The following is a 56,117-nucleotide window of genomic DNA, read 5'->3' on the forward strand; positions in this document are numbered from 1 at the left end:
CTGTATTTTCTGTTATCCCTCCCTGTTCTGGTACTTCAATCACTCGTAGGTTATTTCTCTTGATGGAGTCCCACATGATTCTTAAGGTTTCTTCATTTTTTAAATTCTTTTATGTGATTTTTCTTCAAATATATTAGTGCCAAGTGATTTATCTTCAAGTTCAGAAATTCTAGCTTCTACTTGCTCAATTCTGCTCCTCTGACTTTCTACTGAGTTATCTAATTCTGTAATTTTATTGTTAATCTTCTGAATTTCTGATTGCTGTCTATGGATTTTTCCAGCTTATTAAACTTTTCATTATGTTCCTGAATAATCTTTCTAATTTCTTCTGTTGCTTTATCTGTGTGTTCTTGGCTTGTTCTGCATATTGTCTCATTTCCTTCCTGATGTCTTGAAGGGTTCTGTATATAAAATTTTGTATTCTGCATCTGGTAGTTCCAGGAATGCACTTTCATCTAGAAGATCCCTGGATTCTTTGTTTTGAGAGCCTGTTGAGGTGATCATGGCCTGTTTCTTTATGTGACTTGATATTGACTGTTGTCTCCAAGCCATCTATAAGTTATCGTATTAGTTTATGCTTGTTTACTGTGTTGTAGCTGCTTGCTTTGTTTTGTTTTGGTATACCCCTATGGGTTGCTTGAGTGAGCTGTCTTGATTATTTTCACCTTTGGAGCTCTGGCGTCCTGTCCCCAGCTGGCTAGAGCTTTTACCAGGTATATCAGTCTAGGAGTCCATTCAGTTTTCTTGTATGAATTCAGCTCAGGTTTCTAGGTAGCTGATATCAAGTGTGTGGTACAGGCTGTGTCCTACAGTCTTAGAGGGGCAGGGGTGATTGGCGTGTATACCAGTATCTGATTGCAGCAGGGGGTCACGCTCTGAACAAGGCAGGGGGCTGAGAACCGACCCCCAAGTGTCTCTGAGGAAAACGCATCTCTGTTCCCTACAGCGTGCTGGTCGGTGGGTTCTGCACAGGGGCCATGGGCACCCAAAGTAAGGACTGGGAGGTACCAGTTATCTTTTGACCCCTGGCTGGGTGATCTGAGTGGAGCTACCAGTCCTTAGGTCCCTATTGTGGGTAGGTGAGGACCTTGTTTAATAGGCAAAGCAATGTCAAACGTCAAACACCCACCTCCCCACTGCACAGCTGAAATGGTTGGAGTTTGCCAACAAGGGCTTATTCTCCTGAAATAGGCCCACACAGGTCCATGCAGAAGGGAAAGGTGCTCAAGGTCCACAGATGGTTTATGCCTGGACAGGAGCTGCTTCTGTCCTGAGCTTCCCTGGTTAATGGAGCTAGCAAATTATCTTTCCCCCCCCAAGTTGCAAACTTTTTCCTTCCCCAAGGCCGGACAGACGACTCTAGGTGCTCACCAGGGTCTATCTCAGGCCTAGGGATTCAGCCGCTGAAGCCGGCTTGGGGGTGGGGGTGTGGTGCGGTAAAATATCCACAAGTACTTAGCTTTTGCCTAGAGCGCCCTTCTCCTCAGGTTCGGGAGGTATGAGTGGGCTGTGTGGCTGCTGCTTCTCCCTGAGGAAACTTCAGCCACATGCTAGTACCAGCCTGCCACCGCTGCCCCGGGAATGGTGCCTGAGGGCTCCCCGCAATTCAGGTCCGGTAACTCCTCTCCACTTCTGAACGGCCTCTCCCTCCCCCTGCCCCTCAGTTCGTTGTCTAAGCTTGCCTTTGATGCTCAGGGCTCTCAGCTTGTCACAAATATACTCATTTCACTTGTTTTTTCAGGTCTTTGTTGTAAAGAGGGCTCGAGGGAAGAGTCTGTCTATTCCGCCATCTTGGCTCCACCTCCTCTTTCCATCTTCTTTTGATGCTTCCTGTGTCATTTAATATTTTCCCCATAGAATCCTTCACTATTGCAACTTGAGGCTTGAATTTTTCTTTAGTTCTTTCAGCTTGAGAAATGCTGAGTGTGTTCTTCCCTTTTGGTTTTCTACCTCCGGTCTTTGCACATGTCATTATAATACTTTGCTTTGTCTTCTAGAGCTGCCTTTTGAAATCTTCTGTTCAGCTCTTTTACTTCATCATTTTTCTTTTGCTTTAGCTACTCAAGGTTCAAGAATAAGTTTCAGAGTCTCTTCTGACATCCATTTAGGTCTTTCTTTGTCTCCTGTCTTTTTAATGACCTCTTCCTTTCTTCATGTATGATGTCCTTGATGTCGTTCCACAATTCGTTTGGTGTTCGGTCATTAGTGTTCAACGCATCAAATCTGTTCTTGAGATGGTCTCTAAATTCAGGTGTTTATACTCAAGGCTGTGCTTTGGGTCTCATGGACTTATTCTAATTTTCTCCAGTTTCAACTTGAACTTGCATATGAGTGACTGATGGTCTGACCCGCAGTCGGCCCCTGGCCTTGTTCTGCCTGATGATATTGAGCTTCGTCATTATCTCTTTCCACGGATATAGTTGATTTGATTAGCGTGTAGTCCATCTGGTGAAGTCCATGTGTTTAGTTGCTGTTTATGTTGGTAGAAAAAGTTACTTGCGATGAAGAAGTCATTGGTCTTGCAAAATTCAATCATGTGATCTCCGGCATTGTTTCTCTCACCAAGGCCATATTTTCCAACTACTCATCCTTCTTTGCTTCCAGCTTTCACATTCCAATCTCCAGTAATTATCAAGGTATCCTGATTGCATGTTTGATCAGTTTCAGACTGCAGAAGTTGATAAAAATCTTCAATTTCTTCATCTTTGGCCTTAGTGGTTGGTGCGTAAATTTTAATAATAGTCATTTTAACTGGTCTTCCTTGTAGCCGTGTGGATATTATCCTACCGCTGACAGTGTTGTACTTCAGGATAGATCTTGAAATGTTCTTTTTGATGATGACTGCAACACCATTCCTCTTCTAGTTGTCATTCCTGGCATAGGAGACCATAACCCACTAAACCGCTGCTGTTGAGTCGATTCCTACTCATAAAACTCATAGCGACCCCATAAAAAAAAAAAATTTTTTTTTTTTTTTTTTTCAGAATAAAACTGCACCATAGAGTTTCCCAGGAGTGCCTGGTGGATTCGAACTGCCAACCTCTTGGTTAGCAGCCGTAGCACTTAACCACTACGCCACCAGGGTTTCCATATGATTGTCCAGTTGAAAATGACCAATACCGGTCCATTTCAGCTCACTAAGGCCGAGGATACAGGTCTTTATGCTTTCCATTTCATTGTTCAGAATTTCCAATTTTCCTAGATTCATACTTTTTACATTCCACATTCTGATTATTAATGGATGTCTGGAGCTGTTTCTTCTCATTTTGAGTCATGCCACGTCAGTAAATGAAGGTCCCAAAGCTTTACTCCATCCATGTCATTAAGGTCGACTCTACTTTGAGGAGGCAGCTCTTCCCCAGTAGTCTTTTGAGTGCCTTCTAACCTGGGGGGCTCATCTTCCGGCACAGTATCAGAAAATGTTCACTGCTATTCATAAGGTTTTAACTAATTCTTTTCAGAAGTGGTTTGCCAGGTCCTTCTTCCTAGTCTCTTAGTCTGGAAGCTCTGCTAAAACCTGTCCTCCGTAGGTAACCCTGCTGGTATTTGAGTACTGGTGGCATAGCTTCCAGCATCACAGCAACACACAAGCCCCTGCAGTGGGACAAACTCACAGACGTGTTGGGGTTGCTATGAGTCAGAATTACCTGATGGCACACAACAACTGTTTTAAAGTAAAGCCAGACCTGTAGGTCGTATTTTCAGTGTTCAAGAGCCCAATCATACAGATGGCACGGGACCAGGCAGCCTTTTGTTCCCTTGTGCATGGGATTGCCCTTAGTTGGGCGTCAAGTCTAAGGCAGCCAACGAGAACCCCTGAAGGCATCCAAAAGCTCTAGGCTCAGGCCCCCTGAAACCATGCCTTGTGGGGGCACAGGGTCCATTGGAGGGAGCAGGGAGTGGGGTAGGAGAAGCTGGGCATACGGGACACTCCAGGGGTCTGTGAGGGAAAGCAGGGGGCCTGGGAGCCGAGGACAGAGTAGGAGCAGGGCAGCTGGGCTGTGAGTTTCCCACAGAGGGGTGACCCCCGGCGAGAGCCACAGACCTCAGGACCCAGCAGAAGTCTGGACCTAGCCCCCACCCCAGGCTCCCCGCATCCTCTTCCCAGGAATCAGTGCCTCTGCCTGCCTAGGTCTCCAAACTGGAGGGCAGAGGTTGCTAGACATATTCTCTCTTTCCATCCACCTTCCTGCTCCCTCCCCCCATCCGCCGGAGCATCCAGGGTGGGCACCTTCCTTGGGCCCCCCCATCCACCTGGACCACATGCCCCATGGTGGCTGCCCCCAACCTCCCTTTATGCCTTGCCTAAGTCGGTCCAGTGCCGTGGCTTTGCTGGAGTGGAAGAAAAGGGCTGGGCTTTGGCAGGTCCCCCAGCCCTTGTGTTCCCTTGGACGAGTCTGGCCCCACATCCCACCGCCTGGCTCTGCGCCCTGCAGGATGGAGCTGGGAGGCCTGAGGGCATCCATCAGTCTGTGCGGAGAATGCTAGGCTGGGATGCAGAGCTACCTGACTTGAGGCCACTGCCCAGCTGGACAGAGCTCTGGCTGGCCACTCCATAGCAGGGAAGGGGCTACTTTGACCACTAGACACATGGTTTGGCACAAAAGACACCTTTATTGGTTTACAGATCCAAATACCTATTCCGCCTCTTTTTTCAGCAAGTCAGCCTCATTCCTTGCCTCTTGGGGACTCCAGACCCAGACCCTCATGAGAGGACCAGAGGAGAAGGGGCTCCTGCCTGCCAGCTGCAAGGTTTGTCCAGGGAAGGGCTGTGATGGGGCTGCTGGGCCATGGGCCGCCCCCTGGGCTCATTGCTGAGACCAAGGAATATATGGGAGGCATGGGGGTGACAAGTGATCCTTGAAGCCACAGGGAGCCAGGGTCACCCAGGAGAGCCTCATGGGTGGGGGGCAGCACGCCAATCTGCGTCTGCCACAGCAGTGTTGGTTAAGGCACTCGTGGCTAGCCGTGTGCTGCTGAGGGGAGGCCTGCGCTGCTGGGGGACCCTCCCTGCCCCCTTGGGGACACCCATCTCAACGAAGCACAGCTACTTCTTTCGCCGGGGGGTCCGTGCCCCGCTGCTGCAGCTGTCAGGGGTGGGGTTGGCCTGTTCACTGGCAGCTCCTGGCTCCTTCTTGGAGGCTGTCCTGTGTTTCTCCTCCCTGCTGGTGGGTGGGGAGTGGGCAGATAGCAGGCCCTGGACCACCCTGATGGCCCCTATGGCCACAAGGAGGCCCCAGAGCAGGGCGGGGGCCCCCACGGAAGATAGCTGGGTCCGCACCCAGTGCAGGGCCTGGGGCAGGGAGCTGCTGGTGCTGCGGGGTCGCGGTGGGCTCCTATCCTGTCATGGGGGGGAACACAGTGAGGGTGGTCCACGGAGGGCAGTCACCTGAGCCCCCCCAGCCAACTGACACCTCCTACCTGAAGCCCAAACTGTGTGAGGAGTGTGTCCAGCGTGGGGTCCCCCAGCGCCACGGGCGGGAAGAACTGCTCTACCCACTGGCGGCGCCACCACCGGCTGCAGCAGGTCTGGCGGTCAGTGCGTGTCTAGACCCAGGCCCCCCCACCCGCCTCGTGCACCAACCTACCCCTGTTCCCCAGGCTGTGAGAACCAATACTTGTAGCGCTGGGCGCGAATGTAGGTGGGCGGCTGTTTGTGGAAGGGGTACCTGGTGAGATCATCCTGTATCAGGCGGATCACTGTGGGATGGAGAGCCTGGCTCAGCCTTGGCCGCCCCATATCCCCACCAGTGACTGGCCGACTGGCTGTCCTCCTTCACATCCCTGCGCTCTTTCCATGCCGGCCCCACCTGCACATCACCCCCATCTAGCACCACCCCCTCTCCATCCCATCCCACCCCTCCCTCCAACCTTCCCTCACCCTGGCCCGGCCCCCCCTCACCAGGCTCCTGGCCCTGCAGCAGTCGGAGGACCAGGCCAGTGAACCAGGGGCTGTGTGTGTGTGGCCCCAGTGCCGCAAACCACATCTGCCAGTCGAGGCGTGGCTGGTGAGGTGCCACGATGGGCGGAGGCCGGCTCATGTTCCCAGGCTTGTACATAAACTCAATTTCCTGCCAGATGGTGCCACAGTCAGTGGCCAGCTGGGTCCACGCCCACTCGGCCACCCACCGTGAGGCCCACCTGCAGGGGCTTACTGTCCAGTGGTTTCCATCGTAGCTGCCCTCCAGTACTACCTCGGGCCGCCCACCCAGACCGGTCATCTGGCGGAAGAGGCCATAGGAGTTGGCCAGCTGTAGGTGCTCCACGGCGCCAAAGAGGCGATGGGCCCCGGTCCAGAGGCGCCCATGGGTGCCCGGCTCCATGTAGGAGTAGGGTACCTGAAGACAGATGAACAGAGACTCAGTGCGGCTCTGAGCACCCGCAGTGCACCCCAGCTTCCCCACGCCCTCCTCCCCTAGCTACCCACCAGGCTGACAGTGAATAAGGCCACTGTGGCCGTGCCAAAGACGGACAGCTGGACCGCAGACCAGAGCTTCCACAGCCACCCGCGCACCTGTGTCCACCTGGGGGGAACTAAGGGTGGTCAGGCCTATGGGCATACCGCTGTCACCTCTACCTCCCTGACTCTGGCCCATGTACCTCCAGAGTGCAGCCAGCAGCTCCCAGGCAAGGGAGGCCCCACCAAGCCACATGGTGGGCAGGGTCACTGTCTTCAGCCACTGGGAGAACTGGTGAAAAGTGAAGTCTGTGGGGAAGGGGGAGTTGGGGGCAGGTGTGAGGACGGGTGTGAGGGGAGCAGCCCACCCTCCCTCCCAGCCAGTGCTCACTGGTTCTAGAGTGGATGGTACGTTGTTCCCAGTCCACTTCCAGGCTGAAGTAGTGAGCAGTGCCATAGGCCAGCAGCCCGTAGACAGCCAGCTCCAGCAGCAGGGCCAGCATGGTCAGAAGGGCCCTGGGCCAGGCTATGGGGAGGACAGTCATGGTTGACTGGGGATGGGGGTGGGCGGGCCATGGGGGAGCTAGAGCCGGGGCCACAGGGGGGAACTTACAGGCAGGCATCTTTTTGCGGCGGCTGCGGTCCCGCTCAACACCTAGATGCTTGTCATCCAGCAAGGCAGTGCAGAGCACCAGGGTGAGCAGGTTGAAGAAGTTGTAGTTGCCTGTGATGATGATCAAGACTTGCAGCAGGACCTAGGGGGGTCTGCACTCAGAGTTTCTGAAAGCCATCCCTGGAGCCCTTCAAAGCCTGCTGCGCCTGGCCCCACCACAAGCACCCTGACCACATCTGTCTTGGTCTCCACTGCAGACAGCCCTCCCTGTTGTGGCTTGGGAGCACACCCCTCACCATCCCCCAGCTCGTTTCCACCTCATCTGCCCTCAGCCAGTGCTTGACTCTTCCACAGTTCTCGTGATCTCAGCACATGGCAAGTGGTCCTTCCCCACCTGGCTCCTGCTGACCTAGACACCGATATCCTCAACATGGCTGTAATCCTCCCACTGCGGGCCTACCCCTCCACACCCCTATTCTTTGCCATTGCTGCTTCCTGCCTGGAAGTGCTGAGCAGAGCTGAGCCCTGCTTGGGTCTCCAAAGCTGAGCCCCACCCACCTGGGAGTAGAAGGCTGCCAAGCGCAGGCGGCGGAGTGGGGAGAAGAACAGAGGTGGCACTGCAATCTCGATGAGGAAGGTAGCTGCCACGCTGAGCCTGTGCAGCCAGACAGGCAGGTGGTGGGCGAACCAGGCAGCGGGTGTGGGCAGGCACTGTGTCTCGTAGTGGTATGTGAGGGCTGCAGGGTGGGGGGGCAGACAATCAGGGCCAGCTGGAGCTCCCAGATCACCCCGGTTCCAGGCCAGGATCCTCACCGGTGAGCCCCCACCATGCGGGGCAGCGGCTGGTCAGCTTGACCACACCCGAAGCGAACATGAGCCGGAACAGCAGCCAGCGCACTAGCCAGAAGGGGAGGTCTTCGTGGGGCGCAGCTCCCGTCAGCCTGCCCTGGGAGTCCTGCTTGCGAACCGGGGGCTGCCTCAGCGGGGCCACCAGCACAGCCAGGAAGCCAGTCTCCAGAAGCAGGGAATCCCTATTGGAGAGAAAAGAGTACAAAGGGCCCCCCTCACCAGTCGCTGCCCTCAAAGGGGCCTCCTGCAGAGTGAGACACACTTGCCCAGCCCTCCTGCAGCCCGAGCCCGGAGCCACTCACCACTGGAAATAGAGGAACACCTGGCCCACCTGCAGGGAGAGGGGCTGTCAGGGGGCAAAGGGGTGTGTCTGGGCACCGGGCAGGGCAGAGATGTGGGGGCGGGGAACAGAGGGTGGCCCCACTTGCCTGGCAGGCCGACAGATAGGCAGCCCAGAGCAGCAGGTAGGTGAGGCGGTGGCGCAGTGGGCGGAGCAGCACAGCGCCCACAGCCAGCAGCGTGCCCAGCAGGCTCAGCAGCTCCAGGCCCTGGGCAGTGTCCAGCCCCAGCCTTGGCACCTCCCACAGGAGCGTCGGCATCTCCCACAGCTGCTGCCAGCGCCCCTTGCCCTGTGGCCGCAGCATCCTCCGAGCCGGCAGGATGCCCTCAGCACCATATAGGCCTGTGAGAGGGCACATCAGGGCCGGGGCACCGTCTTTGCAGGCTAGGTCCCCCACCCCAGGTCAGGGTCTGCAGAACCCTCCACTCAAACCTGCAGATCCCACCCCCCAGGACCCAGAGCGCCTACCTGACACCCTAGGTCGGGAAGTCCCACCCTGCAGAGCCCAGCTCCCCTCCCCTCCTGGTCAGAGCCCTCCCCTTCTACCTGCCCTACCACGTCTGGGCAGAGGCTTCTCCCGCCCACGTCAGTTCTGCCCCCCCCCCCCCGCCTCAAATCAGAGCCCGGAACCACGTGGAAAGCAGACCATTGCTCTCACGTCCGCCCCCAGCATCCCCGCGGCCCGCAGGATACGGACCGCCGCCCCCACCCCACGCACTAAGGCCCGAACCTCACTCCTGTCCCCCGCCCCCAGACAGCAGAGGGTCAGGCCAGGCGAGGAGCGGACGCGAGGCCCCGAGCGCGGATCGGGGGGTGTCCCGCCCTCGGCACCCTCACCCGGGATCTGCTTGTAGAGGGAAGCAAAGGCGAACATGAAGACGGCGGCCACGCCCTGGAGGAAGAGCTGCCGCGGGAGCCTGGAGGCCGCCATGTCCGCTACGCGGCCGGCTGGAGACGAGCCAGCCAAGGCCGCTAGGCCGCCAGGCCCCGCCCCGCCCGGCAGGCCCCGCCCCGCCCGGCAGGCCCCGCCCCGCCCGGCAGGCCCCGCCCCGCCCGGCAGGCCCCGCCCCGCCCGGCAGGCCCCGTCCCGCCCACCGGGCCCCGCCCCGAGCCTCCAGGCTCCGCCCCGCCCCAGCACGCGGAGGGAAACTGCAAGCCCCGTCCCTTTGCTGGCTCCGCCCCGCCCCGCCTCGACGCCTGCCCCACCTCCAGCGCGCGCCGCGGCTTTCCTCCCTCCCCCGCCTTGCCTCGAGTGACGTCATAGGTCTGCGCGCGGCGACGCGTGCGACGTATTCTCCTGGGCGGGAACAGCAAAATGGCGCCAGAACTGGTGGCGGGCTGAGGGCACTGGTCGGTCCCCTTCGGAAGCAGATCCTGCTGTCCCGGCCCGCTCTTGCCGCGCGCCCGGCCCCTCCCGGACATGGAGGACGTAGAGGCGCGCTTTGCCCATCTCCTGCAGCCCATCCGGGACCTCACCAAGAACTGGGAGGTGGACGTGGCGGCCCAGCTGGGCGAGTATCTGGAGGAGGTAAGGGCGGCGGGGGAGTGGCGCGGCGTGAGCCTCCAGGTCGGCGGCCCTCCGGCGCCCCGGCTTCGCTCGTCCCCAGGCTCCTTACTGCTTCCTTTTCCCAACCGCATCATTGCCTCCCGAAGTCACCTCCTCGTGAGGTTCGCCAGGAGTCGTAATTGCAGGTCGCTGCTCTTTGGTGAGCCGTGAAGTCGATTTCGTGAGTTGTGACAAGCAGTTTTCTCAGATGAAATAGAGCAGACTAGAAACTATTAAAGTTCATTTTGTTTTAGTTATTGTGTGCATATTTGTGTATGTGTATGTGAGAGAGAAACTTGGATCACTGTGCAAAAGGGTTTCTTGCAGTGGGTTTCCAGACCGCTTTTCAGCCACTGCCATGTTCATCCTGCCAGCATTAATCGTTCTTCCGTGTTTGACAGCCGTGCCTACCCTTTAACATCAAGTCAATTCGGATCCATAGCGACCCTATAGGACAGAGTAGAGCTGCCCCATAGGGTTTCCAAGGCTGTAATCTTTTTTTTTTTTAATCTTTACGGAAGCAGACTGCCACGTCTCCTGCGGAGAGGCTGGTGGGTTAGAATGACCGACCTTTCAGTTAGCAGTGCCACCTCCACTAAGGAGCCGCCGGCTCCACTTTTGCACCTCCCTCTCCTCAGCCCGCCCAGCCTGGCTTCCCCTACACTTAAACTGCTCTTTTCTTGATCAACAACGACTTTCATTGTACCAAATCCAAGGGACGCTAAAAGTGTTAGCTTACTCCAGCGGCAGCCTTTGTTGGAGTTGATGGCTCCCTTTTACTTGAAAGGGTGTCTTTTTTTGGGTTCCTTGACAGGGCATTCTGATTTCCTTCTTATGCCACTGGCTCCTTTTTTCTCCTGTCTAATCGCTCCTCAGGGCAAGGGCCAGCCATATTTTGGCACTTCCGCCCTTAAACAATCTCATTTATTTCCACGATTTTAAAAAACATCTGCATCATTTTAACTCCGAAATTTATATCTCCACCCAGATCTTTCTTCTGAATCTATTTTTGTGTTTCTAGCTGCTCATATGACATTCCGCTGATTTGTCACATAAATATTTAAGGTATTTAAAGTGCAATTCTTCATTTTTCTGCTCAAACCTCAGTCATTGATTTCAGTAAATGGCACCACTGTTCAACCAGCTACTGAAAGTGAAAGGTAAGAGCTGTTCAGGTGAAACCCCATGCAGTGCACCCCGTTTATCCATGGATTCTGTCTCCTATACCACCAGAGTATTGCTTGAATTCACCTGCTCTCCATTTTCACTGGTCCAGGCCACCAGCATCTCTGAATCATGTGAAATCTTCCCAGCAGCTCCTTACCTCTGCCTTTGACCCCCCGCAATCCATGTTCCATCCAGCAGCAAGTGTGGCTCTTAGAAAATAAAATCCAGCTACATCACCTTGCTGCTTAAAGCCCATCCCTGCTTTCCGCTGCACTTGGAATATAACCCAAATTCCTCCCTGTGGCTTCCAGGCCCCTCTGGGTCTGGCCCTGCTACCTTTCTAGCCTCATCTTAGGCCATTCTCTGCCTTACTCTTTCATGTCAGTCAACCTGACACCTTCTAGCTTCTTCCTGCCTGAGGGCCTTCATATGTTCTGCTCTAACTAAGGAACAATCTTTCCCCAGTTCTTTGTATGACTAATTTTTTCTCATCTTTAGATTTCAGCTTCAGTGCCAGCTGACAACTATCTAATAAAGTTCAGTCTCCCAGGGTACCTTATGCATGTACCTTATGCATTTTAGAGTACTTTTTGTGATCTGCTCTTTAACTTATTTACTTGTTTGTGGTCTGTATCTATCCTAGTGTGTAAGTTCTGTGAGGGCAGGGGCCACGTCTTTGCCCTCTTCTCTCTGCCTTATTGAATGCCTGGCTCACAGTAGGAGTGGAATAAATATTTGTTGTGTGAACACTGATCTGGTGAGTGATCTTCTCTGCCCTGACATTCAGCCTGCTGAGAAAATGTGGAGAACTGTGCCAGGTGGAGTTACTGTGGATTCAGGTTTCCACACTGAGCAAGGCCTTGGTGACACCTGGTAAATCTGCTTCCTCCTGCTGCCCTCCTGCCTGTTTCTGTGCTCACAAACCTCTGGCCCTGATGTCATGATCTCCAGCCTCTAGTTTTGCCTTTTCCCTTCTTTTTACCTTCCACATAGTTAACAGAACGTTCTTTTTTGACATGCCATGTTGCTGTCCTGTTTCATCCATTTATTTATTCGGTGCCTGTAACCACCAGCTTCATAAGGCAGGAGGTGAATCATTATCAGCCTCAGTGCCCCGAGGCTGATTGTTACGAGGTGGAGGTCAGACATGCCACCTCTCTCCTTGCGGCACTCTCTACTTCTCTGCTGGGTTTGATGATTCGCTGCAAGGGTCACGCAGAACTCAGAGACCATTATTAGGGTTTATTAGGGAAGTAACAGGTTTCAATTCAGGGTCAGGAATGACTCAAGATACAGCTCTTCAAGATCAGGACAACCTCTTCTCACCTGTACCCACTGGCAGGCCTCTCTTTGGTCCTTGGCCTCTCGGACCCTTGCCTTAGCCTCTGCCCTGCTCAGGCAAGTGTTACAAAGCCCTCATAGCTCTGCCAATAAGTACCGGGGGGCACCCTACTCCGCCAGCAAGCTTCACCCTGAAGGTGTTCCGCTCTCTCACTCCGTGGGTCAGCAAGCCTAGCTCCGCCAATAAGTGCCTGGGGCATCCCACTCCATCAGGAACGTTTCTGTGTGAAGGCGCTCAGCTCTCTTGCTCCATGGGTCGGCACACCCGCTGTAACCGCCTTGCTCTGTGGGCCAGGAAGCCCACCACACCGTCTCTTGCTGGTCTCCTGCTACTGCTGCGGCCGTTTCTCTGCTGCTGCCTCTCACTGTCTTGCACCATCTCTGGTGTTACAGCTCTCTCTCTCTCTGTCTTGGGTCTAGGGGGTTCTCAGCAGAGGGACTCCAGGTCCAAAGGATGTGCTCCCATCCTGTCATTCTTGGTGGTAGTCAGGTCCCCTCTTTCTGCTTATGGGATGGCTCATTTTAAGCCTAGCGGGATGGCAAAACTGGCCAACTCCCTCATTAGGGTTCCATACACCTTCTTTGCATGGTCCCATACCCCCTGCCAAGGGTGCCATGCCCTATTATTGCATTATTATCAAGCTATCCAGTCCTCTTGGTGGGACACAAGCACCTTATTTGCACAGCCCCATTCAGCCATTTGGTGGGAGTTACAAGACCATGGATGAGAAAGGCCATGTAAAACTGATCCGCTGTAGTGTGGCGTTGTTCAGTGTCTAGCTGTGTTAGACCCTAGGGAATAGTGGGAAGCAGACCAGACAACAGCTCCTGCTTTAATAGGACCCCCAGTCGGTGGGGAAGATGAGTCTTAAAGAAGTAGCCACACGGTGTTGTAGTTAGTGCTTTTTGTGCTCTGTGCATATGAGCTCATTTAATCCTCACGAAACCCCTACTGGTGTAGGTGGTTCTTCCCCTTCTCACAGATGAGGAAGACGAGGCATGGGAAAGTTAGCCATGCCCAGTCACGACTGGCAAGGGGCAGAGCAGAGTCTGTGTTCCCAGCCACTGCACAGCACCTTCGTATAGTCACAGGCTACCTGAGTTCTGAAAGAAACGTTTGAGGTTCCATGAAGAGTTTGACTGGGGATCTCTCTCTTTTATGATGAAACCAGCTGCCTAGTTAAGTGAGCTGAAGAAGATTCCAGGCAGAGGGACAGGTGTGGGAAGGTTCTAAGCAGGCCTGCGTGGTCACATGGCTCTGTTTAGAATTTGGGGTTTTCCATTAGGGTTCTGAGGGCACGTTGTGGTCCACTTTAGGACAAGTGCTGGCTAGAGTGCTGAGCATAGGCAAGGGAAGAGAGGGTAGGAGAGCCCTGTTGGATTCTGTGGTCCAGGCCAGAGTGGAGCTGGCTGGGCAAGAGCAGGGCTGTCACCCAGAGCAGAGTGACATGGTCAGGGTACAGGCACAGCAGGGCATTGACAAGGAACTGGGACAGGTGGGATCAGGAGGTGAGAAGGAGTTAGACTCCAGGGTTTCTGGGCAGGTGGTTTGTGTCAGAGGTTATCTGGACTTCAGCGTGGACTTGTTTAGTATGAATTCCCATTAAGACATCCGATGGACATCTGAAGTGGGCGCTGGACTTGTGGGTTTAGCGCAGAAGGGAAGTCCAAACTGGAGCTGTATTTGGGAGCCATCGGAAGCGTAGACAGGTGGTGTAGGTGCTCCAGCCTGCCACCCTGCGGGCCCTTCCCCGTGTCCTGATGCTGTGCTTCCCCCACAATGGCGCTCCTCTGTCCTCCTTCCCCCTGACCCTACACACTCCTCTCTCCCCTCAAGAGTCAGTAGAAGCATCTTCCCTTTGGTGGCATCTTCCCAGGCTTTCCCCCTTCTTTGTGATGCTGTGTTTGAATAGTATTTGTTCTCCTAAGCAGCTGTACCCTTCTTGGCTCACTGCCCTTGCATGGTGGCCACTCTTCCTGCCGGGCTGTCTCCCTTCGTTTGTTTGGCAAATGTCCATTTTTTAGGCTGAGCTCTGACATCACTACTTGACATGTTCATCAGATATTTATTGATACCAGTGTCAGGCTCCAAACCTGGGGCTGGAATTTAAAGCAGCTCCCAGCCCAGTGAGGGGACAAGAGGCAGGGGACGGCTCCAGTGCGTGAGCCTACCCTGGTGATGGAGCCGTGCAAGGGTGCCCAGAGCTGGGTCTGCGTCTGCGGGAGCAAGTGGGGGGGGGGGCTGCAGAATCTTTCACATTAGAGCAGAGTTGGGGGTACCTGTGTCTGGGGGATAGCTGGGGGAAGGTGCCCTATGGCAAAGCAAGGGCAGAAAGGCTTGAGGAAATACCAGGGAGCCTTCAGAGTGTCCATCACAGAGAGGTGCACAGTGGAGGGCCAGCTTGGGGGGACAGTGAGTCAGGCCTGGAGATGGAGGGTCAGGAACACATCTTGGTGGAGCCATCCAGTAAGCAGCAGGAGAGGGTCCTGGAGGTGAGGTCTGAGAATCATGAGTGCAAGCCTGGCAGTCTGGTAGATGGGTGGTGGATTCACAGGTGAGCAGATGAGTCATGAAGAGAGGAGGGCCAAGGCAAGCCCTGGGCGCTAATGTTTCTGGGTGAGCAGGGGAACAAGGGCTTAGAGAAGGCCGGCGTGGTGGAAGGGGAAGGAAGATAACCTACCAGAAGTGTCTCCTGGGTTCTCTGCTCCAAGGATGGAGACCCTGTTGTTCTACGTCTGTGTTCCCTACCCCCGGGGTTTCTCTTTTCTTAGGGTGGGGGGTCTGTGTGCTGGGACTGTTAGGGTGGGGCTCTGACTTGGGGGAGTGTCATAGAACGCCCTCCCCGTGCCTCACAGGAATGTGAGTGGCTCTGGCCATTTGGTAGACAGTCAACTCTGGGAGCCTCCCTTTTAAATACGCTAGGTCCCAGAGATTACAGGAAGTAGGTGAATGACAAAAAAGGTGAACACACAGTGGAGTCAGATCTGTCAGCGGAGGGGTGGTCTGCTCTCCATCCAGCGCTGTCAGAATCACTAGGGGGTGCTGCAGAAGAGGATGGGGTGCTGCAGAGGGGGAGAGGGAAGGCTGCAGAGGGAGCAGAGGGCTGCAGAGAGGCAGGGGCTGCAGATGGAGGGGGTGCTGCAGAGGGGGAGAGGGAAGGCTGCAGGGGGCTGCAGAGGGAGCAGGGGCCTGCAGATGGGGGGCTGCAGAGAGGAGGGGGTGAGGGGGGCTGCCGAGGGGAGGAGGGGGGAGGGGAGGGGGGCACTGCAGGGGAAGCCACACTAGCATGGGGCTCCTGCCCACCCCTGCGGATGTCTTGCAGCTGGACCAGATCTGCATTTCTTTTGATGAAGGCAAGACTACGATGAACTTCATTGAGGCAGCGCTGCTGATCCAGGGCTCTGCCTGTGTCTACAGTAAGAAGGTGAGCCTGCGCTGGGACGGGCTGGGATGTGCGGCAGGCCAGGGGCTTGTCCTCCTCTGACCTGACCTCCCAGCATCCCAGCCTCCACTCCCGAGTCCTTGTAACACTAAAGAGCAAGCTTGGATTTAAAATGGCTTCATGTGGCCAAGAAGAGAGGGTGCGTGTGTTGTTGGCGCCGTTACTGCCTGTACGAGTAACACCTAAGGCAAGGGTATACTGCACATAGGGTGGCACCTGTGCGCCCTGCTCTGTCATCCGGCAGTCTCGTCGTGGCATCTCAAAGGCCCGAGCCCCTTCCCCCTACTCAGTGGGTCCTCCTATTCTAGACAGGAAACAAGGTTGTGGCTGGAGCTGCCTCGGTGCCAGCAGAGACTCACAGGCGCTGCTGTGGAGGTGGCATGAGGCCTGAGGGGGCAGGAGAACAGCAGGAGCTGACCTCGGGCTCCTGGTGGGAGGGGCAAGGAGGGTGGGCGTGGCTGTGAGGGGCGCTGCCAGTGAGGGAGTGCACTGGGGGAGCCAGGGCTGGACTGAGTCTGCCTTCAGAAGGCCTCACTGGTTGCTGTGTGCAGTGGTGGTGGGAGGGGCGGGGGCCTCCAGCCATCAGTAATTAGCTGGAGATGCTGGTTCGATTTCAGATGTAGTTTCGGCAGTAGAATTGGTAGGACTTGTGCTCAGGGTCTTGGAGATAAGGCCAGGCCTCTGGGTGCGCACAGTCCTGGTATAGGAGGCCCCAGGGACTAGGGTGGGGTGGCTGGAGTGGGCCCGCTCTTCTGCCTCCTCACTTGTGCTCTGGCGGCAGGTGGAGTACCTCTACTCGCTGGTCTACCAGGCCCTCGACTTCATCTCTGGCAAGAAGTGAGTACTGTGGGTGATACTGGAGGTGGTGACTGGGGAGGCCCCATGCCTCCTCTGAAGCCCACACAAGGACCCTCTTTCCCAGACAGGCGAAGCAGCTCTCCTCGGTGCAGGAGGACGGGGCTGCTGGGGCTGCTGGCTCTGGGGCCCCCCAAGAGCCAGAGGATGAGGTGAGGCATCTTGGCGGGTGGCCCTGCCTGGCGCTGCAGCTCCTGGCTCTGGGTGCGTCCATGACTCATTTTTCTCATAGTTCCTGTCCCTGGATGAGCTGCCTGATGCCCGGGCCTGTGTGGACCTGAAGAACAGCCAGGCTTCCAGTGTAAGCAGCCCCTCAGGGCTCTCCTGGGGTGTCTTGCTGTTGGGAGGGGTGCTGGACAGTGTGGGCTCCCTGCCTCAGGGCCTGAGGGACAGACACATTGCTCACACCAGCCCCTGGTCTCCGCGCAGGAAGTGGTCATTGTGCCCCTCATGCCTATGGCCCTGGTGGCCCCGGACGAGGTGGAGAAGAACAGCCACCCTCTGTACAGGTATGGGCCCAAGCCAGGCGGTTGGGCGGGCTGCCTGAGAAGGTCTCTACAGCAGGTGTGTTTTTGCTAGCACAGCTGTCAGGGGGAGGTCTTGGCCAGCCGGAAGGATTTTAGGATGAACACATGCACCCCCCACCCCAGAGGGGCCTTCATGCTGGAACCTGTGGGCATGTGCCCCCAGGAGACACTGCTGCAGAGGACCCAGAAAGGTGAGGGGCTGGACATGGGGTCTTGGAGTGGACTGCACTGTCCGTTTCCCCGTGCCTGCCTTCCCCAGGGAGGGAGCCCCTGAGGCATCGATCCCAGCTATCACCTGGGACAGGTGACCTCACTCCCTCCCCAGGCCTTCTGCTCTACTCTGGATGGGTTGTTGGGCCTTGTCCCATGTCCCCCTGACCTTCACTGTAAGCTGGCAGGGTCAGAACTGTCCTCAGTTGGGGTACCTGACACATGGGACCTGCTTAGTTCTGTGACAGCAGGGTGAACATCTGTGGGAGGGGCTGGGCTGACCCTGCCCTGCGCCCCATCTCTGCAGACACCGGGAGGGCTGAGGAGCAGCCACTGGAAGTCTCTGTGTGCAGGAGTCCTGCCCCTGCGCCCTGCTTCTCCCCGGAGCCAGGTGAGAACATCCCAGTGGGGCAGGGCCGTGGTGCTCAGTGGGGGCTGCACCCCCAGTTTAATAGAGGAACACTTGCCAAGAAACAGACAAACCATACAAGTGTGAAGACCAGTATTTATAATGCAGACTTAATGATCTCTAGGCTCTAATTAGAGGACCTGAGAGTCTGGTCTCCTGGTGTCTGGCCAAGGGCAGCTGGGCACCCCCACCTCTCCCCAGGGGCAGCCCCTTCCTTCACAGTTTGGGTCTTTAGGTTCCTTGGGGCTGAGGGTCTTGCTCTCCTGCCCTGCACTCTCCAGAAGGCCTGATGCCTGGAGGTGGGGGGGATGACAGGGATGACGAAGAGGAGGACCAGGCAGCGGCAGAGCTCCCAGAGGCCGTGGTCCCCGAGATCCCTCTGGAGCCGAGCCCACAGCAGGTAGGACCCCACTGAGGCCCGAGAGCCCAGGTGAGTGCACCCTGAGACAGGATGAGGCAGGTGGAGCTGCCCTGAGTTCATATGGGGAGTGGCTGTGCTCCCCAGCTGGGTAGCCTCTGCCCTTCTTGGCGCCTCAACTGCAGGGAGTGGGGGGGCTTTGCCCGGAAGCCCAGTCTTCTCCACTGGCCCAGACGTGGTCCTGTACCAGCCCTCTGCTGCGACCCCACACCTCACACCCTCCCTGGGCACAGCATTTACTCCCCTGGAGGGTGGTTGGTGTTTGAGGTTTTGAGCTTTGCAGAGCTCACAGCCTCCTTGGAGGGCAGCTGGTGCCCCTGGCCAGCTCCCCTATGATCAGGCTGGCCAGAAAGGGACAGGCCTTGGAGGCCTGTGCCTCCTCAACTCCCCCAGGGTTGGCTGTGCTTGAGACATGGCTGAGGAAAGCCCTTCTGCTCTCTTACTGAAAATGCTGAAGTGTAAAGGAGCAAAATGTGAACGTTTGCTAGTTATGGTTGGTAGACACGTTTCATGTTTCCATAAGTACTGTACTACCACGAGTCCACTAGTGTATAAACGGGCCTCCTAGAGTTTTCTGGAGCTCTGGCGGCACCGTGGTTAAGAGCTACCGCGAGCTACAGCTGCGAACCAAAAGGTTGGCAGTTCCAACCCACTAGCCGCTCCTTGGAAACCTTATGGAGTTCTTTTCTGTCCTATGGGGTCACAATGAGTCAAAATGGACTCGACGGCAATGGGTTTGTTTTTTTTAAGGGTTTCTTAGATTTTTTGTTTTACTTTTTACACTTTAGTCCTTGAACTACTTGGATTTCCTGCCCCAGAGTAAAGCTGCTGGATGCCAGCAGGCCAAGGGCTCAGGGCCTGGGGTGGAGGAGTGAGGCAGGCTATGTGGGTGTCTCTGCAGAGTGTCGACCTGCCCCGGAAGTACATGCTGCGTGAGCGAGCGGAGGCCCCTGTGCCCATGTCCCGGCTGAAGGTGTGTGAGGACCCCCGCCCTCCCTTCACGTGCTGTTGCTGTGCTCACCTGGCTTGCCTCCCCCCCTGCTGGCCAGCCTCTCAGCACCTCAGGTCCTTCGCACTTGTCTTCTCCTCCTCCTCCTCCAAGGAGTGCTCTTCCCTCAGATTAGAGCCCCCTCCTGCACAGTGTGGGGTACCTTCTCCCACATCCCCCCCAGCGTCTGCTTGTGCTCTGTGCTCAAAAGGCCCTGGACCCCTGGCAGAGCCTGGACCCCTTCGACTCCCTGGATTCTAAGCCCTTCAAGAAAGGTAATAGGGGTGGAGGTGAGCTGTGTCCCAGCTGGTATCTGGTGGGGACTGCCTTCCCTCACTCGCTTCTAGGGGAGGAGGGGTGGGAGCAAGGATCATGTAATCTTAGGCTTCGCAGTCACTGCCCAAGGTCACCTCCTGAGGTTGCCAGGGCCCTGCAGTTCAGCTCCAGGACAGTGTCCCCGTTTTCCCCCAGGTAGGCCCTTCTCTGTGCCCCCCTGCGTGGAGGAAGCTCCAGGACAGAAGCGCAAGAGGAAGCGTGCCACCAAGCTGCAAGACTTCCACCAGTGGTACCTAGCCGCTTGTGAGTAGGTGCAGTGGTTCTGAGGGGCCAGGGAGGTGGGTGAGGCCATTGCTGAGGGGAGGGAGGCAGCAGGGCCTTGGCCAGAGTCCTGCTGACTGTGCTTTCCCAGATGCCGACCATGCTGACAGCAGGAGGCTGCGGAGGAAGGGCCCATCCTTCACAGGTGAGGCTGGGGTCTAGCAGGCAGGCAGTCCTGAGGGGTGACAGCCATTCCCTCTGCTGCTTGCCTGGCTGGGGTGGACAGGGTTGGCCTGAAAGACACAGGAGCCCCTCTGCCCGAGGCCTCTGTCCACAGACATGGAAGTTCTGTACTGGAGACACGTGAAGGAGCAGCTGGAGACCCTCCGGAAGCTGCAGAGGAGGGAGGCGAGTACCATCCACTCTGGCCGTGGTCAGCCCACACAGCCCCGCATGCCCAGTGGGCCCTGGGTGGGAGATTGTGGCACCCCTCACAGATGCCCCCTCTGGACAGACAGGTGAGCAGTGGCTGCCAAGGGCTGAGGAGGGGCTGTGGCCTGAGGAGGAGGAGCGGCTGGAAGACTCCCTAGAGCACCTTGGGGAAGCAGGTGGGTGCCTGCTTGCTGGGTGGGATGGGGCGCAGCTCCCCTGCCTGGCTGGTGGGGCCTCCTGCTCACAGCCTTCCTGTTTCCCAGATGATTTTCTGGAGCCTGAGGACTACTTGGAGCCTGAGGGGACAAGGCCTGGGGAAGCTGATGACCTAGGTCAGTCTGGGAGTGGGCAGCTAGCCAGGAGGGCAGTGAGGGGCTCTGGAGTTCACCCCAGCTCACAGTTGTCCTTCTCCCAGATGCAGCAGCCAGGCCCCCGTCTCTGAGCTACGAAGAGCTGGTTCAAAGGAACGTGGTAGGTCTGGGTCAGAGCTAGTAGGAACAGAGTGCCCAGGACCCTGCACAGAAGGCCGTAATCTCCATCTGTTTCCCCAGGAACTCTTCATAGCCACCTCCCAGAAGTTCGTCCAGGAGACGGAGCTGAGCCAGCGCATCCGAGACTGGGAGGACACCATCCAGCCCCTGCTCCAGGAGCAGGTCAGTGGGCGCTGTGGGTCTATAGGAGCATGTCCCCTCCCCAGAGGCAGCTCCTGGTTAAGGCCTGGAGTCTCCTGCCCACTTGGGCTCTGGGGGTGCCTGTCCCAGGGCTGGCCCTGCCCTGTGGACAGCATGACCCTCTCCCTGACACAGGAGCAGCACACGCCCTTTGACATCCACACTTACGGGGATCAGCTGGTCTCACAGTTCAGCCAGCTCAACGAGTGGTGTCCCTTTGCCAAGCTAGTGGCTGGCCAGCCTGCCTTCGAGGTGTGTCGCTCCATGCTGGCCTCCCTGCAGCTGGTGAGTAGCCCTGGGGTGGGGTGGGGGTAAGGGGTGGTGATCCCAGGACCCTGCCTGACACCTCTTCCTCTCAGGCCAATGACTACACGGTGGAGATTGCCCAGCAGCCAGGGCTGGAGGCTGCCGTGGACACCATGTCCCTGCGCCTGCTCACACACCAGCGGGCCTACAAGCGCTTCCAGACCTACGAAGCCCCCTCGATGGCCCAGCCCTGATGAGACACTCAGCCGGGGTGGGTGGGGCTGCCAGCTTCCTTGCCCCATGTGTGCTGGGACACAGAGCACCTGCTTCTTGGCTGGCCCGGCATAATAAAGTAACATTACCATCCCACCTACCCACCACAACAATCTTAAAACCCTTGTGCAGAGAGAAAGACTGCCCAGTGCTGCCCCCCGACAGGTGACCAGCTCGGGCCCTTCCTGTCCTGCCTCCACTAGCTGCTGTTTTCCAGACCACACACACACTGCTCCCTGGCTCCCGTTTAATGACACACAGGAGATGCAGCTCAGTTGAGAACGCTACGGAATACAGCCATGTGGCGTCGCACACTGTCTGCGATCTGCTCGGCCGACCTGCCCCGGCCATAGTAGTCGGTGAAGAGACCATCAGGGTTGAGCAGGTAGATGGCAATGGAGTGGTCCACGATGTAGTCCTGGTCCTCATCCTTGGGACCAGGACTATAGTATACACGGTAGTTGCGACTAGCCTGGGCTACCTGCTCGGTGGAGCCAGTCAGACCCAGCAGCCGTGGATGGAAGTCCTGCACATAGCGGGCCATGGCTGGCACATCGTCCCGCTCTGGGTCCACAGTGACGAAGATGGGCTGCATGGGTGGCAGGCTGGGGTCGGCCTCCAGCTGCTGCACCACCTGTACCAACTTCTCCAGCTCATCGGGGCAGATGTCAGGGCAGTGGGTGAAACCAAAGTACATCAGGACCCACTGACCCCGGAAATCGGCTTTGCAGCGGGCCTGGCCCCTGTGGTCCAACAGGCTAAAGTCACCCTGGCCCACGGCCACCTGGCGCAGGGCCTCTGTCCGCTGTTGCTGCCGCCACCGCTCCTTCTCGGCCCGAGCAGCCAGCCAGGCCCCTCCGAGCCCTGCCCCAAATAGGGCCGTGATAAGCAGCCTTGTCCGCAGCCCAGGGCCCTGGGTCCGGCTGTGCCCTCCTGTTCCTGCAGGGCCCTGCCCTGACAAGAGCCAGGGCCTCAGATGCAGGGCCTTGCCTCCAGGAGCTCCAGGAGGGGCTGAGGCCAGCAGCTTGAGCCGGGAAAGCCCTTGCCAAGCCTTGGGTGCCCGAGCTGGCAGCAGCATGGATCTGACACACCTGTAGAAGAACAAGGGTGTCAGGAACCTAAAAGAGAACAAGAAGTTGCTTTGGTCCACAACTGCCCGTCTAGAGAAGCCTCGCCACTCAACGTGAAGGACCTACCCAACAGTCAAGGTTAGCCACTGCCCGAGAATGTGCCCCAGGTATTGTCCCACACTTACAATGCTCACCTCTGAAACCTCTGCACCTGACCTGCTCTAACCTGATAGCCTCTGTTGGCCTCGTTCTACCTGCCCACCGTCTGGTCCTGCTGCTGTCCTGTGCCCGCCCCCTGGCACAGCCTAGCCAGCCGCTTGCCTTCTGCCTGCACCTCAGAGCCGAGCATCCTGTCGCCTGAGAATGGAAGGCATCCCAGTACGATCATCTCCTGGGTTTCCGAGTATGCTTATCTACCTGTAATAAACCCCACTTCTTGGAAGGAAGTGGATGAGTCTCTAGCCTGCAACCCCAAAGACTAACCCAGCTCTCAGCCTTGATGCAGCCCGGCAGCGGCCCCTCCAACCCGCCTGAGTAGTGTGAGTCGGCCCAGCCCGGCTGACGCCCTCCACGGCCACCCCTCCTGTCCCGGTAGTCGGGTCCTGGCTCACCGGCTTCCGCTGGCGACCAAGCCCGCCCTCTGCCGCCGAGGTTTCCCGACGGCACCCGCGTCCGCAGGCGCCTCGCCGACCGGGCGGCCCCGCCCTTGCGCGCCCCGTTCCCGAAGCGGAGCCGGGACCCCGAGCAGCAGTGCGCGCTGGACCTAAGTCGGGGCTGCTCTCGGGAAAGCAGGCCTCGGGGGGGCCAGGCCCCGCGCCTGCAGACCCCGCGCCTGCAGCCCCTCCCCCGGCTCCCGCCCCGGGGACGGCGCGCGCGGTCGGCCGGCCACGTCCGAGGACTGGGGCGCCCTCGCCGCGCGCACAGGCCAAGAGCCCCGGCCCGGAGCCAGCCCCTTCCCCTTCCCCGGCGGCCGCGCGCAGACCTCGCAGCAGGAAGGGGCTGTGGGCAGCCGGTCGCGGCCGCGTCAGCAGGACGAGGCCTCGGGAGGACCCAGCACCGCGCGGCCGTCTCGCCGTCCCCGAAGCCCCCACGCGGCTCGGCGGGGGTCGCCGGGCTCCTACGGGTGCCACGCTCGACGCCCAAGCGCATGCGTCAACGGCGCCGCGCAGGCGCAGGCGGGCGCGGCGGCTGGCAGGCTCAGCATTGCGCATGTGCAAAACGGTCGCCGGCGGGAGGAGGGGCCGCCGCAGGGCACGTGTCGGGTCGTGACGGCCTCGCTTGGACCCCATCCTCCCCTCGCCCCGCCCCTCACGTCCCCGCCCCTCCCCCCGCGCGCCGGGCATCGACCGCGACAAGGGACGCGGTCACGGGGTCGCGGCTCTCGAACTTTATTGCTGCGGCTCCCCGGGAGCGCGCGCGGGCGGCGGCAGGACTAACTCCGCGAACGGCGATGGCGCGGCGAAGGGCGCGCGGCCCGAGAGCACGAGCGCCCCCTGCAGGGCGCGGCGCTGGCCGTCGCTGAGCGCGGGCCCGTCCCGGTGCACGCGGAGCCAGGGCGTCCCTGCGGGTGGGCGCGCCGGCGGGGTTAGCGGCGGGGCGCGCGGGGAGGCGGCCGGGGCCGGCGGCGGGCGGACGGGGGCCGGGGCAAGCTCACCGCGGCGCAGCCTCTGGCCCACGCCCACCAGCAGCTCGGCGCCCACGGCGGGCCGGAGGGGCTCCCCAGCGCGGCTGCGTCCGGCCCCGAGCTCGTGCAGTACAAGCGCCAGCGGCAGCGCCCGGATGAGCTCCACGGTGCCTGCGGGGAGAGGGCGCTGGGCGGGCCGGGGCGCCGCGGCGGGGAGCTGGGCTCGGAGAGGGACGGGGTCCCCGCAGCGCGCAGGAATCCCCGGAGAGCGGCTAGGCTCGGGGAGGTGGGGGCAAAGTAGGTTGGGGTCTTTGGGGAGACGCCGGGGGTCCCCGAGACGGGCTGGGCCCCGGGAGGGCCGGGCGGGCGGGGGTCCCCGGCCCCTCCCGCGCTCACCGTCGGCGGCCGCGCGCAGCTCCTCCTGCTCCCGGGCGCGGGGCAGAAGCTTTCGGCGCCGCGCTGGGGTCCCGGAGCACAGGCCTCGAGCCAGGTCCTCGTCCACGCCCTGCGCCGCGAGCATCCGCTGGAAGCGGTCCCGGGCGGAGCCGTCGTCCAGTACCGCGGCCACCCGGGCTGCGCCCTCCTCCTGGCTTTGCGCGCGTCCGCTGAGCCAGAGCAGGGCGCCCCCTGCGGACGGCAGGGTTAGGTGCGGCGGGGCCCAGGGCTCCGGTCGGGGCGGCTCTGACCCTGGAGGCCGCGCAGCTCACCTAGTCGGGTGACCAGGTCCCGCAGGTCTGGGGGCCCGGCGCCGTCCATGCAAAGCAGCGCCTCCTCTACCTCCAGCGTGTGGCCCACGCTTCGGCCCAGAGGGGTGTCCATGGAGGTCAGGGCGGCCGCGACCCGAAGCCCCAGGCCTGCCCCCACTTCCACCTGTGGAGACACGTTGAAGGTGGACTCCGTCTGGCAAGGACCCAGCTCACCAAACTCTGAAAAGTGTGCTCCGACAACGGGCTGCTCCTTGGTCCTGGCCCTCAGGAGCTGAGGGGTCAGGGAACGCTGAGAGGGAGACACCTCGAGCAGCATCTGCCTAACCTGGCAGGGTCCTGGCCTGGGGCGGCAGAAGGGAGTGGCAGAGGGTATAGGGGAGGCCTGGGCCAGACATGGCTGTGAGTGGACAGGCTGACCGGGCCGCAGAGCACAGGTTGGAGTGGATGGTGGGCCTACATGAGGAGACTAACCCCACAGATAGTCTCCACACCACACATGGAGACCCCACAGAAGGGCTGCACTACACCGAACCCCCCAAAGTGAGGCAACACCTCACAGTCTCTGGTGGGCACAGGTGCTCACCAGAGTCTTTGCCAGCTCCCGGGCCTGGACCTCACTGGGGAAGATTGCAGCACCCCCGAACTTCACATCCACCACCAGAGCCATGAGTCCTTCCACTGCCTTCTTACTGAGGATGGAGGCTGGGGGGATGGAGAGCTTGGGAGGGGGTCATTGCCCCCAGGATGTAGGGATGATGACTCAGGTCAGGGGTCAGTCAGGGGCCCTGGGCATTGGGGGTCCCCAGTGGGCCAAGCCGTAGATCACCCTCGGTGAATTGAGGGTCAAGTGTTCTGTGATGCAGGGGCCCTGGTCCGGGCCCTGGTAGGGGTCTAGGCACATTATGAAGGTCAGAGCACTTGTGATGGGAAGGTGGCTGACCCCAGGGGTTGAGTGTAGGTCACCTGGTTTGGGGGAGGCAGGCTCTGGAATCAGGTTGCCTGTGATGAAGGGACCCTAATTTTGATTGCCACCTGTGGTGAGAGGACCCTGACTCTGGAGGTCGGAGGTCAGAGATCTACAATCTGCAGGAGGCCAACCCTGGGGTCTGAGGTCAGGTCACCTGTGACAAGGGGCAGGCTATCCACAGTGGCGGTCACATCCCTGGCTGCATACAGGATTCCGTCTGCAGGAACCAGCTTCTCACTCTGGCTCACGATACAGCAGCCCACTTGCTCCAGGAGCTCTTGCATCTGGTCAGCCCCCCCCCACACACACATTAGGACTCTGATGACTCCATCACTGACCCTGACCAACTGTTCATCAGCAACCTTGACATATGTCCAAAACCGTGACCAGTGACCATCAGTGACCCATAAGCAATTGTGATAAATTCTCATCAATGACTCTGATCTTTGATCCATCAAAGACCCTGATCAATGTCCTATGGCTCATAGATTGAAAAACGGCCCATTGGCGATTTTGACCAATTCTCCATTAACGACCCTGATCGAGATCCACTGATTACCATCCATGGCTCACGAATTTAGATCAATATACTCATTAGTGGCCCTGATTAATGGCGCATCATCGGCCCAGCAGTCACTCAGGGTAACGTTCCACCTATAACCTCAATCAACAACTGTTCCTCCCTTCCCCCTACCTGCTCTGGGCTTTGGATGACAGTGAATCCAGGAATAGACTCCAGCTTATCCAGGGTGCCCCCCGTGTGCCCAAGACCACGTCCGCTGATCATTGGCACCTGGTGGGCAGGGATGCTGAGCACACCTGCACAGTGCCCCACCTCTAGCGTGCCCCCTGGTTAGGACTTCAGCGGGAGTTAGGACGCATTTATTAAGCAGTTGTGCTAGGTGCCCAAGGAATGGAAAAGAGATTGTCCTGGGTCGGGGGTGAGGTGGGTGGTCATTGGGGTAGGAGGCTGGTACCTGTCCTTAGGGGCCACAAACCTGGTGGACTGATGGAGAGAATCCAGCCCTTTTCAGGCCCCATCCTATCTAGCGTACTAAGAAGAGGGGTTCTTGGTCCTGTCCTATGGGGTCTAGCCTGGGGGACAGAGGGGGTGAGGGAGCCAGGTTCTGGGGCCAGGCTGGGTACTAAAGGGGGGAGAGGCCTGGGTCCTGCCCTTGGGAGTCTGGGCCAGGCTGGGGGTTGGGAGCTGCTGGTGGGTGGGTGGGTGGGTTGGGTTGCTGGCTTTCTGGGACCAGAGATTTTGGTCTGGGGAGGAGGTGGCTTCTAACCTTGCAGCCACAGGCAGCCAGGGCAGGTGCCAGGACCAGGCTGACCTTGTCACCCACGCCCCCGGTGGAATGTTTGTCCACGAGCTGCCCCTGCCAGGCCTCTGGCCACTCCAGCCGCTGCCCCGATTCGGCCAGGGCCCGGGTCAGCGCTGTGGTCTCCTCCAGGTCCATGCCCCGAAGTCGGATGGCCATGAGCATGGCCCCTAGGTGTAGGGTGGTGTGTGGGCAGCAGGGTGGGGAGGCCCCTGGGGCCCGCATAAAGCCAGTGATCCCGGGGCAGTGACTGTGGTGGGATGCTGTGGAGTCCCCAGGGTGGGCAGTCTCTGCCAACCTGGGGGTCAGAGTCAAGGTCGGAGTGAGGTTGCCCAGCCCTCCTCACGCACCGATCTGCACGGCCTGCGCACTCCCGTCCACCACGGCGCGCACGAATCCCCTAATGTCCGCCTCGCTCAGGCGGCTTCCGTCTCGCTTCAGGCGGATCAGCTCGGGGACCTGCTTCGGCTCGGGAGCGGGGTTAGCAGGGCCCTGACTCCCTCCGCCCGCGAGGAGACCAGGAGGTCGTGGGGTCCCTGGAGCTTCCATCGCTCTAGGCCTGCAGGGGTTCGAGACACACCTGGAACCTGCCACCGCCTTGTGTCGGTGTCTCCGCGGCCACGTGCCCCATCCCGATCCTGCTCACGAGTGTCTCTTGCGTTCACCTCTGTCAGACCCTCTGACCCCTGTTCTTGTCTCTCTTGGTGTCTGTCTCCACTTTTCTGTCTCACAACCTGACCCCCACCCCATACCTGTCCCGCAGTAGCGGCCCGCGCCTGTCCTGCTCCGGATTCCAGCCCAGTGTCTCCCGCCGCGCGCCTGGCCACGGGATCTGGACCGCGGGGTCAGCAGACTCTTGCACCGACCGCGGCAGGGGGCAAGGTCCGCGTGTGGCCAATGGCTCGAGGCCGCTCTGAGGGTCACGCGGGAGGATCCGGGGCGGAGCGGAGCTCTCGGTGGGTGGGATACCTCCCCTACCCCCCTCGGATGCCGACTGCGCAGGCGCGCACACAGAGGCGGACACGCGGCTGCATGTGACACTTTAAGCAAACATTTGTGGGGCCGCGCCCGCCCGGCGGGTCAGCCATCCACGTCGGTCACCAGCGGAGCCAGGTAGTCGGAGTGCCGGATTCCGAAGCTCCAGCCACGGGGCTTCCGGTGCTGTGGGCGGGAGAGGCCGCTGACCGCGCAGAACCGCCATCTGGCTCTGCGTGCTCCGGACCTCAGACCCTCGGTCCAGGAGCCAAACCCTGAGCTCCCGCCTCTGCCCCCTGCCCCTGAACTCCAGGCCACCTTGTCTACGTTGTAGGCCGCGGGCCCGGGCTTCAAGGTGTTGTCTTCGGGGAGCGAAGTCCGGGCCAGCATCGTGAACTGGGGGGCCCGGGACTTGTAGACACCGGGGTTCACCACGTGGTAGGCGCAGGGGCCCGGGGTCTACGGGAGGGCAGGAGAGCCACTGGGCCTGGCTTCATTCTGCGCAGACCACTAACTCTGCCCTTGCCCTCTAACCCCTCTGTTGACCCCTTACTACAATGAGCCCTCGTGGCACCTTTCCCACCTTGCTGAGGTCCTCGAAGAAGGTGCCCACTGCGCTGCGGCCATAGATTGAGTAAGTTGGAGCCGAGACTTTGCCGATGACGCGGGAGCCCAAGAGTGAGGGCACCGTGTAGGTCCCGGGGCCTAGGGTGGGGCAGTCGTGGGGCCGAGCTGGGGATGAATTCTTGCGAATAGGCCCAGGGTCCCCACAGCCGTCCGAGGGCCGGGTGATCCCAGCGCCTGCAGTGCGCACTCTGAAGGGTGGACCCGGTGCGGGTCCAGGACTGTAGAGAGGAAAGGGGCATTTCCACGGCGCTGGGACCTTCTGGCCTCACCTGGGGTTTGTTGCTCAGGTTGGACGCCCCAGTTTCGAGGAGCGATGGTGTGCCGAGGCGCGCTGGGGTATGCCAAGTTCCCGGCTCTCTCCGGGAAGTATCTGCCTGCGGGGCGGACAGAGGGTGTGGGCCGGAACCGCGTGGGAGGGCCTGGTGGGGACCCGGACTGGGGGAGATTGGACTCAGGATTTCTCAAAGCCACGTGGGAGTCGGGGTACTGGATTTTGACATTTCAGAAAAGGGGGTCCCAAATCTGGGAGGTTACGGTCCCTGAAAGGGGTTAGGGGTTCAGCGGGGGTTCTTGGGCGGGGCTCCCGGGAGGCGGCTCGGAGTTGGGGAGGCCGGGGTCGCAGGGAGCCTGACCCGGTCCAGGAGTGAGGAAGCGCGCCCCGTCGCGTGGGCGACCGTAGATGGAGTAGGAGGGGGAACCGTCGGGGCCGCGCACGGTCATGCGGGCGGGCACTAGGTGGCCAGGCCCGGGGCTGCAGGACTGCTGTTGCGTGGGGAGGCGCGCACCGAAGGTGTAGGCGGGGGCGCGGGGCCGTGACGGGTCGTGGAGGATGTAACCTGCAGGAGTGTCCCAGCGTCAGCGCCGGGTGCGCCTCCCTCCACCCCCTCCGGGGCACAGGGTCCCCACCCGTCTCCCCCTTGCCAGACTTCCCCGCCCCCGGGACACAGACACCCCTCCTCCTCCCCCTCCCCCGGGCATAGTCCGGGTCCTGCATCCCTAACAACCCCCACAGTACAGACTCAAGTCGCCCGCACAGGTCCTTCCCTAGGTCCCAGCCCGCAGACCTCGCACCTCTGGATGCATAGACCCCTCCCACCTCTGGCACAGACCTCCTGCAAGGCCCCCTCCCCCGGTAACCCCCGCCCAGGTACCGGTGTTCGGAGGCAGCTTGTACTTGGGCCCCGGGCCTTTGTAGAGCGCCGCGATGGGCCCGCGGGGTCGGTGTGGCCGCCAAGGGCCGACCCAGACGTCCGAACCCATAGCTCGAAGGGCTGGCACCTGCGGCCCGCGGCACCTGTGGACGGAGGGTTGGGAGCCCCGGCCCTCCACCCCGCATACGCCGCGGAGCTCACCCTCTCCAGTTCCCTCCCGCTTAGCCCGACTACGGGGGCGGGGCCCACCCGGTATCCCAGGCGCCAGGAAAACAAACGGCAGCTTTCCAGGCTTGGTGACGGGGCACGGGGCGGGAACAGAGCTTCAAGGCCATCCCCTGTCTCCTGTCTCCAAAACGATTTCAGTAGGGTGGATTTCGGGAAGAGAATCCCCCGAGTTTCCGGAGGCCGGGAGATCTAGGGCGTCGGGCGAAGATAGCCTGGGGAGGGGCCGCTTGGGGTACTCGGAGCCCCGGAGAGAAAGCCCTGACGTCCGAATGGATGGACTGACCTGCTCGGATGGCTCCCGGTGCTGGCAGGCAAGGTGGGGTGGTGGTGCTGGCAGGCAAGGTGGGGTGGTGACTCTAAGCTGGATTTCCGCCGCCGCCCAACCCTACTCCCAGACCCCATTGTGTCCCCGTCCGCTTCCTGGCAACGGGACTGACCCGCTTTGCGCCCTAACCTGGCTCCGCCCCCACTTCCTGCACCATCTTTGGCGGGGACTCTACCCTGGTTCCATGGCGCTGCTTGGCGTCCTTCAGGCTGGGCCGCAGAGCAGAAGGTTCAGCCTCAACTTTCCTTAGGCTTCAGTTCACCCATTCCAGAATTGAACAGATATGTAGATAAAAAGGATAACCTGGTGGCGTTTTGGTTAAGTGCTATGGCTGCTAACCAAAAGGTCGACAGTTAGAATCCACCAGACGCTCCTTCGAAACTCTATGGGGCAGTTCTACTCAGTCCTATAGAGTCACTATGAGTCGGAATCCATTCAGCCACAACAGGTTTGGTATGGTAGATAAAGTATAAGTTTGAGAATAAAGGAACTGAAAAATTCAGCCAGCAAGCTCAGTTAAATTGATATTTGTTGAGGGAGAACTTTGCATCTCTTTAAACCCATAGAATATTTGCAAAATTCTCTGGCTGCAAAAAAGTCATACAAGTTGAATACAAAAGATATAATAGAACACATGCTTCCATCACATATATGTTTAGAAAACGACAAGTCCTCTCCCTCTGTGTATTTGTATATATATAAAGCCCTGGATCAAAGAGAAACTAAAATCTGAAGTTACAAATTATCTATACAGCATTGCAAAGGTGAATACCTTCATACCCAACTCTACAGGATGCAGCTAAAGCTGTGTTCAGAGGAAAATGTATAGCCTCAAATGACTTTACTATTAATGAAGAAAAATTGAAAATAAAGGAATATAGTACTTATCTTACAAACATTATGAAAAAGAATCATCATATAAACTAAAAGACTGAAGCAGGAACTAACACAAATAATAGAAACGATAAATAAATGCAATAGTTATTTTTAAAAGAAGACAAATAAGTAGATAAGTGCGCCAGTGAGCTTCATCAAGGGGGAAATGCAAAATTATACAAAATTAAGAATGAGAAAATGACATACTAACGTTGTTGTTAGGTGCCGACTCAGTTCCAACACATAGTGACCCTATGTACAACAGAACAAAACACTGCCCGGTCCTGCGCCATTCTCAAAATAGTTGCAATGCTTGAGCCCATTGTTGTATCCACTGTGTCAATCCATCTTGATAAGGGTCTTCCTCTTTTTCACTGACCCGGTATTTACCAAGCCTGATGTCCTTCTCCAGGGACTGATCCCTCCTGAAAACACGTCCAAAGTATGTGGGATGAAGCCTTGCCATCCTTGCTTCCAAGGAGCAATCCACTTGTACTTCCTCCAAGACAGATTTGTTCATTCTTTTGGCAGTCCATGGTATATTCAATATTCTTCGCCAACACCACAATTCAAAGGTGTCAATTCTTTTGTCTTCATTATTTGTTGTCCAGCTTTTGCTTGCATACGAGGTGATTGAAAACACCATGGCTTGGATCAGGCGCACCTTAGTCCTCAAGGTGACATCTTTGCTTTTTAACACTTCAAAGAGCTCTCTTGCAGCCGATTTGCCCAATGCAGTACTTTTTTGATTACTTAATTGCTGCTTCTGTGTGTGTTGATTGTGGATCCAAGTAAAATGAAATCCATGACAGCCTCAATCTTTTCTCCGCTTATCATGATGTTGTTTACTGGTCCAGTTGTGAGGATTTTTGTTTTCTTTATGTTGAGTGTAAGCCATACTGAAGGCTGTGGCTTTTGATCCTCATCAGTAAGTGCTTCAAGCCTTCTTCACTTTGAGCAAGAAAGGTTGTGTCATCTGCATAACACAGGTTGTTAATGAGTCTTCCTCCAATCCTGATGCCCCATTATTCTTCATATAGTCCAGCTTCTTGGATTATTTGCTCAGCATACAGATTGAATAGGTATGGTGAAAGGATACAGCCTTGATGCACACCTTTCCTGTCTTTAAACCATGCGGTATCCCCTTGCTCTGTTTGAACAACTGCCTCTTGATCTATGTGAAGTTTCCTCATGAGCACAATTAAAGTGTTCTGGAATTCCCATTCTTCACAATGCTATCCATAATTTGTTATGATCCACACAGTTGAATGGCTTAGCATAGTCAATAAAACACAGGTAAACATCTTTTTGGTATTCTCTGCTTTCAGCCAGGATCGGTCTGACATAAGCAATGATATTCCTGGTTCCATGACCTCTTCTGAATCTGGCTTGAACTTCTGGCAGTTCCCTGTCAATATATTGCTGTAGCTGCTTTTGAATGATCTTCAGGAAAATTTTACTTGCCTATGATACTAATGATATTGTTCAATAATTTCCACATTCATTTGGATCACCTTTCTTGGGAATAGGCATAAATATGGATCTCTTCCAGTTGGTTGCCCAGGTAGCTGTTTTCCATATTTCTTGGCATAGACAAGTGAGCACTTCCAGTGCTGCATCTGTTTGTTGAAACATCTCAATTGATATTCCGTCAATCCTGGAGCCTTGTTTTTCACCAATGCCTTCAGTGCAGCTTGGACTTCTTCCTATGTTACCTTCTGAAATGGTTGAATGTCAACCAATTCTTTTTGGTATGGTGACTCTGTATTCCTTCCATCTTCTTTCGATGCTTCCTGCATCGTTTAATATATTCCCTGTAGAATCTTTCACTATTGCAACTAGAGACTTGAATTTTTTCTTCAGTTCTTTCAGCTTGAGAAATGCTGAGCGTCTTCTTTCCTTTTGGCTATCTCCAGGTCTCTGCACATGTCATCATAATACTTTGTCTTCTCGAGCCACCCTTTAAAATCTTCTGTTCAGCTCTTTTACCTCATCATTTTTTCCTTTTGTTTTAGCTACCTGACATTCAAAAGCAAGTTTCAGAGTCTCTTCTGACATCCATTTAGGTCTTTTATTTTTCTCCTGTCTTTTTAATGAACTCTTGGCTTTCCATATGTATGATGTCCTTGATGTCATTCCACAACTTGTCTGGTCTTTGGTCATTAGTGTTCAACGCCTCAAATCTATTCCTGAAATGGTCTCTAAATTCAGGTGGGATATACTCAAGGTCATACTTTGGCTCTCATGGACTTGTTCTAATTTTCTTCAGTTTCAATTTGAACTTGCATATGAGTAATTAATGGTCTGATCCACAGTCGGCCCCTGGCCTTGTTCTGTCTGATGATATTGACCTTTTCTATCGTCTCTTTCTACAGATGTAATCGATTTGATTCCTGTGTATTCCATCTGGCGAGGTCCATGTGTATAGTCGCCATTTATGTTGGTGAAAAATGGTATTTGCAATGAAGAAGTCGTTGGTCTTGCAAAATTCAGTCATGCCATGTCTGGCATCATTTCTGTCACCAAGGGCATATTTTCCAACTACCAATCCTTCTTCTTTGTTTCCAGCTTTCACATTCCAATCACTAGTTATTATCAGTGCATCCTGACTACATGTTTGATCAATTTCAGACTGCTGAAGTTGGTAAAAAAAAAATCTTCCATTTCTTCATCTTTGGGCTTAGTGGTTGGTGCATAAATTTGAATAATAGTCATATTAACTGGTCTTCCTTGTAGGCTTATGGGTATTAGCCTATCATTGACATTGTTATACTTCAGGATAGATCTTTTTTTTTTTCTTTAGTGTGCTATAAGTGAAAGTTTACAAATCAAGTCAGTCTCTCATACAAAAATTTATATATACCTTGCAATGTACTCCTAGTTGCTCTCCCCCTAATGAAACAGCACATTCTTCCTCTCCACCCTGTATTCCCCGTGTCCATTCAGCCAGCTCTTGTCCCCCTCTGCCTTCTCATCTCCCCTCCAGACAGGAGCTCCCCACATAGTCTCATGTGTCTACTTGAGCCAAGAAGCTCACTCCTCATCAGTATAATTTTCTGTTTTATAGTCCAATCCAATCCTTGTCTGAGGAGTTGGCTTCGGGAATGGTTCTAACCTTGGGCTAACAGAAGGTCTCAGTCAGACCATTAAGTCTGGTCTTTTTATGAGAATTTGAGGCCTGCCTCCCACTGTTCTCCTGCTCCTCCAGGGATTTTCTGTTGTGTTCCCTGTCAGGGCAGTCATCGGTTATAGCCAGGCACCATCTAGTTCTTCTGGTCTCAGGCTGTTGTGTTCTCTGATTTATGTGGCCCTTCCTGTCTCTTGGGCTCATAACTATCTTATGTCTTTGGTGTTCTTCATTCTCCTTTGCTCCATGTGGTTTGAGACCAATTGATGCATTTTAGATAGTTGCTTGCTAGCATTTAAGAACCCAGACACCACTCACCAAAGTGAGATGCAGAATGTTTTCTTAATGCATTTTGTTATGCCAATTGACCTAGATATCCCCTGAAACCAGGGTTCCCAGACCCCTGCTCCTGCTACTCTGGCCTTCAAAGTGTTTGGTTGTATTCAGGAAACTGCTTTTGGTTTAGTCCAATTGTGCTGAATTCTCCTGTATTGTGTGTTGTCTTTCCCTTCACCTAGAACAGTTCTTGTCTACTATCTAATTAGTGAATACCCCCTCTCTCCCTCCCTCCTCACCCTGGTAACCATCAAAGAATATTCTCTTCTCTGTTTAAACTATTTCTTGAGTTCTTATAATAGTGGTCTCATACAGTATTTGTCCTTTTGCAACTGACTAATTTCACTCGGCACAATGCCTTACAGATTCCTCCATGTTATGAGATGTTTCATGGATTCATCATTGTTCTTTATCGTTGCGTAGTATTCCATTATATGAATATACCATAATTTATTTATCCATTCATCCTTTGATGGGCACCTTGGTTGCTTCCATCTTTTTGCTATTGTAAACAGTGCTGCAGTGAACATGGATGTGTATATATCTGTTCTTGTAAAGGCTTTTATTTCTCTAGGATATATTCCAAAGAGTGGGACTGCTGGATCGTATGGTAGCTCTATTTCTAGCTTTTTAAGGAAGCACCAAATCGATTTCCAAAGTGGTTGTACCATTTTACATTTCCACCAGCAGTGTATAAGTGTTCTTTTCCGATCTCTCCACAACCTCTCCAACATTTATTATCTTGTGTGTTTTGGATTAATGCCAGCCTTGTTGGAGTAAGATAGTATCTCATTGCAGTTTTTATTTGCATTTCTCTGATGGCTAACAATCGTGAGCATTTCCTCATGTATCTGTTAGCTGCCTGAAAGTCTTCCATGGTGAAGTGCCTGTTCATATTTTTTGCCCATTTTTTAATTGGATTATTTATCTTTTTGTTGTTGAGCTTTTGCAGCATCATATAGATTTTAGAGATCAGACGCTGATCAGAAATGTCATAGCTAAAACCTTTTTCCCAGTCTGTAGGTAATCTATTTACTCTTTTGGTGAAGTCTTTGGATGAGCATAGGTGTTTGATTTTTAGGAGCTCCCAGTTATCTGGTTTCTCTTCTGGTGCTTGTGCATTGTTAGTAATGTTTTGTATACTGTTTATTCCATGTATTAAGGCCCCTGGCATTGTCCCTATTTTTTCTTCCATGATCTTTATCATTTTAGATTTTATATTTAGGTCTTTGATCCATTTTGCGTTGGTTTTTGTGCATGGCGTGGGGTATGGATCTTGTTTCATTTTTTTGCAGATGGATATCCAGCTATGCAGGCACCATTTATTAAAGAGATGGTCTTTACCCCATTTAACTGACTTTGGGCCTTTGTCAAATATCAGCTGCTCATATGTAGATGGATTTATGTCTGGATTCTCAATTCTGTTCCATTGGTCTATGTATCTGTTCTTGTACCAGAACCAGGCTGTTTTGACTACTCTGTCGGTAAAATATGTTCTAAAATCAGGTAGTGTGAGGCCTCCCACTTTGTTCTTCTTTTTCAGTAATGCTTTACTTATCCAGGGCCTCTTTCCCTTCCATATGAAGTTGGTGATTTGTTTCTCCATCTCATTAAAAAATATTGTTGGAATTTGGATTGGATTTCATTGTATATATAGATCACTTTTGGTAGAATAGACATTTTTACAATGTTAATCTTCCTTCCATGAGCAAGGTATGTTTTTCCACTTATGCAGGTCTCTTTTGGTTTCTTGCAGTAGTGTCTTGTAATTTTTTTTGTATAGGCCTTTTATGTCTCTGGTTAGATTTATTCCTAGGTATTTTATCTTCTTGGGGGCTATTGTAAATGGTATTGATTTGGTGATATCCTCTTCCATGTTCTCTCTGTTGGTGTAGAGGAATCCAACTGATTTTTGTATGTTTATCTTGTATCCTGATATTCTGCTGAGCTCTTCTATTAGTTTCAGTAGTTTTCTTGAGAATTTTTTAGGGTTTTCTGTTTATAAGATCATGTCATCTGCAAACGGAGATACTTTTACTTCTTCCTTAGCAATTTGGATGCCCTTTATTTCTTTATCTAACCTAATTGCCCTGGCTAGGACCTCCAGCACAATGTTGAACAAAAGTGGTGATAAAGGGCGTACTTGTCTGGTTCTCATTCTCAAGGGAAATGCTTTCAGACTCTCTCCATTTAAGATGATGTTGGCTGTGGGCTTTGTATAAATACCCTTTATTATGTTGAGGAATTTCCCTTCTATTCCTATTTTGCTGAGAGTTTTTATCATGAATGGGTGTTGGACATTGTCAAATGCTTTTCCGCATCAATTGATAAGATCATGTGGTTTCTTGCCTTCTGTTTTATTTATATGATGGATTACATTAGTTGTTTTTGTAATGTTGAACCATCCCTGCATACCTGGTATGAATCCCCCTTGGTCAAGGTGAATTACTTTTTTGATATGTTGTTGAATTCTATTGGCTAAAATTTCATTGAGGCTTTTTGTGTCTAAGTTCATGAGGGATATAAGTCTGTAATTTTCTTATTTTTGTGATGTCTTTACCTGGTTTTGGTATCAGGGATATGCTGGCTTCATAGAATGAGTTTGGGAGTGTTCCATCCTTTCCTATGTTCTGAAACACGCTTGGTAGTAGTGGTGTTAACTCTTCTCCAAAAATTTGGTAGAAATCTCCTGTGAAGCTGTCAGGGCCAGGGCTTTTTTTGTTGTTGCTGTTGTTGGCAGTTTTTTTTTTTTTAAATAATTTTTATTGTACTTTAAGTGAAAGTTTACAAATCAAGTCAGTATCTCACATATAAACTTATATACACCTCACTACATATTCCCATTTACTCTCCCGCTAATGAGTCAGCCGCTACCTCCTTCCAGTCTCTCCTTTCGTGACAATTTTGCCAGTTTCTAACCCTCTCTACCCTCCCATCTCCCCTCCAGACAGGAGATGCCAACATAGTCTCAAGTGTCCACCTGATACAAGTAGTTCACTCCTCATCAGCATCTCTCTCCAACCCGCTGTCCAGTCCGTTCCACGTCTGATGAGTTGTCTTTGGGAATGGTTCCTATCCTGGGCCAACAGAAGATTTGGGGACCATGACCGCCGGGATTCTTCTAGTCTCAGTCAGACCATTAAGTCTGGTCTTTTTATGAGAATTTGGGGTCTGTATCCCACTGTTCTCCTGCTCCCTCAGGGGTTCTCTGTTGTGTTCCCTGTCAGGGCAGTCATCGGTTGTAGCCGGGCACCATCTAGTTCTTCTGGTCTCAGGATGATGTAGTCGCTGGTTCATGTGGCCCTTTCTGTCTCTTGGGCTCGTAATCACCTTGTGTCCTTGGTGTTCTTCATTCTCCTTTGATCCAGGCGGGTTGAGACCAATTCATGCATCTTAGATGGCCGCTTGTTAGCATTTAAGACCCCAGACGCCACACTTCAAAGTGGGATGCAGAATGTTTTCTTAATAGAATTTATTTTGCCAATTGACTTAGATGTCCCCTGAAGCCATAGTCCTCCAACCCCCGCCCTTGCTCCACTGACCTTCGAAGCATTCAGTTCATCCAGGAAACTTCTTTGCTTTTGGTCCGGTCCAGTTGAGCTGACCTTCCCTGTATTGGGTATCGTCCTTCCCTTCACCTAAAGTTGTTCTTATCTACTATCTAATCAGTAAATAACCCTCTCCCACCCTCCCTCCCTCCCCACTCTCGTAACCACAAAAGAATGTGTTCTTCTCAGTTTAAACTGTTTCTCAAGATCTTATAATAGTGGTCTTATACAATATTTGTCCTTTTGCCTCTGACTGATTTCGCTCAGCATAATGCCTTCCAGGTTCCTCCATGTTATGAAATGTTTCACAGATTCATCACTGTTCTTTATTGATGCGTAGTATTCCATTGTGTGAATATACCATAATTTATTTATCCATTCATCCTTTGATGGGCACCTTGGTTGCTTCCATCTTTTTGCTCTTGTAAACAGTGCTGCAGTGAACATGGATGTGTATATATCTGCTCTTGTAAAGGCTTTTATTTCTCTAGGATATATTCCAAAGAGTGGGACTGCTGGATCGTATGGTAGCTCTATTTCTAGCTTTTTAAGGAAGCAACAAATCGATTTCCAAAGTGGTTGTACCATTTTACGTTCCCACCAGCAGTGTATAAGAGTTCCAATCTCTCCGCAGCCTCTCCAACATTGATTATTTTGTGTTTTTTGGATTAATGCCAGCCTTGTTGGTGTGAGATGGAATCTCATCGTTGTTTTAATTTGTATTTCTCTAATGGCTAATGATCTTGAGTGTTTTCTCATGTATCTGTTAGCCACCTGAATATCTTCTTTAGTGAAGTGTGTGTTCATATCCTTTGCCCAATTTTTAATTGGGTTGTCTTTTTGTGGTTAAGTTTTATCAGAATCATATAGATTTTAGAGATCATGCGCTGGTCGGAGATGTCATAGCTGAAAATTTCTTCCCAATCTGTAGGTGGTCTTTTTACTCTTTTGGCGAAATCTTTAGATGAGCATAGGTATTTGATTTTTAGGAGCTCCCAGTTATCTGGTTTCTCTTCGTCATTTTTAGTAATGTTTTGTATTCTGTTTATGCCTTGTATTAGGGTTCCTAACGTTGTCCCTATTTTTTCTTCCATGATCTTTATCGTTTTAGTCTTTATGTTTAGGTCTTTGATCCACTTGGAGTTAGTTTTTGTGCATGGTGTGAGGTATGGGTCCTGTTTCATTTGTTTGCAAATGGATATCCAGTTATGCCAGCACCATTTGTTAAAAAGACTATCTTTTCCCCAATTAACTGACACTGGGCCTTTATCAAATATCAACTGCTCATACGTGGATGGATTTATATCTGGGTTCTCGATTCTGTTCCATTGGTCTGTGTGCCTGTTGTTGTAGCAGTATCAGGCTGTTTTCACTACTGTGGCTGTATAAACCAAACCAAAAACCAAACCCACTGCCATCAAGTTGATTCTGACTCATAGCGACCCTATAGGACAGAGTAGAACTGCCCCGTAGAGTTTCCAAGGAGCGCCTGGCAGATTCGAACTGCTGACCTCTTGGTTAGCAGCCATAGCACTTAACCACTATGCCACCAGGGTTTCCGTGGCTGTATAATATGTTCTAAAATCAGATAGAGTGAGGCCTCTGTTGGGAGTTTTTTTACTTACCTTTTCAATCTCTTCTTTTGTTATGGGTTTATTTAGTTTTTCTACCTGTATTTGTGTTAGTTTAGGTAGGTAGTGTGTTTCTAGAAATTCATCCATTTCTTCTAGGTTTTCAAATTTGTTAGAGTACAATTTTTCTTAGTAATCTGATATGATTCTTTTAATTTCAGTTGGGTCTTTTGGGTCTGTTATGATATCACCCATTTCATTCCTTATTTGGGTAATTTACTTCCTCTCCTGTTTTTCTTTTGTCAGTTTGGCCAATGTTTTATTGATTTTGTTAATTTTTTCAAAAAACAGCTGTTGATCTTGTTGACTCTTTGAATTGTTTTTCTGTTCTCTGCTTCATTTAATTCTGCTCTAATTTTTATTATGTGCTTTGTTCTGGTGCCTGAGGGTTTCTTTTGTTGCTCTCTTTCTACTTGTTCAAGTTGTAGGCATAACTCTTGGATTTTGGCCCTTTCTTCTTTTTGTATGTGTGCATTTATTGATATAAATTGACCTCTGAGCACCGCTTTAGCTGTGTCCCAAAGACCCTGATAGCAAGTATTTTCATTCTCATTGGATTCTATGAATTTCTTTATTCCATCCTTAATTTCTCCTATAACCCAGTTGTTTTTGAGCAGGGTGTTGTTCAGTTTCCAAGTGTTCAATTTCTTTTTCTATTATTGATTTCTACTTTTATGGCTTTATGGTCAGAGAAGATGCTTTGTAGTATTTCGATGTTTTGGATCCTGCTAAGGCTTGCTTTATAACCTAACATGTGGTCTATTCTACAGAACGTTCGATGTGCGTTGGAAAAGAAAGTATACTTGATTGCTGTTGGGTGGAGTGTTCTGTATATGTCTATGAGGTTAAGTTGGTTGATTGTGGCATTTAGATCTTCTGTGTCTTTATTCAGCTTCATTCTGGATGGTCTGTTCTTCACTGAAAGTGGTGTGTGGAAGTGTCCTACTATTATTGTGGAGCTGTCTATCTCACTTCTCAATGCTGTTAGAGTTTGTTTTATGTATCTTGAAGCCCTGTCTTTGGGTGTGTAAATATTTAATATGGTTATATCCTCCTTGTATATTGTCCCTTTAATCATTATATTGTGTCCTTCCTTATCCTTTGTGGTGGATTTTACTTTAAAGTCTATTTTGTTATTTTATTACAGTAGTCAGAAAATTCTAAAACATAAAACTAATAAAAGGGGCATTATTTAACAGATACAAAATCATATGAGGAGCCTTGGTGGAGCAGTCGTTAAGAGTTACGGCTGCTAACGAAAAGGTCAGCAGTTCTAATCCACCAGCTGCTTCTTGGAAATCCTGTGGGACAGGTCTCCTCTGTCCTATAGGGTGGCTATGAGTCAGAATTGACTCCATGGTAATTTTTTTTTTTAAATCATATAAATGTAGTCCCTAGACGGCACAAATGGTTAAGTGCTCGACTACTAGCTGAAAGGTTGGCGGTTTGACCCCACCAGAGGTACCTTGGAATAAAGGCCTGGTGATGTGATTCTGAAAGCTCACACCCTTGAAAGCCCTGTGGAGCGCAGTTCCGCTCTGCACACGGTATCAGTATGAGCTGGAATTGACTGGACGGCAACCCAACAACAACAACAAATCGTATAAAGGCATTTAAATCAGAATTGTCTGGCTTTGGTAGAGCAGATATTCACTGAGACCCTGTGTATTTGGAATTAACACACAAGAAGGAGAGGGTGTCATTCAGTTTAACGGGAAGGATGTCACAACTGAGTCTCTATTCATGTATTCACAAAAATGAATTCCAGATGAATTATTTACTGGTTTAAATGTAAAATATAATAAAAATATTTAGATAAAATATTACTTGAATGTATACATCATCTATATCTGTCTGCCTGCCTGCCTGCCTGCCCATCTATCTCTGTCCATCTTCTATATAGAGAGACATTTTTAAACAAAACAGGAAGCTCAGAAACTGCACCGGAAAACACAGTCGTATTTGACTACGTAAAATTTTAGTATTTTGATGTGGCAGAAGATACCATAAATTAAAGAAATGTAATTTGAGAAAAATACCTGTAATCCATATAACTGTTAATATCTATATTATATAAATGTGCTGGCATATTGATAAGCAAGAGACAAACAAATAAAAATGGGCATCGAGTAAGAGAAGGAATTTTACAAAGAGGGAAGCCAGATGGAGAAACACGCTTGAAAAAACAGCCACAGGAGTGGTCAGATATGTCAGTCGGGATACAAGCCTGGCTACTGAAATTGAGAAACCAAAGGGACACCGGCTTAAACAAAACAAAAGTCGCTTTTAATCTTTCATGTAGCAATCTGGCTGACTGCCCAGAGCTGGTGACAGTTGCTCCCATTGTCACCAGGGCTCGGCTTCTGCCCCCTCGTGCTCTGCCATTCTCAGGGTGAAGGACAGCTCTGTCAGCTCTCCCTGTCTCATCCACATTTCAGCCAGGGCAGGGGAGTGGGCGAGGAGGGCGGCCCAGCCACTGAACGGGGATACCTACCCTGCTCCAAGAGCAGACCTTCGTCACTGGCCTTACAGCTTCAAGAACAGCTGGGGATGTGGTCTTTCTTGTGGAATTCTAGGGGTCAAGCTAAAATTTTGGGCTTCTATTGTAGGAAATTGGGGGGGGCCACAAGCTGTATCTGTCGGGGTGACAGTGAGGTGTCACTTCTCACCCATCAAATGGATGAGGATTAAGAAGCAAAGGCACCCAGGGCTGGTGCAGTTCCAAAGGAGGACACTTGTGGAACTCAGACTGGCAATATTGATTGAAAATTAAAACACTGCTTTTTTGGCCCCAAATTCTGTTTTAGGACTCTGTCCCTTAGAAAGAGAAGCGTGATTAAGTAAGGATGTGTGCATAGGGCGTTTATTACAAAATGCTTTTTACGGCAAAATAAATTCCCAAGCTGGCTGCTCAAAAAAAGGAGAGACCATCTAAATAACAGGAGCCCTGGTGACACAGTGGCTAGGCGCTTGGCTGCTAACCGAAAGGTCAGCGGTTTGAACCCACCAGTCACTCCTTGAGAGAAAGATGCATCAGCTTGCTCCTGAAAAGGTTTACAGCCTTGGAAACCCCACAGGGAAGTTCTACTCTGCCCTGTAGGGTCACTATGAGTCGGAACGTGGTTCGACAGCAATGGTGTTTTTTGTTTTTAGTAAATAAACTGTGACCTGTCCCTGCCACGAAATACCATGTAGCGCTTAAAAAGAGTAAGATTTTTACCAAACGTCTCAGAGAGTTTCATGATGTATCGATCGTTAACTGAAGAAAACAATCTGATTCCAGTTTGGGAAAATCAAACAGTGATAAAATACCCTGTTTGTGTGTGATTATGGAGGAAGATGCTCACAGTGGTTACCTTGTGTGTGTGTGTCAGGGGTGGGGTATAGGAAAGGGGGCAGGAAGGTAAGAAAAAGTAAAAGAAAAAACATAGCAGCAAAGAATGTTTATGAAAATACAGGAGGTAGAATATGTCCCCCCGTATGTGTGTACTGAAATCAGATATTTATCTGTTTGTATATCATATATATAATACTTACGGATATATAACATGCTGTCGTTGTGTGCCGTTGAGTCGATTCCGACTCCTAGCGACCCTTTAGGACAGAGCAGAACTGCGCCATGGAGTTTCCAAGGAGCGCCTGGTGGATTCGAGCTGCCGACCTTTTGGTTAGCAGCCGTAGCTCTTACCCACTGCGCCACCAGGGTGTCCACCGGGCACCTTGTACATGATCATAAACCAAAACCAGACCGGTTGCTGTGGCGTGAACTCCAATTCATGGTGACCCCTGGGTGTCCGAGTTGAACTGTGCCCCTAGGATTTTCAGTGGCTGATTTTTCAGAAGCAGATTGCCAGGCCTTTCTCCCAGGTGCCTCTGGATGGACTCACACCTCCAATCTTTTGGTCAGTAGCCAAGCACGTCAACCATTTGCACCCCCTCTAGACTCCTTATGAGGTAGGCGAGTGAAGTGTTCACGGTGGCTGTCTCCATGTGGGGCCACTTTCAAATGGTTTTTGCTTTTCCCCGTTACTCTTTTTGATTGTTTAAACACTTTTCAATGAACCTGTCTTATTTGTATAATCAGAAAAAATATTAAATCTATTTTCAGTTTGGAAAAAAGCCTGGAATTTATTCTGTGGACAACAGGGAACCCGCGAGATTTTACCACATAAGGAATTTAGCTTCATGTGTGACCTGATGCTATTTCTGGCATGGTGTGAGGATGGCCTGGAAGCTGAGAGGGGACATCGGAAGAACACCCTGGCCACACAGAGGGGATGCCACCTTCACAGCAACACTTCTGAGTAGGATGAGTTGGGGGCAGAAGTAGGGGTGGAGAAGGCTGGTCCTTCACAGGGTGGGTTGGCCCAGGGGATGGAAAAGGAGCCGACACAGAGACAGGGAACTCAAGGACGACAACACTTCGGAGGACCGGGTTTCCTGGGAATGCAGGTGTAAGGCTGAGCAGAGTTGTGGTGTGGGGTGTGGGTTCTGAGTTTTTAGCCTTAAAGTTGTAGCCATGCATAAAGCCTACAAGGCTGCGGCCTGGGCTCCCACTGAACAGAGGTTCTGGCACCAGGAGCAGAGCCATGGTGCCATGCTGAGGAGGAAGATCATGGCAAAGGCCTTGGAGGGGAAGGTGGCCGGGAGGCCTGTGTTGACAGGTAGGCTTGCTGCCAGGTGGGTGCAAGTCCTGACCTCGTGAGGGGCACCTCCCGACCCCACCACAGGCACTTCCTGACACCCCCCCTTCCTCCCGGCCCCTTGGGGCTGTGGTCCTTCCTCTAGGCTCTTCCTGCAGGAGGGACGCAGGTAGGACCCTTGCCCTGCCAAAGGATCGGGACTTGGGCCTGGGCAGACTAGTTTGGGGGAAACCATGGATTTGAAATGGACGCCAATAGCACAGGGATTATAACAGGAAGAAACAGAACTTACCTCTGTAACTCTGTGTTGGAGTTTTTGTGATTAAAACTGAAATAGTGGAGCAGAACAAACTTCAGGGTGTGACATTTGTGTTTGGTTAGTGTAAACTTTACTTCATGTGTGAAATATTTTACTAAATTTGAATATTTTAAAAATGGTAAACTATTCTTTGTAAATTGCCAATGTATTAAAACTAAAGAGTGGGTCAAAAGAATAATGATTACTGCTGATTATGACTAATTCTTCTCAGAAGTAGACCGCTGGGCCCTTCTTCCTAGTCTGTCTTAGTCGGGAAGCTCCGCTGAAACCTGTCCTTCGTGGGCGACCCTGCTGGTATTTGAATACTGGTGGCATAGCTTCCAGCATCACAGCAACACACAAGCCTCCACAGTACGACAAACTGACAGACTGGGAAGAAGGGCCTGCCGGTCTATTTCTGAAAAGCATTAGCCAGTGAAAACTTTATGAATAGCAGCCAACATTATCTGATACAGTGCCAGAAAATGAGCCCGTTAGGTTAGAAGGCACTCAAAATCTGACTGGGGAAGAGCTGCCTCCTTAAAGTAGAGTCGACCTTAATAATGTGGATGGAATCAAGCTTTCTGGACCTTCATTTGCTGACATGGCACGACTCGAAATGAGAAGAAACAGCTGCAAACATCCATTAATAACCAGAACCTGGACTGTACGAAGTATGAATCTAGGAAAATTTGAAATCGTCAAAAAATGAAATGAAACATGTAAACATCACTATCCTCAGCATTAGTGAGCTGAAATGGGATTGGTATTGCTCATTTTGAATTGGACAATCATATAGTCTACTATGCAGGGAATGACAACATGAAGAGGAATGGTGTTGCGTTCACCGTCAAAAAGAGCATTTCTAGATCTATCCCAAAGTACAACGCTGTCAGTGATAGGATAATATCCATATGCCTACAACGAACACCAATTAATATGATTATTTTTCAAATTTACGCACCAACCACCAAGGCCAAAGATGAAGAAATTGAAGATTTTTACCAACTTCTGCAGTCTGATGTTGATCAAAAATGCAATCAGGATGCATTGATAATGACTGGTGATTGGAATGTGAAAGGTGGAGACAAAGAAAGATTGGTAGTTGGAAAATATGGCCTTGGTGATAGAAACAATGCCAGCGATCACATGACAGAATTTTGCAAGACTAACGGCTTCTTCATTGCAAATACTTTTTTTCACCAACATAAATGGCGACTATACACATGGACCTTGCCAAATGGAATACACAGGAATCAAATCGACTACATCTGTGGAAAGAGACGATGGAAAAGCTCAATATCATCAGTCAGAACAAGGCCACGGGCTGACTGTGGGACAGACCATCAAGTGCTCATATGCAAGTTCAAGTTGAAACTGAAGAAAAAAAAACAAGTCCATGAGGGCCAAAGTACAACTTTGAGGATATCCCACCTGAATTTAGAGACCATCTCAAGAATAGATTTGATGCATTGAACACTAGTGACCGAAGACCAGATGAGTTGTGAAATGACATCAAGGACATCATCCATGAAGAAAGCAAGAGGTCATTAAAAAGACAGGGGAGAAAGAAAAGACCAAGATGATGTCAGAAGAGACTCTGAAACTTGCTCTTGAATGTTGAGTAGCTAAACAAAAGGAAGAAATGACAAAGTAAAAAAGTTGAACAGAAGATTTCAAAGGATGGCTCGAGAAGGCAAAATAAAGTATTATAATGACATGTGCAAAGACCCGGAGATAGAAAACTAGAAGGAAGAATGTGCTCAACATTTCTCAAGCTGAAAGAACTGAAGAGAAAATTCCAGACTCGAGTAGCAGTACTGAAGGATTCTATAGGGAAAATATTAAAGATGCAGGAGGCATTCAAAGAAGAGGGAAGGAATACACAGAGTCATTATACCAAAAAGAACTGGTCGATGTTCAACCATTGCAGGAGGTGGCATATGATCAGGAACCAATGGTACTGAAGGAAGAAGTCCAAGCTTCACTGAAGGCATTGGCAAACAAAAAGGCTTCTGGAATTGATAGAATATCAATTGAGATGTTTCAACAAACAGATGCAGCACTGGAATGCCAAGAAATTTGGAAGACAGCTACCTGGCTAACTGACTGGAAGAGATCCATATTATGCCTATTCCCAAAAAAGTGATACAAATGAATGTGCAAATTATCAAATAATATCATTAATATTACATGCAAGTAAAATTTTGCTGAAGATCATTCAAAAGTGTCTACAGCAGTATGTCGACAGGGAACTGCCAGAAATTCAAGCCAGATTCAGAAGAGGACATGAAACCATGGATACACTGCTGATGTCAGATGGATCCTGGTTGAAAGCAGAGAATACCAGAAAACATAACTCCTCACAACTGGACCAATAAGCAACATCATGATAAACAGATTGAAAAGATTGAAGTTGTCAAGGATTTCGTTTTACTTGGATCCACAATGAACAGCCCTGGAAGCAGCAGTCAAGAAATCAAACCCTCAACAAGATGGATTGACTTAGTGGCTGCAACAATGGGCTCAAGCATAACAACGATTGTGGGGATGGTGCAGGACTGGGTGTTGTTTCATTCTTTTGTACATTGGGTCACTGTGAGTCAGGACCGACTCAATGGCAACTAACAACAACTGATTATGACACGATGATTAGGAAAATCATGTTGACTTGTAGGAGGAGGCGTTAACAAACGATTCCCCCAGGCTGAGGTGTCTGCGAGTTGGCAGGGCTGTTGATGGGTTGTAGGGTCCCGGGGTCTCTGGTATCGGCTACCTAGGGCCTGTGAAGGTGGCGTCAGGGTCTCAGCAGAAGTCCAGATCAGGCCGCTATCCTTTGACCCAAAACCCCCCCCACCTGCCTGGGACTCTGCTTGACTCACAGTCACCAGGTGCAGGAGAGCGGCTGTGGGAAGGAAGAGGACAGAGAGGCGGCTCCATCACTGAGGGAGGGTGGGAACCTGACACAGGGAAGTGGTGTGGGTGTGGTGCAGAGACTGAGGGTGGAGGGATAGGACATGGTGCTTCTATAGATGGAGACGGCATGCAGTTTTTCTATCTGCCTTTTCTTTTAAAGGACTGAATTCAGCCAACTATTCCTTTATTTCTCCCATGGAAACAGCTTAATTTTCCCTAGAGCTTATAAAAGCCATGCATCCTGCTGCACGCAAGGCCAGACCACACAAAGGCACACGGCAGGAAGAAGAGGAGCTTCTGGACACCCTTCCCACTGCCTGGACTTCCACTGTACTGACGTATGTGCTTTCTTAGCCAATCTTTATTATTTTAGGTTGTTCCAAATTTTTACAATTATAATCCCAGGTAACAACCTGTGTTATGCAGATGACACAACCTTGCTTGCTGAAAGTGAAGAGGACTTGAAGCACTTACTCATGAAGTTCAAAGACCACAGCCTTCGGTATGGATTATACCTCAACATAAAGAAAACAAAAATCCTCACAACTGGACCAATAAGCAACGTCATGATAAACAGAGAAAACAATGAAGTTGTCAAGGATTTCATTTTACTTCGATCAACAATCAACACCTGTGGAAGCAGCAGTCAGGAAATCAACAGATGCATTGCATTGGGCAAATCTGCTGCAAAAGACGTCTTTAAAGTGTAAAAAACAAAGATGTCACCTTGAAGACTAAGGTGCACCTGACCCAAGCCAGGGTGTTTTCATTTGCCTCATATGCATGTGAAAACTGGAGAATGAATAAGGAGGACAGAAGAAGAATTGATGCCTTCCAATTATGGTGTTGGCAAAGAATATTGAATATACCATGGACTGACAAAAGAATGAACAAATCTGTCTTGGAAGAAGTACAACCAGAGTGCTCCTTAGAAGCAAGGATGGCGAGAGTATGTCTCACATACTTTGCACATGTTATTGGGAGGGACCAGCCCCTGGAGAAGGACATCATGCTTGGTAAAGTACAGCGTCAGTGAAAAAGAGGAAGACATTCAATGAGATAGATTGACACAGTGGCTGCAACAATGGGCTCAAGCATAACAGCTATCATTTTGTTGCACATAGGGTCCCTATGGGTCGGAACCGACTCAATGGCACCTACCAACAACATAATCCCAGGTACTGTGAATAAAACTAAATATATCTTCATGCATTTACCCCAGAACTTATGTAGGATACGTTTCCAAATGTAGGACTTCAGGGTCAAATGGGACACATATTCTAAAATTTGGCATATAGTACTTGATGGCCTCCACAAAAGTCCAAGCTCCTGTCTTGAATGCTGCCCCGCAGGGCAGGAGCTGGGTGTCCTTTGCTCCCTGCACCACCAAGGCTCCTTATCCCATTAAACCAAAAAACCAAACCCACTGCTATGGAGTCGATTCTGCCTCATAGCAACCCTACAGGACAGGGAACTGCCCCAAAGGGTTTCCAAGGCTGTAAATCTTTAAGGAAGCAGACTACCATATCTTTCTCCCATGGGGTAGCTGGTGGGTTCAAACTGCTGACCTTTTGGTTAGTAGCACTGTAAACACGGTGCCACCAGGGCTCCTCTTATCCCATTGGGGTCATGTATTCGATGAATATTTGAATTTATACTTTTGTCACTGGATTGTGAGCGTTCCCATTTCTGCACACTCTTGCTAATGAGAGTTAGGGTCAATCCTTTAAGCAGTGCAGCCAAATGATGTTTACAGAGCCTTCATGAGGTGCCAGGCACTACTCTGAATACTGATTTACCTAAGTTCTCTTATTGAATCCTCACAACAAACCTCTGAATTAAGCACTATTATTTTTTCCAACTTTATAGATAGAGAAACTGAGGCACAAAGGGTTACATGTTCAGGAAGTGGTCGAACTGAGATTTGAATCCAGACTGTCTGGTTCTCATGCCTGAGCCCTAATGAATCATGCTGCCTCCAAGTCTGACAGATGAAAATAAGGTCTTGTTCATAAGCCATGGCAGAGTCCTAAGTGTCTGATTTAAGAAAGCAAGGACAAATGAAATGGGAAAGTACAGAAGAGTTTCCTGTTAAAAAGCAAGAAAGCCCAGAGAACAGCAAAAACAAACAAGCAAACCAAAAATCCCCAAAAAACTGGGGGTGAGGAGAGGGAAAATACTGTAAAATTAGAAACAAAGTAAATTTAAAGGAATAAAGTCAACGACTCCTTACACTAACCATCACCTGGACTCAGGTGCTGGGGTGGGGGCTGGAGGGTGGGCCAGAAGCCAGTAAAAGGGAAAAGAAGAAAAAGAGAACTCAGAAATCACACGGGGGACGGTGGCATTTATGCATCTATATAACATTTTGTACATCTGTGGGAATATACATTTTTCAAGTTATTTAAAATATTTTTAAAAAAGTATTTTTTTCCCCTGTGAAAAATGCTTTTCAAGTGAGTTATCTGAATTCATTTCACGTCAACCACATGATTTCCGGAAAAAGAGCGACTGCCTAATTTATTGTTTTCAAAACCTGTATATTTTGAAATACAAAAACATTTATTTTTGCTTTCTATTTAATTCTTGCTTTTGATTACTCTTTTATTTGCTTTCTGTTAGTTAAAAAAAAAACAAAAACTTTTGCTGTTGCACCAGACACCTCTTATGTGCCATTTTAGATCTTTTAGAATTTAGATCATCTTAGATTTTCTTGGCCTTACCCACCTCTGGGGCTTTGGACCACTGGTTTGGCCTCACCTGCCTCCAGCAGTGACCACAGAAAAGCCTTTGATTGAACGGGAGGAGGATCCCATGAGTTGTGCTCCACAGGGTTTTCAAGGCTGCTACCTTTTGGAAGCAGATCGCCAGGACTCTCCCGTGAGGTGCCACCAAACTTTCAGTTAATAGTCGAACACTTAATCCACCCAGGGACTCCTTGTTTAGTTATAAGAACACTAAAAGCTATGGGCATAATTTTTCTCCAAATACGGTTTTAGTTATAGCTGATAATTTTTGATGTGTAATACTCCTATTGTTAATCTAAAAATAGCTTGGTTATTAAACATAAAGCTGCTATAAATATTGCGTACAGGTTTTTGTGTAGATCTAAGTTTTCATTTCTCTGTGACAAATGGCCAGGAATGCGGTTGTGGGGTTGTATGGTAAGGGTGTATTTATTTGTTTATTGTTAGAAACTGTCAAAATAATTTCCAGAGTGGCTGTGCCACTTTGCATTTCCTTCGTGCAACTTGTTTTTTAAAATCAGAATTATGTTTCCCGAGATTTGTCCACTTTTGATACCAAACCAAATACAGCTGTAATTAATTCATTTTCCCTGTTGATGGCGGAAATTACCAGGGAGGTGGGGCATACTGGAGTGTCACAGCTGATCGACAGGTGTGCCTTGAATTATTCATGGGTATGTTTTCCACAGAGATTAATTTTAATCCAGCTTTAAAATAGCCACTTAAAAACGTTCAATAGTTGAGATTAAGTTTGAACAGTATTTCTGCAGCTCCCTCTGTAAACTTTCTGAATATAGTTGTTGTATTTTGGCGACTTTATGCTTTTTTTTTTTTGGTGACTTTATGCATAGTACCTACCGCCAGAGGACGCACTCTACATGCTGCACCCCTTGGCGCCTTCTCGTCTTTCCTGATGGTCGCTTTTTGTCTAATTACTTGTCAGAATTCGCTCATCAGCAGTGAAATTTTTTGTTTTATTGGTAAGGAATAGATTTAGTTTTTCTTTGAATTTACTTTCTATTTTTTGCAAATCTTAAATATATATGGTGTGTATGACATCGACATTATCAACATCTCTGGACGCATCCCTCCTCCTCGCCCCCACTTTGGTTCCAAATGTTGCTAAAAAAATAGAATTGAGTTTGTTTTCTCAACTGTTACTTCTTTGTTGAATGCGTAATTTTTTTAAAAAGCGTCCACCAAAACACCCACCAGCACAATTTCCACGTGTACAATTCAATGACATCGATGACATTTTTCATGTTGTGCCACCTTCTCTCTATTCTTTTCTAAATCATTCCACCACCATTAACATAAACTCAAAGCCCCCCAATGAAAACTTCCCTCCCCCCATTCCTAGTAACCATTCATAATCTTTGGTTTCTATATATTTCCTTGTTTCATGTAAGTGAAATCATACAGTAATTGTCCTTCTAAGACTGACTTATTTTGCTCAGCATGTTTTCAAGGTTTGTCCACGTTGTAGTATGCATCATGACTTCATTTCTTTTTATGGCTAAGTAATATTCCGTTGCATGTCTACACTACATTTTATTTTTCCATTCATCTGTTGATGGACATTTAGGTTTTTTCCACCAGTTGGCTATTGTGAAACACACTGCAGTGAATACTGGTGTACAGATTTCTGTTTGCTTTTGTGCCTTCACTTTTTCAGGGTTTACACCTAGGATTGGAATTGCTGGGTCATATGGTAATTCTTACGTTCAACATTTCGAGGAACCACCAAACGGTTTTTCACGTTTTACATTCTCACCAACCACCTTGCCAACGCTTGTTTTTCATTTTTCTGATCATTGCCATTCTAATGGCGGTGAGGTGATATCTCATTGTGGTTTTGATTTGGGTCTCTCTAAACAGCAACTATACACATGGATTTCACCAGATGGAATACAAGGAATCAAATCAACTACATCTGTGAAAAGAGATGAAGGAAAAACTCAATATCATCAGTCAAAACAAGGCCAGGGGCAGGCTGTGGAACAGACCATCAATTGCTTATATGCAAGTTCAAGATGAAACTGAAGAAAATTAGAACAAGTCCATGAGAGCCAAAGTATGATCTTGAGTATATCTCACTTGAATTTAGAGACCATCTCAAGAATAGATTTGACGCATTGAACACTCATGACTGAAGACCAAGTGAGTTGTTGAATGACATCAAGGACATCATACATAAAGAAAGCAAGAGGTCATTCAACAGACAGGAGAAAAAGGAAAGACCAAAGTCGATGTCAGAAAAGACTCTGAAACTTGTTCTTGAACACAGAGTAACTAAAGCAAAAGGAAGAAATGATGAAGTAAAAGAGCTGAACAGAAGATTTCAAAGGGTAGCTCGAGAAGATAAAGTATTATAATGCAATATGCAAAGACCTGGAGATAGAAAACCAAAGGAGAGGAAGATGCCTGGCATTTCTCAAGCTGAAAGAACTGAAGAAAAAATTCAAGCCTTAAGGTGCAATACTGAAGGATTCTGTGGGCAAAATATTGAATGACGCAAGAAGCATCTAAAGAAGACGTAGGAATACACAGAGTCGCTATACCAAAAAGAATTGTTGACATTCAGCCACTTCAGAAGGCAGCATATGATCCGGAATGAATGGTACTGCAGGAAGAAGTTCAAGCTGCACTGAAGACACTGGTGAAAAACAAGGCTCCAGGGAATTGATGTAATACCAGCTGAGATGTTTCAACAAACGGATGCAGCACTGAAAGCATTCACTCGTCTGTGCCAAGAAATTTGGAAGAACACTTCCTGACCAATTGACTGGAAGAGGTCCATATTTATGCCTTTCCCCAAGAAAGGTGATTCAACTGAATGTGGAAATTATTGAACAATATCATTAATATCACACGCAAGCAAAATTTTACTGAAGATCATTCAAAAGCAGATGCAGCAGTACACCAACAGGAAACTACCAGAAATTTAAGTCATATTCAAAAGAGGATGTGGAACCAGGGATATCACTGCTGATGTCAGATGGATCCTGGCTGAAAGCAGAGAACACCAGAAAGAGGTTTACCTGTGTTTTTTTGACTATGCAAAGGCATTCAACTGTGTGGATCATAACAAATTACGGATAACATTCCAAAGAATGGGAATTCCAGAACACTTAATTGTGCTCATGAGGAAACTGTACATAGATCAAGAGGCAATTGTTAGAACTGAACAAGGAGATACTGCATGGTTTAAAGTCAGGAAAGGTGTGTGTCAGGGTTGTATTCTTTCACTGTACTTACTCAATCTGTATGCTGACCAGACAATCCGGGAGGCTGGACTGTATGAAGAAGAATGGGGCATCAGAATTGAAGGAAGACTCATTAACAGCCTGCGTTATGCAGATGAACAATCTTGTTTGCTGAAAATGAAAAGGACTTGAAGCACTTACTGATGAAGATCAAAGACCACAGCCTTCAGTATGGATTACACCTCAACATAAAGAAAACAAAAATCCTCACAATTGGGCCAATAAGCAACATCGTGGTAAATGGAGAAAGGATTGAGGTTGTCAAGGATTTCATTTTACTTGGATCCACAATCAACGCCCATGCAAGCAGCAGTCAAGAAATCAAAGACTCATTGCATTGGGCAAATCTGCTGCAAAAGAAATGTTAAAAAGCAGTCACTTTGAGGACTAAGGTGCACTGACCCAAGCCATGGTGTTTTCAATTGCCTCATATGCATATGAAAACTGGACAATGAATAAGGAAGACCGAAGAAGAATTGACGCCTTTGAATTGTGGTGTTGGCAAAGAATATTGAATATACTATGGACAGCCAAAAGAAGGAATAAATCCATCTTGGAAGAAGTACAGCCAGAATGCTCCTTAGAAGCGATGACAAGGAGACTTTGTCTCACATACTTTGGATGTTATCAAGAAGGACCAGTCACTGGAGAAGGACATCATGCTTGGTAAGGTGGAGGGTCATGGAAAAAGAGGAGATAAATTGACACAGTGGCTGCAACAATGGGCTCAAGCATAACAATGATCACGAGGATGGTGCAGGACCGGGCAGTGTTGGTACATAGGGTCTTTGTTGCAAGAGAGATGTTATGAAGCATCTAGCTACTCCATCTCCTTACACTGCCTCCAGTTTTTGTACTTTTGAACTCCAGAATTTCTGTTTGGTTTCTTTTTATAATTTCTATCTCTTTATTGATAGTCTCATTTTCTTGATGCATAATTTTCCTAATTTCCGTTCATTCCTTTCTCATAATTTTCTTTAGCTCATTCAGCATATTTAAGACAGTTGATTTAATGTCTTTGACTGTAATTCCAATATCTGGGCTTCCTCAGCGTTAGTTTTTGTACATTTTTTTTCTCCTGTGCATGGGCCATACTTTTCTGTTTCTTTGTATGTTTTGTAACTTTTTGTTGATAGCAGGACATTCTGGGTATTATAATGTGGTAGCTCTGGAAATCTGGGTCTCCTACTCTTCAGGGATTGCTGTTGCTACTTCATGAAGAGTGCAGTCATCTGTTTGCTCAGTGACTTTTCCAAACTATATTTGCAGAGTGTGTATTCCAGTTGTGTGTATTCCAATGAGCTGCTGTAGCTGGGAGAAGCCACTACTGTGAGAGGGCCAAAACCATAGCAATTGTCTGCACTGGTCCCTCAGGGCAACTGCCAGACCAAAACAACTGTGCAAACTGTGCAACCTCAAATTGTTGGACAAGATTTCCACTGCTTGCCGAGGCACCAGCTGGATGTTCTAGGAATGTGACAGCCATCCCTACCACCACCACAGCAGGGCTGCAGAGTGGGGGATGTTAGCCAGTTGGGCCACATGGCTCATTTATGAAAGATGAGCAGCCTTTCCTTTCATTAAGCACTCCCCTGGTTGATATGTGTCAGATCAATTCAGAGTTCCAAAAGAGCAAACTCCAATTGTTCTATTCTAGTTCAATTGTTTTGGTGGGGGGACTGATCTCAATAACTTCCTACTCAGCCATCTTGTGTGATGGTACCAGTCTGTCTTACTTTCATTCTTGAAAGATATTTCTATTTAAGTATAGGATTTTTAGTTGGTACTTTTTTTCAGCACACTGATTTCATTTCATTGCGTTCTGACCTCCATTGTTGCCATTGAGAAGTCAGCTGTAAACCTGTCACTGCTTTGTAGGTAATCTGCCTTTTTTCCCTGGTAGCTTTTAAGATTTTTTATCTTTAGTGTTTGCTGCAGTTTTCTCTGATACGTCTTGGTATTGATTTCCTTTTATTTCTCCTGTTTGAGATGCACTGGATTTTTAGAATCTCTGAATTGTCTTTCATCAGTTCTAAATATTCTTAGTTGTCTTCCCTTCAGCTGTTGTTGTTGTTGTTAGGTGTTGTTGAATTGGTTTCAACTCATAGCTACCCTATGTACAACAGAATGCAACATTACCTGGTCCTGCACAATCCTCACAATCATTGCTGTTTGAGTCCATTGTTGCAGCCACTGTGTCAATTCATCTCGTTGTAAGTCTTCCTCTTTTTCGCTGACCCTCTACCTTACCAAGCATGATGTCCTTCTCCAGGGGCTGGTCCTTTCTGATAACTTGTCCAAAGTAAGTGAGATGAATTCTTGCCATCCTTGCTTCTAAGGATTATTGTGGTTAGTATTTCTTCCAGGACAGATTTGTTCATTCTTCTGGCAGTCCATGGTATATTCAGTATTCTTTGTCAACACCATAATTCAAAGACATCAATTCTTTGGTCTTCCGTATTCAGTGTCCA

The 56,117-nt window shown here is 50.9% G+C and overlaps 4 protein-coding genes across 16 annotated transcripts; 1 reads left to right on the forward strand and 3 right to left on the reverse strand.

Annotated features, from left to right (window-relative positions):
• Nucleotides 1-4,600: 4,600 nt before the first annotated feature.
• Nucleotides 4,601-9,195, reverse strand: LMF2 (lipase maturation factor 2). 3 transcript variants are annotated; one of them, XM_049884773.1, is made up of 14 exons: nt 9,037-9,195; nt 8,288-8,541; nt 8,162-8,190; nt 7,824-8,041; nt 7,569-7,747; nt 7,011-7,152; nt 6,789-6,923; nt 6,601-6,706; nt 6,428-6,524; nt 6,156-6,338; nt 5,903-6,071; nt 5,589-5,700; nt 5,422-5,518; nt 4,601-5,336 (listed from the first exon to the last, which is right to left on the reverse strand). In XM_049884773.1, the coding sequence occupies exons 1-14, from the start codon at nt 9,128-9,130 to the stop codon at nt 5,112-5,114; spliced, it is 2,040 nt and encodes a 679-aa protein (XP_049740730.1). In that variant the 5' UTR covers nt 9,131-9,195; the 3' UTR covers nt 4,601-5,111. The 3 variants fall into 3 exon arrangements, with proteins under 3 accessions (XP_049740730.1, XP_049740727.1, XP_049740728.1); XM_049884770.1 differs by having other exon boundaries at nt 4,601-5,341; XM_049884771.1 differs by lacking the exon at nt 8,162-8,190 and having other exon boundaries at nt 4,601-5,341; nt 7,011-7,121.
• A 284-nt stretch (nt 9,196-9,479) lies between these two features.
• Nucleotides 9,480-21,389, forward strand: NCAPH2 (non-SMC condensin II complex subunit H2). Its single transcript, XM_049884784.1, has 20 exons — nt 9,480-9,727; nt 15,577-15,678; nt 16,478-16,533; nt 16,619-16,703; nt 16,784-16,852; nt 16,981-17,060; nt 17,136-17,269; nt 17,596-17,679; nt 17,979-18,097; nt 19,017-19,088; nt 19,315-19,378; nt 19,575-19,682; nt 19,792-19,845; nt 19,978-20,052; nt 20,159-20,248; nt 20,336-20,404; nt 20,488-20,543; nt 20,624-20,725; nt 20,879-21,028; nt 21,103-21,389. The coding sequence occupies exons 1-20, from the start codon at nt 9,620-9,622 to the stop codon at nt 21,241-21,243; spliced, it is 1,818 nt and encodes a 605-aa protein (XP_049740741.1). The 5' UTR covers nt 9,480-9,619; the 3' UTR covers nt 21,244-21,389.
• A 144-nt stretch (nt 21,390-21,533) lies between these two features.
• Nucleotides 21,534-27,956, reverse strand: LOC126076206 (thymidine phosphorylase-like). Of its 10 annotated transcripts, XM_049884781.1 has the most exons (10): nt 27,705-27,953; nt 27,303-27,511; nt 26,920-27,122; nt 26,325-26,423; nt 25,785-25,914; nt 25,247-25,365; nt 24,664-24,826; nt 24,353-24,583; nt 23,987-24,127; nt 23,671-23,893 (listed from the first exon to the last, which is right to left on the reverse strand). In XM_049884781.1, exons 2-10 carry the CDS (start codon nt 27,499-27,501, stop codon nt 23,721-23,723), a joined length of 1,458 nt encoding a protein of 485 aa, XP_049740738.1. In that variant the 5' UTR covers nt 27,502-27,511; nt 27,705-27,953; the 3' UTR covers nt 23,671-23,720. The 10 variants fall into 10 exon arrangements, with proteins under 10 accessions (XP_049740731.1, XP_049740732.1, XP_049740733.1 ...); XM_049884774.1 differs by lacking the exons at nt 23,671-23,893; nt 25,247-25,365 and adding an exon at nt 21,534-22,353 and having other exon boundaries at nt 27,705-27,952; XM_049884778.1 differs by lacking the exon at nt 23,671-23,893 and adding an exon at nt 22,235-22,353 and having other exon boundaries at nt 23,987-24,583; nt 27,705-27,955.
• A 42-nt stretch (nt 27,957-27,998) lies between these two features.
• ODF3B (outer dense fiber of sperm tails 3B) lies at nt 27,999-30,332 on the reverse strand. 2 transcript variants are annotated; one of them, XM_049884788.1, is made up of 7 exons: nt 30,217-30,325; nt 29,706-29,848; nt 29,187-29,390; nt 28,824-28,928; nt 28,511-28,632; nt 28,246-28,386; nt 27,999-28,113 (listed from the first exon to the last, which is right to left on the reverse strand). In XM_049884788.1, exons 2-7 carry the CDS (start codon nt 29,812-29,814, stop codon nt 28,033-28,035), a joined length of 762 nt encoding a protein of 253 aa, XP_049740745.1. In that variant the 5' UTR covers nt 29,815-29,848; nt 30,217-30,325; the 3' UTR covers nt 27,999-28,032. The 2 variants fall into 2 exon arrangements, with proteins under 2 accessions (XP_049740745.1, XP_049740744.1); XM_049884787.1 differs by having other exon boundaries at nt 27,999-28,386; nt 30,217-30,332.
• Nucleotides 30,333-56,117: the final 25,785 nt, after the last annotated feature.

The sequence above is a fragment of the Elephas maximus genome, chromosome 4 (genome assembly GCF_024166365.1).
Source record: "Elephas maximus indicus isolate mEleMax1 chromosome 4, mEleMax1 primary haplotype, whole genome shotgun sequence".
In the NCBI taxonomy this organism is placed as follows: domain Eukaryota; kingdom Metazoa; phylum Chordata; class Mammalia; order Proboscidea; family Elephantidae; genus Elephas; species Elephas maximus.

Coding starts and splice junctions, on each gene's coding strand:
- LMF2 (XM_049884770.1), bottom strand. CDS start 9,130: ATGGCGGCCTCCAGGCTCCCGCGGCAGCTCTTCCTCCAGGGCGTGGCC. Junction 7,153..7,568: donor TGGCAGCCTTCTACTCCCAG/GTGGGTGGGGCT, acceptor AGACCCCCCTAG/GTCCTGCTGCAAGTCTTGAT. Junction 6,525..6,600: donor CTGCTGGCTGCACTCTGGAG/GTACATGGGCCA, acceptor AGTTCCCCCCAG/GTGGACACAGGTGCGCGGGT.
- NCAPH2 (XM_049884784.1), top strand. CDS start 9,620: ATGGAGGACGTAGAGGCGCGCTTTGCCCATCTCCTGCAGCCCATCCGG. Junction 9,728..15,576: donor TGGGCGAGTATCTGGAGGAG/GTAAGGGCGGCG, acceptor GATGTCTTGCAG/CTGGACCAGATCTGCATTTC. Junction 21,029..21,102: donor TGCTGGCCTCCCTGCAGCTG/GTGAGTAGCCCT, acceptor TCTTCCTCTCAG/GCCAATGACTACACGGTGGA.
- ODF3B (XM_049884787.1), bottom strand. CDS start 29,814: ATGGGTTCGGACGTCTGGGTCGGCCCTTGGCGGCCACACCGACCCCGC. Junction 28,633..28,823: donor ACCTGAGCAACAAACCCCAG/GTGAGGCCAGAA, acceptor GCCCCACCCTAG/GCCCCGGGACCTACACGGTG. Junction 28,387..28,510: donor TCTTCGAGGACCTCAGCAAG/GTGGGAAAGGTG, acceptor GCCCTCCCGTAG/ACCCCGGGCCCCTGCGCCTA.
- LOC126076206 (XM_049884774.1), bottom strand. CDS start 27,501: ATGGAAGCTCCAGGGACCCCACGACCTCCTGGTCTCCTCGCGGGCGGA. Junction 27,123..27,302: donor TGCGCAGGCCGTGCAGATCG/GTGCGTGAGGAG, acceptor CCCTACACCTAG/GGGCCATGCTCATGGCCATC. Junction 22,354..23,986: donor GGGCCAGAGGCTGCGCCGCG/GTGAGCTTGCCC, acceptor GTTCTTCTACAG/GTGTGTCAGATCCATGCTGC.